Source organism: Dipodomys merriami, unplaced genomic scaffold, assembly GCF_024711535.1.
Source record: "Dipodomys merriami isolate MVZ:Mamm:240054 unplaced genomic scaffold, mDipMer1.0.p SCAF_21, whole genome shotgun sequence".
Taxonomy (NCBI): Eukaryota; Metazoa; Chordata; class Mammalia; order Rodentia; family Heteromyidae; genus Dipodomys; species Dipodomys merriami.
Genome location: NW_027203493.1, coordinates 15,755,980 through 15,809,812, shown reverse-complemented (window position 1 = coordinate 15,809,812; position 53,833 = coordinate 15,755,980). Strand labels below are relative to the sequence as shown.

The following is a 53,833-nucleotide window of genomic DNA, read 5'->3' as shown; positions in this document are numbered from 1 at the left end:
TCTCAAAGTCAATAAGGTCATCACATAAGAAGTAATTTATTTTTCCTGTAACTTTTAATTGTTGAGGCTATGTAAGAATAATGTTCACTTTGGGGCCAAGGGCCATTCTCAGCCTAAAGAATGCCAAAGATCTCCCTTTTTAAATTTCTATCATCCAACTGCATGTTTAGATATAATTCTTGTTACTCCCTCAAGAAAACTCTATGAAGGAAACGTGTGGGGGTAATAAGACTCTATAGACTATCTCAAACCCATTCCACTACCTCAACCTTAATCATTAACTCACATTCATATAGTGTTATCAATGTAAACTGCCTGCAGTATATCTGACAAATGATTACGGGTACGAAATCTATTCTTTGAAAATTACTAAAACAGATTGAAATGAGGAGCAAAACACAGACAAGCTTAAGTTAAAATTATAAATACTGAGCACAAGGTAGGAAGTACTATTCTTAAGAGAAAGAGACAAGCAGCATCCTTAGACCTCTCCTTCTATTTAGGAACATTAAGACTTTAGACCAGGTGCCAGTCAGTGGCTTATGCCTGAGATCTGAGAATTGAGATTTTAAGCCAGCATAGGCAGAAAAGCCCAGAAAACTCCTATCTCTAATTAACCAGCAAAAAGTCAAACATGGGACTGTGGCTAAAGTAGTAGATTGCTAGTCTTGAGTGATAAAGCTATGCAGGAGCTAGAGACTGAGTTCAAGCTCCAGTACCAACACGTAAACACACACACACACACACACACACACACACACACACACACACACACACACACACAAAACGAATTTAGACAAGTTTAAGACTTTAAATTGTTTAGACAACTTTAAGATGTTAGACAAAACTGATCTTGACCTTGGATATTCTTTTTTAAAGGGGATAATTCAATATCGTTCTCAGCATTATCATGAGGATCGTAAACAATAATACAAGAATATTTCTGAGGCCAATCCACAAAGCTGGTTGTGTACAATAGCCCTCAATCCTCACAGTCAGCATCCTGTGGGAGCGAAAGGCTGGGCTGGAAGAAAGTTTTGCAAAATAGTTTCCTTCTTATTGATAAAGACAACATTTCAGTCCATTTACACATAGCACAGATGTTTTAATTTTAAAAAGTACATAGCCAAGTTTGCAATAATGTGAAGTTATTGCCTAGAGTCATCTTTATATGATGGAAAACTAATGTTTTGAGACAATAAAATGGCCCATATATCTTCTCATGTTATCTAAATGAGCCATTTTGCAAGCATACAGCTTTGAAATTTGTCTGGGATCCAAGCAATTTTTGCTAATTGCTTTGAAGTTAAATAAAGTGAAACTTATCTGGAAATTTTAGTACTCAGATAAATTGGTTTCTAAAGCATTTTAAATAGTTTGGATTAAAAAATCCTTAATTTTTAAATAGTATAAAAAGTTACAAAAATATTTTGCCAAAGTAACTCACTTTTCAAAAACAGTTCCTGGCTTGTACTATCTTTAAATCATACCACTTCTAGGTTATGAAAACTACATGAAATAGATCCAGAGCAACTAAGTTTAAAAAAACAATTCCAAAATTAGTACTTGAAAAAACTTTCCAAATTTAACCTTTGATGGTAATGTCCCTCAAAATTCCAAATAAGTTAATGAACATTCTAAGCTTCATGTACTCAAATGTGCAAAATACCTTAGTCTTTTCATGCAAGTCAGAGTTTAGGACCTACACCTGCTTTCCAAAGGTAGTAAGGTCTGAGTTGGCTGCAATAAGAAGGTTCTGTCTTGGGGGGGGGGGTAGGATTGGGACTGTGGGGGGAGGGGGGAGGCTGGGAAGGGATGTGAGGGATAAACAAAGGAGGAGGCTGCAATGCTCAGTAAGAAATGTACGCATTATCCTGCCCATGTAATTGTAACCCCTCTGTACAGTATGTTCACAAATAAAATAAAATAAATTAAAAAAAAAGAAGGTTCTGTCTTCTCTTCAGATGGTGAAAGGAAAGGAGACAGTCCAACTTCAGCCAACCCATATTCCCCCATTCTCCTCTCCCATAAATCTGACATGATGATCCCTGTCTGACATTTCTCATTTGGTTCCTCTGTGACCATTCACATTCAAGAGTAGGGATCTTTGTGGTGTTCACTGATGAATCCATCCCACATGCCTGGATCAGAGATTAGCACAGAGGAGGCATTTAGTTGTTATTGTCTTAACAAATTAGTGAACATGTTGGTGGGAGAGGGAGAACATGACTTATACTTCTGAAAACCCTCAATCACCCCCTCAAGACAGAAATGACTCTCCCTCCTTTATGCTTCCTTAGCTCCGCCTACCACTGCACTACACCATCTCTTAATTACTTAATGTGAAATCTGGCTCTCACATTTGACTTGGAACTTCTCTCCGGCAGGGATTTTTGTCTTCTCATCTTTCTTTCCCAAATGTCCAGCAACACAGGGACTGAGCCCTAGGAAGTGTTCCAAAGGAATAGCTGAATGAGAAAGAAAAGAATGCAATAAGATCACATGTTTACTGTCTTCTTTTATTGCTAATGCTAGAAATTCGTTTGCTTTAAAGTTAGAACATATGATGAGTGAGTCACTCCTAAGTTTTTTTTTCCCCCAGAACTTTGAAGAGAGGGAATGGAAAAACAAGATAAGGCAAAAAGAAAAGCCCAGTGGGAAAATGTTGACAGTAACTCTTGCTCTTCATCATTTGTTCTTGAAAGCCAAGGCGATCTGTGAGTCAGGAGACAAAGGAACATCATCTCTGACTATTTGCTAAAAAATTATCAAAAACAATTGTGGAAAGGAAGAGCCAAAAACATAAATACCAATTCTGTGAAGAGAATTACAGAGATGGCATATGCTTGGGATTTGTGGAAAATAACTTCAGCAGCTTCTTTATTCTGCTGCTTCATAGCACCCTTCTCGTAGACACCACTAATCACTAGAGAACTCATTTCCCTCAAAGTCCTTCCTATCCAGCAGAACAGAAGAACTAAGGTATACTCCAGATTTCCCTAACCCAGATTGAACTTCAGAGTTACCTGGGAACTCCACAAACAACTCCCTGGAAGTCTGCTTCATTAAGTTATAAGGAGTGAGCCATGGGACTTTGAGCATCTGAAAGTCTTCCTTTGAAGGAGTTTATTGGGAAGGGAAAACTTCCCTTTACCTTCCTAGTATTTGTGCTTAGAAGCCTTGGAATTGAACTAACAATAGACAGTTTAAACAGAAAGTTGAACCCAGAAGACTTGAGGGGATGGGAGAGTTGGGATGGATGGAAGGGAGGATGATGAAAGCCATGCCATCCTACAAGATACATTGTCTTCATAAGATGACATGTTAACTTGAAACCTCTTTGTACGAATCTTAAAACAATAAAGAATAAAAATGATAAAAATTTTAAAAAAGAACTTAATTACACAGTGAAGTATGACTCAAGGGAAAGTTAGAATTTAGCACTTATATATGATCTTAACAGGAGAAGGGGGAGATAGAAAAACAAATGACTTTTTGGAAAGATAAAGGAGCCTTCTTGTGAGAACAGATGGGAGATAGAATAGTTTTTGTGGCAATGCCTGTTGGGTATTTGGGTGGGTTCTGATTGCATTTCCAGTGGTAAGAGTCATTTTTCCCCAGGTTCCATCAGGGAGGGGATTTATAACCAGAGTTCATTGAAGGAGCCTCTGTTTCTAGGCAGATAAAGAATTTCAGGAGCCAAATGCCTTCAGCTCAAAATAATTTTATGTTACAATGACGTATTCTGGAACCCTTCAACCATTTTATCACTGACACAACTTAGTGTTGCAGGTGCATGGAGACAATGAAAAGCAAAACAACTTTCAATCAGTTTTATTATTGTTTTTAAATGCTGTACAGATAATATAATCCCTCATTACTGGGAAAAGAAAAAAGAAGAAAGTTAAGAAGTTAAGAAATAACCTTGGTTCCACACCCGACCCTTAATGCACCACTGCAAAGCCCTTGGCCTTTTGTGAACTCATTTGTGATTCTCAGACTTCCATTTGGGTGTCCTACAAGTACCAGAAAGTCACTGGTTTTCCTTCTCACCATTTTTATTGCTCTTAGTTATCAACTAACACACTGTATACTTTTAATAACATCTGTTCATCAAAGATATCAAGGAGTCAGCTCAGGCATGGCAATGACACTCCCAGCCTCCATTACCTATGACACCCACCTTCTCTCTGTCAAACCCTCAAACACCAGACTGTGAGCTGTCATGGTCCTCAAGGACCATGATAAATGGGGAACAATAATGACAAGGTAATTTGTTTTCTATTTATCTATGTTTCTCCATTTAAAATACTGAGATAATGATCGTGTGTGTGTGTGTGTGTGTGTGTGTGTGTGTGTGTGTGTGTGTGTGTGGCACACGCACGCTAGTCCTGAGGCTTGAACTCAGGGCATAGGTGATGTCCCTGAACTTTTTTTACTCAAGGCTAGTGCTTTACTACTTGAGCCACAGTTCCATTTCTGGCTTTTTTGGTGATTGATTAAAGGTAAGAGTCTTACAGACCTTCCTGCCCAGGCTAGTGTTGAACAAGGATCTTCAGATCTCAGCTTCCTGTGGAGCTAGGATTATGGACATGAGCTACCAGCCCCTGGCTCAACAGCCTTTCTAATATTATTGATGGCATAAAAGGGCAGATGTGGCTTTGAGCATCTGAAGTACAGATAGTACAATTGAGATATGCTTTAAGTAAACAGTACAAACCAGATTTCAGGGCTAGGGATGTAGCTCAGTAGTAGAGCACTTGCCTAGCATGAATGAGACCCTGAATTTAACCACACACACACACAGTATTTAAACTAAATTTTAGAAGAAGATTTCAACATTGACAGGAATGTAAATTAGTGCAGCCACTGTGGAAAGTAGTATGGAGGCTCCTCCAGAAATGAAAAGACTATCATATGATCCTGATATACTGTTCTTGGGCATATATTTCTCATAAAAGAGACTTTCATGTTCACGGGAGCACTATGTACAATAAGTAAGCAGTAGTATCAGCCAAGGTGCCAGATAACTGATGAGCACATGAAGAAAATGTTCTGCATACACACTACGAGTATCATTCAGCAGTAAGGAAAAAGGAAATTTTGATTGCAGGAAAAAAATGGATGGATCTGGAGACATCATGTTGAGTGAGATAAGCCCACCTCAGAAAGAGAAACAGTACATATGTTCACTCATTTGAAGAATCTAGACCTAACAATGAGCATCATCAGAGTAACATAAAAATGATATTAATATGAGTATGATCAAAGTATATGATTTATATGCATGAAAATAGCATGATGGAATCACTATAAGAAGATTTCCAAGACTTAGTATTATTTTAAAAGAATGCAAATGATTACATTAAGATTTTTGTCACTAAATATGGAAGTTAGGACATTTTGGATATGTTGGGATTAAAAAAATTTTTTTGATAGGTCATGGGGTTTGAATTCTGGGCTTGAACTCTAGGCTTGGGAGCTGTTTCTGAGTGATTCAGATCAAGGCAAGTTCTCTACCACTTGAGCCACAATACCATTTCTGGTCATCTGTTGGCTAATTGGAGATAAGAGTCTCACAGACTTTCCTGCCCAGGCTGGCTTTGAACCACAATCCTCAGATCTCAGCCTCCTGAGTAGCTAAGATTACAGGCATGCAATTAAAATTTTTTTTAAATCAAGCCTTCCTGTGATGCTAACAATATGCTAAGTCTAGCCACAACTGGAATTGAAAATATGTAGTAATAGAAATAAGAATGGAACCTCAGATATTCTGTGATGGTATGAGTAGAGAAGGCTGAGTAGCCATAAAACTGTTTATAGACACCATTTTTCTCAGCTCTTTTCAGTATAAAGTTTTAGACTGACAGTATGTTTTTGATGCTTTGTTAATAAAACCAATTATAATTAAGTTTGAGAAATGTTTTTCTTTTAATAAAGTATATTCGATGATAACTTGTGTGTTTGTGTATGTGCTGGCACTGGGACTTAAACTCAAGGCCTCACACTTTTGCTTTGCTTTTTTGCTCAAAGCTGGCATTCTAACACTTGAGCTACAGTTCCACTTACAGCTTTTTTGGTGGTTAATTGGAAATAAGAGTCTCACATTTTTGTAATTTGGGGAGGGGAAGGGGTATAGTGGATGCTTAAATGGGGATGTAGATTGACCCATTGTGACAATGGGATATACAGGACTCTATGTTGAATACAAATTTTACAATGGGGGGGGGAGGGGAGGAAGGAGTTAGGGCGGTGGAGAGGGAAGTGATGGTGAAGGAAATGTACCCATTACCCTACTCACGTAACTGTAACCCCTCTGGACAATATTTTTACAATGAAAATATATATTAAAAACTTTTTAAAAAGAATCTTACAGACTTTTCTGTTCAGGCTGGCTTTGAAACTCATTCCTCAGATCTAAACCTCTGAATTGGTAGGATTAGCTAGGAGTAGCCAGTATGAGCTACTGGCACCAGTAATATTTTTTAATTTTATTTTCTTGTAAAGATGCTGTACAGAGGGGTTACAGTTACATGAGTAAGGTAATCAGTACATTTCTTGTCAAGCATTGTTACCCCCTCCTTGTTTTTCTTCCATTATCCCGTCCCCCTTTCCACCTCCCCCAAGTAATATTTTTTAACCAAAGTTGTTTTCTTACTTGTGTCCCAATGTCTATTTCTTTTTCCTTTTTTGAAATAAACTTATTTTTTAAGTTTTAAATTTTAAACAAAATTACAAAGATCATAAAAAGTCATTATATATTCCATACCCAGCTTCCTATTTTTAACAGCTGAGATTCATGTGATACATTTCTCACAGTTAATGATATACTGCTGATATGTTAGCATTGACTGTCCATGCTTAACTATCTGTGCTCTATTCAGCCTTCCTCTGGCTTCCCTGATGTCTTTTTGTTGTTCCAGGGACCCATCAAGGATAACATGTTCTGTTCAGTTATCACATCTTCTTAGGTTTCTCTTGACTGTGATAATGTGTTATACTCTGCTTGTCTTGCATGACTTTGTATGTTGTCAGGAAAACTGACCAGGTATTTTGTAGAATATCCATCAAGTGTTCATTTGATACATTTTTCATGATTCAACTGGACTATGTCTTTTGTCCCTCTCCCCACCCCATCCCACCCCTTCCTGGACAACTGATATTTTACCTTATGTTTCTTTTCTCTTCTTTTTTTTTGGCGGGGGGGGGGGGGGGGGAGGGTAGTCATGAGGCTTTAACTCTGGGCCTGGGCACTGTCTATCATCAATTCAGTTCAAAGTTAGCGCTCTACCATTTGAACCACAGTACCACTTCCAGTTTTCTGGTGGTTAATTGGATATAAGAGTCTCAAGGACTTTTCTGCCCAGGCTAGCTTTGAACTGTGATTCTCAGATCTCAGCCCCCTGAGTAGCTAGGATTACAGGTATGAGCTACCAGCACCTGGCTTATGTTGTGTCTCTTGCCAAATCCTTTCTCTCTGCCTTGAGAACTTAAGGTTCTTCTAAAGTCTACAGCTTTTGAAATAAAAAGCCAGGATTTTTTTTCTCTGTCATCTGCAGATGGCAGGTTCACTATTCAGATGAGAAAAATTAGCCACAGAGAAGAAGGCATAATCATAAGATGCTTCATTATCTTGTAGTACTTAGTAGGTTGTAGATAGGTGGGAATATCTATTACTAGTTCAAAAATATTGTTTGTCTTCCATACAGTACCTACTGCATAGGATTCTTACAAGGATTAAATGAGATTGCCCCTGAAAAAACTCTTAGCAATCTTTATAGTACTTATGTGCTCAATAGATGTTAGTTTTTAATCTATAGAGTGAGAAGATTTAACCTCCTTCTAAGGTTCCTTCCAGTTCCAAAATACTAAATTCTAAATATGCCTGATGAGAAAGTATAGCAGTGTGCAGAGCTCTTCCATGTGACCCTTGCCCATCCTCTGTAACCTGCTGAAGGATAACCTATTTGGATCATGTCACAGAACACTATGCCCTCTAGTTTCCAACTGTTTGGACCATGGGAGCTTCCATAGGATTGGAGGAAGAAAGCTAGTCTGTTCCTCTCAGGTCTGTGTTGAGCAGTCTTCTGTTGCTGATTGGAGTCTTTATCCCCTTGTTGCTCTTCTCTAAAGCAATTATACAAGTTTGCTGGGACTGCTGTAACAAAATGCCACAGACCGGGTGACTTAAACAATCGATGTTTTCTCACTTAAAGTCTAAGCTCAAAGTGTCTCTAAGGCCTGTCTCCTTGGCTTACCACTGTTGGCTGTCTTCTTCCTTCATTCTTACAGAATGTCTCTTTGGTGTCCTTATATTCCTGCATCTCTGTGTCCAAATTTCCTTTTGTTATTGGGACACAGATCAGATTGCATTAGGGCCTAGCCTGACAACCTCATTGTAACTCAATCCTCTCTAAAAAGCTCTGTCTCCAAATACCTTTACATTTGAGGCTTTTGAATAGGAATTTGAAAGAAACACAATATAATTATAATTAATATAATTGGATATATATACATATATAATATAATTACAATTACAAATAAATTTTGATTTTTAAATGAGTTTTTTTGGTAGTACTGAGCTTTAAACTTAGGTCTTTGTGCTTGCTAAGTAGGCTTTACCACCTAAGCCACATCTTACCATAAACTTTACTATTTTACTTATTTGTGGAAAAAATATCTGTTAAATTCTCTTGTCGATTCCATGAAAGAAACTGACAGTATGTGTCACAAATGATAAAAAGCTTTCCACCAAAAATTAAAATTTGGGAAAATTGTATTCACTGCTGTGTGCTTGACAGTTTCCCAATACTTTAGAATTTTTCTGATGACATCAGTGATAATACTGACAACAGCAATTTCTTTCAATATTGTATAATTAAGTGTACCAACATCTAGAAAATGTACATAACCCTGGTGAATCAATTATCTTTCCATGATAGTACAAAGTCATGTATAGGAAACATCCATGCAAACTGCAAAACAAAATCAGTGGATTTTAGGGTATATAAAAAAATTAATTGATAGGTACTTAGGTTCTATCCTGAAAATAACCTTTAAGAAATTTTCAGCAATGCAAAAAAGAAGAAAAGAACAAAAGGATAAGGAAAAGGATGATGAAGAGGAAGAAGGAAAAGGGAAGGAAGAATGGGGAGGAGAGGAGAAGGGAGGAAGAGGAAAAGGGAAGAAGGGAGAGGGAAGAAAAGAGAAAAGGGAAGGAAGAGAGGAGAGGAGATGAAAAGAGAGAAGAGGGGAAGGGCAAGGAATGGGAGAAGAATGAGAGGGAAAGGAGAGGAGGGGACCAGAAGGGAGAGAGGAGATCTACCTTATGACCTCACCATATTGGCTTATGGAATATATCCAAAGGAACATAAATTAGTATAAAAGAAAAACACCTGCATAGCCATACTTATTGCAGCACTGCTCTCTATAGCCAAATCATGGAATTAGCCTAGGTGCCCAGCAACAGATGAATGGATAAAGAAAACATAATGTTATATGTTTGTGGACACATACCAGCCACAAAGAAAAATGAAAGTGCATCCTTTCCTAGAAAATAGATGGAACTGGAGATCATTATATTGAATGAGATAAGCTAAGCCAAAAAATACTTATGTTGTTGCTTACTTATAGAATCTAGATCTAAAATGCTGCTGCTGCTGCTGCTGCTGCTGCTGCTGCTGCTGATGATGATGATGATGATGATGATGATGATGACAATAATGGGACATAAATGTAAAAGGGGTATAATCTTGGGAATCAGTGGGAAGAAAAAGGGGAGAAGAAAGACTACTGGGGGTAAAGATTATAGATAAAGTATGCTACACACACACATACAAACACACAGATGACTATAGCATAATGAAATCCACGTTACTAGTATCAAACAGAAGAGAAGGAGGAGGAGGAGGAAGGAGAAGAGAAGGAAAAGGGAAGAGGGAAGGGGACTGTAGAGAAGAAAGAGGGGAGAGAGAAGAAGAGAGCAGGGAAAGGAAGGGAAGAGAGGAAAAAAGAGAAGACCGAAGAGAGGAGAAGGAGGAGAAGAGAAAAGGGGAGGAGAAGGGAGAGCAGGAGATGATAAAGGAGGGGAAGGGAGAGGAGGGAATATAATGGAGGGTATAAACTTTATTCAAATTACACTGTATTCATCACGGAATTGTAGCAGTGAAACGTACTCACATTAATAATGTGTACGAGTTCAAAAATAAAAAATTTCAAAGCCAAAACTAAGTAAACAATCAAGCAACAAAACTCCAAACTAGTATAGGTAGAGTATTGTGAGAGGAAAGCCTTCTTAGCCTTCTCCAGTTACTTGCAATGGCTGGAGCTTTAGCCACACAGCTGGGTGAAGAGGAAGCATGACGCATGGAAAAAATGACAAGAATGTAAACCTGGAAGCTTGAGGCCCCAGATCTATCATTATCTAAAGATATAATCTCAAATCAGTGCCTTTTCCAGTACCTGTCACCTAAGTCATATATATATGAGTGTATATATATACTAATATATATTAGTATGAATAAAACACTTCTTTTTTAATTTAAATTTTATTGTAAAGGTGATGTACAGAAGGGTTACAGTTACAAGTCAGGTAATGAGTACAATTCTTTTTTTTTGTACATTTCTTTTTGAACAGCATTACCCCTCCTTCATTCATTCCTACTTCCCCCCCACCCCCTCCCCCACAAGTTGTAAAGTTCCATTCCACCATAGTGTCTAGTGAGTATCATCGTTGAATTAGTTCACCCTTTGTCTCACTATTCTCCTTCCTTTGACATTGCCCCATTCATAAGGAAATGGAAAGACTTGGAAAAAATTATATTAAGCATTGTAAGCCAGACCCAAAGAAACACAGGCTGCATGGTTTCCCTCATTTGTAATAACCAGAATATGTCTATAAACCTACAAGTTAATCCAATGGATAGTAAAAGACAAATAATAACATTTGGACATGATTAATGAAACAGCACTCTCAGCATTCACACACACTGAGAACAAAAGAGGAAACTAACTACCACTTTCTATATCGGGTAGATAAGAAGCCATAACAAAGACTCCTAATACAGTGATCTAAATGACAAGAAGAAACTAACTACTATTTTCTTTATCAGGTAGATAAGAAGCCATAACAAAGACTCCTAATACAGTGATCTAAATGACAGAAAGGTTTATGTGTCTCTGACACAGAAGACCAGTGATAAGCAGAGCCAGCTAACAGCTGTATTCTATAAGGTTATTCTGAGACCAAGACTACTCCTATTTTCTTTCTGTAAATTCATTCAGGATTGTGCTTTCTGTCTGATGCTGCATCAGCAATACCACACCCAAGTACTAGTCACAAGGAAGAAGGGAAGAAGATGGAAAGTAGACTCCTTTCCAGGAAGTGATGTGATAGATGTATTTCTGTGTTTCCATGCATTAGTAAACTCGTGGCCATAGCAAATTACCAGGAAGAAGAGAAGGAGCCCTTATTCCCAAATGCACCTATGAAATGGAGAGATTTCTAATAGAAGGGCAAAGGAGAGAGCAGACACACTTGGATATTTACCTATCTCTGCTATGCCTATAATAAGATGCACATTTGCCTATGATTCTATTAAGGAGTAGATTTTATTGTCTCTTTTTAGCTCATTTTGCTCCAAATATTATCTCGAGCTTATTTTGCTTCCTCTCCACAGAACTTTTTGAGGATTCCAGCTTAATCTCACTATTAGCCTAACTGTGGTTATTTGGGACACGTGTTTCAAAATGGTAGATGTGGACTTCTAAGAGTACTTTAAAGGTCTTACAAAAAAAATTAAATTCAGGGTTTTCTTCTTAGCCAGAGTCTTAAGATTGAATTTTCCCATCTTGGCATCATTCTTAGGTCTCCTAATAATCAGATCATAGCATGGGATGCCAAATTGGGTGATCCCAAATTGAAGCCAAAACTGTTAATAGAATACTTCCCATGGTCTCCAAATCAGCTAAGATAGAAAGGGATTCTGGGGAATTGAGTGATCCCAAGGCACCATGGCACCTGACAACAGAGGCGTGCCAAACTTAAAATAACTATCAAGCAGCAGTCAATGTCATGGTCTCATTTGAGAAGTAATTTGGTTTCAGAACAACAACATCATCCTTCCCATTAAATTAATGTTGTTAAATTGAATCACATTGGCTTTGTTGGTTTTGGATGAGTTTACCTTGTATTTAATTTAGTTCAATTTAACTTTTGGCAGGTTTGGGGCATATTATTGGAGCCACAAGGATAAGTCTAAAAATAGCATTATAATCAAGCAATTGAAGTAAACAGAAGAAAATGGAAATTGCTTTTTTCCCCCTTTCAAAGAAGCCCACGTATTGTTAAGGAGCAGGGTTATGGTGAATTGTGATATCTTGTAAGCAAGTGCGCCCTCACAGTGAAATTCTCTGACTATGAAGCTAGCGGATCCTGAATGTGTTTGCTTTGGCAAGGCTTGCTTCAGAACCTGGCCTAGTTTCATGCTTCATCTCCAGGCCTGCTCATGCAAACATGAAATTCTCTGATAATTTTCAGCATTGTTTGAACCAAAAGCAATTTTGCCCGAGAAGGTAAGTGATCATCCTCTTGATCATTGCTGGCCTATATGGTGGTTGATTTCCATTGCCTGAAAGGCCAGGGAAGTGAAAATTCCTTTCTTTGCCTCCTCTCCACCTCATGAGGGTAACTATGTGACAAGGACAATAAACATTCATCCACCCCGGGCAATAATGTAGAAAGAAAATGACATATATAGGGGCTGTGTAACAGCACATACATCAGTCTATCTCGTGTTTGGGGATCCTTTGGGATTAGTGGTACTATATAACTATAAGTTATTGAGACGCTTAATCAACTATTCCCCCACAGACTTGGTTCTGTCTGTGATTTACTGACACCTCTGTTTACCTACAGGATAATGGTCCTGGTGGACGAGAGTATGAGGAAATAAATGACTTGGTAGGTGATTAATTGTCCTAGCACAGCACAGGGTCCGGCACCAAGATCATTATTTCTATTATATGACAAGAAAGGAGGCATGTGCATAAATAACAGGAGAAAGATTTCCTGGCTGTGCAGGAAAGTTCCACTGTCCTGTTCTTTTCAGACTACCCCAAGGAGTCTAGATCATGGTCAGAATTCTTATCCATCTCCTGAGCCTTCAGAACCGACCTTAATTAATCCATATGGCTGGAGACCTGGGGAGAATTTAAATCCCATTAACCACCAAAAACAAGTTCAGCATGGTATAGAAACCTTGTTTGGGGTTTTGGTTTTTTCTTCTAGAGCTTACCTCTACAGCCCCATTCCCCCACCATTAAGAGACAGTTCTGTGTTCCAAAACTAAGACAGCAGGGAAGAATATAAATTGGGTTGAACACAAACTAGGAGACAGGACAGAGAAATCTAGCAGAAAGTTCAGGACACAGGGGCATCAGCCCTTAGTGTTTTATTTTAATTAATTAAATTTGTTCTAGTTGTTCTCAATCCCACTACATATTAGAAGCACTTCATTTGGGAGCCTTAAAAAAATACCACTACTCAGGTCTTGCCCTACTCCAATTAAATCAGAAGCTCTGAGCGAGGTCACTACCTTTCCAAACCAGTAACACATCAGAGACTGAATTCCTGAGCCTTGGAGGTACGCCTTTGGGAGACCTGAGGTATTGATTTCATTAGGGAATCTCCCTTCTCCCCAGCTTAAAAAGAGTCACAAGAAAGAGCAAGGCATGTGCTGTTGCTGGATTGTTCCAGCCCCAACATCATTGCTTCAATAGGAGGAAATAAATCACTGGAGAAGGACTGTGCCTGATTTTAACTGGCCTGGACTTTAATAGCCCATCAGCTTTGGTTTAAATGCTTTTTGATTGCACTGAGCATTTGACCTTAAGCAAAGCACTTGGATTCAACCTTGACATTTACCATAATTAAACAAAGAAGAGTTTGCTCATTAAATATTATTTTTGTTTCTTGGACCATGAACAGAATTGTGAATGAGACTTCATTTCAAGCAATACAATGGCATGACCCTTGGCTCTCAGAGCTATTAAGAGCTACAAGCCCCAGTCTGCTTTTCACTGAAGGGAGGAGAGACTAGCATTTCCCATAGGCTGTCTTTGCTACTGTCACCTACTGAGAAATGCCACAGAGGCAATCAGTCTACAAAGAGAGAAAGTGTGTAGGGTAGTAGAGACAGGCAGCCCCATCTCAACTCTCATGGATATGAACTTTAGCTTCCTAGGATCTTCACCCATTGAGATCAGGGAGTAGATACTATTTTGGCAATATACTCCCAATTGCATTGCAACCCTAAACTCACTCATCACTGACAGCAGTGGGGTGGCCGTCATTCTATAAGTTCAACCTCCATTGTTTGTCATGATAGACTGGCCCAAGTAGAATTGATGAACAAAGTTCTCCCAAACAAAATAAATCAACACTGACAGCATGACTTTTGTTTGCAATGATCAGACCACCTGTCCAATGGATCTATAGATGCATAGATTCAGTATAGTTTTTCTAAACCCCATTTACAAGGGATGCCCTGAGCATCAGGTACCAGCCAGTATAGATAGAAGCTGTCTTCCAAAAGATTTTCATGTGGAAATCTCCCCCTTCAGACAAAGCGAGATTAAACTATTTGATTTGCTTTGTTGTTAAGACTTTGTTTGTCGATTCATTTATTTTGCTTTATATCAGTTGAAGGCAAAGTTGAAGTTACAGCAAAATTGAAAGGAAGGCATAGAGAATTCCCCCCATGGCCCTTGTCACTACCCAGACTATATATACACAGCTCTCCCAGCCCCACCCCCCCATTATTCATGTCCTCCTGAGAGTGGTATATTACAATTGATGACCTCATGGACTTATCAGCAGCACCCAAAGACCTGTCTTGAATTCATTTTTATTTTTTATTTTATTTTATTTTATTTTATTTTGTCGGTCTTGGGGCTTGAACTCTGGGCCTGGGCGCTGTCCCTCAGCTCTTCAGCTCAAGGCAAGCGCTCTACCACTTGAGCTACAGCGCCACTTCCTTGAATTCATTTTTAGAGCTGACTTTCTGAGTTAGGAAAAACTCAGAAGACCATGTATATGAAACCAAGACTACAAAATAGGAGGTTAAAATAAATGAGGAAAAAAACCTTCTAGTTGTAGCTAGCTTCTATTGCTAGTCAGTTTGCTCTTGTTGTTATTCAAGGATTTGAACTGTTGTATCCTTCCCTTTCTATCCTAGGATGCCCAAAGTGAACATTTTATTTAATTCAACCTTTATTCAATCTTCTCCTTACCTCTCTCTCTGGCCACCAGGAGGAAGTAAACCTCTGTCATATAAGACCTACAACTTCAGAGATGTGTTGTCATTAAGCCTTGAGGTAAGAAACCAGGGCCACCATCTGGTCTGGGACCCGAGCTTCATCACATACCCAAAACTGAGCCTCTGGGCTTCCCTTTTTAAAAACGTATCCTCTCAAAGGTGGTACTGTAGCTTTGAGGCAATCATTTATGCAGTCCTGATGTTGCCTAGCAAAATTAATAATCCTTTACTTCTACTTCTCCAAAAACCCTGATGTCATTATCTGTGAACAGCATTGAGCTCAGAGGACTGAATTTTCCCAAACTATATTATCTACATAATATACATACCACCGTAGTGTCTTACCGTGTACTTTCAGTGCCACAAGAATCTCTGCACTCTGCTTACTCACCCCTACTCTTTGCTAACCCCACTGACTCCATGGTGGTTGTTTTTCTCCCAGAATGGCATACAGTATGGATCCTTTTCAGATTGATTTTTGTCATTTAGGAATATGTATTTCAGTTTCTGCATGCTGAACTGGGATTTTTTTCTACTTACAAGTATGATCTAAGCAAAACAGCTCCTTTTGCTGCACCCTTCCTCATCCTTTCTCCCTCCTTTCATGATGAGTATCCAGGAATCAAGCTGACCATTTAAAACCCAAATCTAAACTGGGAGAGAGTGAGGGAAGGGGTGACATTGCCCAAGAAGAAATGCACTCTTTACCTAACTTATGAAGCTGTAACCCCTCTGTACATCACCTTTATAATAACAATTTAAAAAATCAAATGTAATCTCCAATTCTGGAAACTTCACCAGCTAAGATGGGTACTGCAATCTTTCTAGCAACATCTTTTCAACGTGTAATGAACTCCTCTAAATCCCTGTAACAATTTCACAAGTCCGTTGTCTGGGTCATGCTATCTTAGATATTTGGTATACAATTCTGGGCATTTCTGAGAAGGTGAGTTTTCTGTATGAAATAGATTTTGAGTAAAGCAGATTGTCCTCCATAATGTGAGTGAACCTTATTCAATCAGTTGAAGGTCTTCATAGAACAAGGTTACCTTTTGTTCCCAAGTAGGGAGTCATTTTTACAGCAGATGCCTTTGAACTACACCTCATCTCTGAGTCTCCTGTCAAATTTCACAGAGTCTGCAATCACATGAACTAATTCCTTGAAATAAATATTAAGCAAAGAGATAGGCATCTATATGGACATATAATAAATAATATAGGTAATATAATGTGTATGCATACATGCACGCACACCAATCTATTTCTTTGCAAGAAACCTACTGGAGATCACTGACAACTTACCTCCTCAGCAGCTGGCTTATGGTTTCCATTGCAGCAATTTCCTCCCTGTATTTCTTTGTGATGCTATTACTATTAAATGGCAATGCAGAGTGTGGCAAACATGAATGAACCCTGAACCCAAGTCTACTGATTAGTAATAGAATTACAAGACACTTCACTTTTCTTTTTGCTTCCGGTGGAGGAGAGAGATGAGAGAGAATAAATGTGAGACACTGAGTCCTGACTCCCCATTCCACACAGATCAAATCCTCCAAGCTGTGCTGGGTGTGAACTCGCACTGGGACCATAAACAGGAGAGCAATAACCTGTGGGAGAAATCTGCATTTACAAGGATGCCCTGAACACCAAGTGCCAGGCAGTATAGACGGAAGCTGTCTACAGAGACCAGGCCTATGACAGTCTCATGCCACCCAACTCAGTTCTTTCCTGGTTTCTACAGAGCACAAAAATCTACAAAGTTCTAAGGGCCAATGAAAGGAGTGGTGAAGGTAACTGAGAATGAAGAACTGAGAAGCCAATTTGCAAGGCCTCACTAAGACACAAGATGGAAACTCTGTAGTTGAAACCAACAGGGAAGTCTAGACAGATCTGGAAAGCTGATAAAGGATATGATTAAGAATTAAAGAGCCAGTATATCACCAGCAAAATTTCAGGTAGGCTGAAGTCATCAGAGGACAAGCTGAGTTTGTAAGCTATGGACTGAGAGAATGTTCACCAGTTACCCCAGGGTACACCCTGAAATAGGGAAATATGTGAAACTAGAAGCCAAGTCCCAGAGAACAGAGACAAAAGACTCTTTTCCTCTCTTGAGGATGTCCAAGACTTCTGGATTCTCTACCTCTTCCACACCACCTTGAGAAAGGACAGAGGACAACTTCTTGAAGAAGGAAAAAATAGAACTTAAAGAAAACAACTGTATGGGCTGGGAAGGTGGCTCAGTGGTAGAGCGCTTGCCTTGCAGGCCTGAGGCCCTGAGTTCGATTCCTCAGCACCACATAAGCAAAAAGAAAAAAGCCGGAAGTGGCACTGTGGCTCAAGTGGTAGAGCGCTAGCCTTGAGCTGAAGAGCTGAGGGACAGCGCCCAGGCCCAGAGTTCAGGCCCCACGACTGGACCCAAAAAAAAAAAAAAAGAAAACAACTGTAGAGCTGGGAATGTGGCTTAGTAGTAGAGTGATTACCTAGCATGCATGAAGCCCTGGATCTGATTCCTCAGCACCACATAAACAGAAAAGGCTGGAAATGGTGCTGTGGCTCAAGTGGTAGAGTGCTAGCCTTGAGCAAAAGAAACTCAGTGCCAAGGCCCTAAGTTCAAGCCCCAGAACTGGCAAAAAAAAAAAAAAAAATTAAAGGAAACAACAACAACAAACCTTTAGTGTCTATCCACAGGGGACTGTTTTTAACTGGGGAGACTGTTCTCTTTCATGAGTACCTGTTATATGTGTTCCACCCTACTGTCTGTCCATCTGTCTGTCATCTGTCTGTCTGTTTATGGTAGATCTCACTATGTAACTCGGGCTACATGATCCTCCTGCTTTGGCCTCCTGAATGCTGAGATTACAAGGGTAGAACATCATGGCTGACCCCATCTATCCATTCAGCCGCCCCACCCCCACTTCACGTGTCCCCCCTCTCCCCTCCCCCTCCCCGCACTCTCTTTTATTAGGACTTCAGAGCAAAAAGAAATGGTTAGCAAAATAAAAGGAATTCTATTCTGTGTTTGCACACTTGAGCCCTCTGCGACTGTGACAGAAGATCATGAAGGGAGAGCCTCTCTTCCATCAAGGCCTTGGAAGAAGACATGCTCTCCTCCCATCCTGGGAGAAAGAAAACAAGGCTAGCCCCAAGGACACCAGTTACTTTCAGCCTGGGGCGTGCTGCCCCTAAGAAGCCATCATGATAATAACAAGGCAGCCAGACATATGAAGGTTGACCTTCAGACAGGCAGTTTGAACTATCTCCCTCCTTCTAATGCTTTGGGTATAGGACAGTAGAAAGACGCTGAGAGGCACTGGTCATCCAGCTGAGTAACAGTAGCTTCTCCCAGCTGTAGAGCTAAGGGGCTCCATTCAGAGGGAGAAGGAGCCCTTGCTCCTGCTTGTGTCCATTTACTGTGACCAGAGGCCCTTCCAAGAGCTGTTAGATTTCAGAAAAGTGATTTCAGAAAAGGCAGCAGCGTTACCAAGTCCTTGACAGGGAAGGTTGAGGGGATAGGTAGACATTAGGAACCAAAGCTGTACCTCTGTGGTGGTACAGCTCAGCTCAGAATCAGCCTGGAGAGATGCCTGTCCATGCGAGGCTCTGCTCTGCTTAGCTTGTGGTCTCCTTATTCTGCATCAACCTATCATGTCCTTAGTTGTTATCAACCTGGCCTATGGATTTTCAAACCAGATTTGATGTTGTTTTAAGAATTCTCCAAACCTGGTATGTTAATTCTACCCCTGTGTCTTGCTGGGTAGTTGGCAAAATCACATACCTTAAAACATGAGGCTTTTTTCAACCACATCTCTTTCATCCAGGCTATTTTTGTTCTGATTAGCAAGTTCTTACTAGTCTACTTCACAGATCCATGGAAGAGCTTGAATTATGTCTTCTCACCAATTCTGCAATTTTGGTTTCCATCTGGTCATCCCTATTGTGTACCTACAATGTGCTATGCACAGGACTAGATATTTAAAATGTATCTCAATTAATCTTACAAAAGTCATAAACAGGGCTGGGAAGGTGGCTCAGTGGTAGAGCACTTGCCTTGCATGCATGAGGCCCTGGGTTCGATTCCTCAGCACCACATAAGCAGAAAGAAAAAAGCTGGAAGTGGTGCTGTAGCTCAAGTGGTAGAGAGCTAGCCTTGAGCTGAAGAGCTGAGGGACAGCGCTCAGGCCCAGAGTTCAGGCCCCATGACCGGACCCCCCCCCAAAAAAAAGCAAAGCAAAAGTCATAAACAAGTTTACAAGCCCCATTCTACAGAAAAAATTAGAAGTGAAATAAGATAAAAGCAGAAGCTGAACACTGGTGATTCATGCCTATAATCCTAGCTACTCAGGAGGCTGAGATCTGAGGCTCATTGTTCAAAGCTGGTCCAGAAAAAAAAGATCATGAGATCCTTATTTCCAATTAACCAGCAAAAGACCAGTCTTAAGTAAGAGCCAAGTAAGCCCACAAGCCCTGAATTCAAGCCATTATACTATTCCAACACAAAAATGAAACAGGTGGTAGCCTTTTCCCAAGATTTCAAAATGAGTAATTTGCAAATTGAAGAGCCAAACACACACACACACACACACACACACACACACACACACACACACACACACACACACCAATCTCCACCCTACAATAGTGTACTACCGCTTTATGGCCTCTCTAATCCCAATGCTACCTTTCGCCACACCAATGCCTTTTCTCTAGGCTGCTGCAAAAGGGGAGCTTCTACATTCCTCCGATTTTTCTCTATCAGTATTTGTGAGGAGAGAATGATTTCTGGATTAAGAGCTAACTGAAACAGCCTCATTCATTCTCAGAAGCCCTTCACTGCTGTGTCCCATTATCAATAATGCCAACAATACTGAAAACGTGTCTATACATATGTATGTTCAATATATACTCTTTTGGCTGTCCGTGTAAAGAAATGAGCTAGAAAGAATTGAAATGCCTGACTTCTTACATGCCAGTCTATATTATATTCCACTGTTGTCTCAAGAGAAATGTCCCAATACCAGCTATAATGTGAAAAGGACATAACCAGAATGTAAATGCAAAGCCAGCAAACACATTCTAGAATTTTGTCATACTTTTTAAGCATCCTAATCATTGGACATCTTATGGTGAAAGATGGAGGGTGAAAGCATCATTTCCATTGTACATCCCAATTCCTCCTTTTATTAGTAGAATTTGTGCCTTCCCTTTTAGAATATTTCCCTGGTTTTATCCCTACTGACCTTTCCTTTCCTTGTCATTGAATATTTTTTCTATTGCCTTCAAGTAGTTACTGCTAAGTTCTCGAAGCATTCATTAATCATGGCTTTCTCCCCTCCTAGTTCTAAAGCAATTGAGAAATACACAAAGGAATTAGACAGAGTACTTTAAATGGAGTTCTACTTCAGGGACCTGGGCTGTTGAATGGCAATTAACCCCATAGGCCGAGGCTTTCACTTTTCCCATTCTGAATTACACTTAGCCACCTTTCCATGGTCACAGCAGCTAGACAACTTCAACGTTTTCTTTTTCTCTAGATAAGCTTATGACTGTGTCTTCACCACATGGAAGAAGCAGAACAGAAAGGAAGAACATAATCCAGGTCTTGGGTCATCTGGCCTAAGAAAGCAAGCCTAGAAAGTGCAGAACCTAAAAAAACCTTAGCTGAAAATTCCTTCCATCTCTGCGGGGGATGGGGGTGGGGAGAGGGGGGGAGTTGTGTTAGAAGTGTCTCGAGATATTGGGGTATCACATAGGAATAAGGATACCAACTTAAAAGAAACTCAGCAAGGCAAGATTTTACTTCTGCAGAAAAGCATGCTGCTAATAAGAAGCCAAGTTGGCAAGCACACTTGGTGGGCAATCCATCCAGGTTTTATCCCTAATCCCTTTGCTCTGATTGGTCAGCACTTAGGTCTACCATCTTGCAAGACTAGCTAGTTTGAAGGAAGTTAAAAGTTTATCCAAGCAATCAACCAAAACTATGACACATGGCCCAAACTTGTCAGAAAAACAATTCTTAAACAGCTGACTCTCTACCACTTGGGCCATGCCTCTAGTTCCTAGAAAAACAATACTTCTAACAGGATGTGGCTTAACTAAATAATGTCTTGTAGGATGGTGGCTACACGTGAAATGGTGTTGCCATGTCAAGCAACCACTTTGACAGAGAACATTCTAACTCATATAGTTGCAAGTCTCTCATCAAGAAGGCATGTCTAGCTCTATTAAAGCAGGCTTACCCTTGTTTAATTTGTACCAAGAGTCCTCTGCCTTCACCCTCTCAGAACCCATCTACCCATAGTGGCTGCACCAGTGGAAAAGCCATATGGGTAAAAACCACAGTGCCCAGCTGAAATCTCAGCCAACCACTAGACTTAGGAATGATGTCATTTAGAATCAGCCAACACCAAATCAACAAGCCCTTGACCACAAGCACGTGTGTGAACCCACTAACTCCACATGGGACAGAGACAAACAATCTCATCTGAGTCTTGCCCAAATAGCCAGCCCACAACATCTTGAGCAAATTAACTAGTCATGAACAACACATGCTCAGAAATATCATCCAGCCCTGACACTCAGATAAGGATAGATGGGAATACTGGCTCTTCTATGGGTTACGAGGAATGGGGTAATATCTCACCCAAGAGGTGTGAGTATTGTCAATATCGTATATCTTAACGCCTTCTTGTAAATGCAGTGAAGGCACTTACAGTTAGTCAAGGATCTAATGGAAAGTAGTTTCCTAATCCTGCTATTATAAATCGCCACAAATTCTCTGGCTTAAAGATTAATTGATTATCTTGTGTGTCTAGAAGTCACAAGTCCCGAATGAAGATTCATCGAATCAAGATTCATCGGGCTACAACCCAGGTGTGAGTAAGGCTACTTTCATTATGGAGGCTCTGGGGGCCAAATTCATTTCTTTATGTTTCCATTTCCCTGAGGCTCCACACATTCTTTGGCTTCTGACTCCTTCCTGTCTTCAAAGCCAACAACGTCTTCCTCAGTGACTCTGGCTTTTCAGCCTCACTCTTCCACATTTAATGACCTTAATTAAATTAATCCCATTGGAACCACCTGAATCATCCAGGATGCCTCCTTTATTTTACAATCAACAGGTTAGCAACTTTAAATCAATCAGCAACTTGACTTGCTTCTTGTTGTATAACAACATGTTCACAGTTTCTAAGATTTAGGATATAGGCATCTTTGATAGTATGAACACATTATACTGTCTACCACAAATAGCAATGTCAAAAAGAGTAGAACCACAGAGTAGAACCACTAAGTAAAATTAGCATTCAGTCCTTTCACATTTCCTAACCATTTCTTGAAAGTAGGGATAATAAGAAATCTTCCCTTTTTATTGGTACATTTTGGAGTTGATCGTGTAGGACAGAAATAGAACCTTGTTGAAAACAAAATACATTTTATCTTCTGTTTCACTCTAATAGTCCCATGAAGGCCAAGTTGACAGACTGCCTCGCTTCCCTCTCAATCATGTTGCTGATAACAACATTGAAACATCACTTGGGCCTTCAGGCTGGACCCTGTTGATGCAGGCCTCACTGAGCAAGAGGCAATCTGTCTCGGTCTGTCAGATGCTACAAGATTTCTGATGGCAATGATGAGGAAAGCACTCGACTTCCCCTGGCTCCATCCATCTCCTGAGTGGTGGGAGAGAAGCAGCACGGCAGCATCCATTGTCAGAAGCTACAGGAGATGATGCATTGAAGAATACAGCATGTGCCTGCTTGCACGGCCATTTTCTCCTTGCACTTTCATGCCAAAAAGATGGTTTAAAAGAGACTCCTGGATGTGGTGGCTCACACATATAATCTCAGCCACTGAGGCGGCAGGAATTGGGAGGATAGTGGTTTGAAGCTAGCCTAAGAGACAAGTTCACAAGATCCCAGCTCAACGAATAAAAACCTGCCTGTGGTGTCACATACTTGTATTCCAGCTGTGCAGAAAGCATAAGCAAGAGAATAAGTCCAAGGCAGGCCCAGACGTATGTGTAAGACCCCATTTGAAAAACATCTAAGGCAAGATAGACTGGAGGGCATGGCTCAAGTAGCAGAACACCTGCCCAGTAAGCAGAACCCCAGAGAGAACCACTAAGAGAGAGACTGGCAGAGACAAAGGGGAAGAGCAGAAAGGAGACAGAGAAAAAGAGAGAGAGAGAGAAAGAGAGAAAGAGAGAGAGAGGAAGATGGAGAAAGAAATGACAATGTTTACTGTATATGTGCATGGTCTTACCATATCACTGAAGATACGAAGAGGTCATGCCTGGAAATACACTGGGCACCATTTACCCAGGCCCATAAATAAAGGACATACAATGGGAAGTCTTATGTATTAACACAAAAACATGCTAGCTGTGGAATGGCTCACACACACACTCACGTGTGTGTGTGTGTGTGTGTGTGTGTGTGTGTGTGTGTGTGTGTGTGTAATATAAGGACATGAGCAGACACATAAGAGACTTGGGAAGGAATGACTTGTTAGCTCATCAACTGGGATCATTTGACAATTAGCTGTGTAAAAGAAGTCAGTGTGCTGAAGGAGAATGCCACTAGAGTGGAGAGAAAGTGTGAGAGCAGTTCCACCACTCTCTTGCTGGACCTAAGTAAGATCATGGGCAAGCTAGTTAATTTGACTCCCTGTTCTACAAAAGAGGTTGTAATTCCTTGCATCCTGTAATAAATAGTCTTCGACAAATTCTCTTTCCACATGACCTGCCATTTCCCTCCCACACTGATGCTGGGATCACCTGTGTGATTTGTTTTAAACCAATGTAACACCTTCAAATGAGACATCAGCAGAGAAAGCTGCTTTGCACACCTGGGGTTTGCCTTACACTACCCAAGACAACCTGGTGGAACGGCTGTCTTTAAGATTCCCCAAGCAGAGCCCCAGCTAATGCTAAGGGCCCAGGCATGTCATATCACAAATGTTTACTACCTTGGATCACGGTACCTTAATTTAGTCACATGACCACAGTCACATGCATAACCCCAGGAAAGCCAAATAGTAGTGATATAGCGCAAACTATAGAACCGTTTAAAAGAAATCATTGTTTTAAACTATTCTTTGGGGATGAATAAGATGGCTTTCATAAGTAGAACCCAAACAGCCTTTCCTTGTATGGATTTGAACCATGTGGCCGACCACTATAAGCAACTGAAACCATGAGATGAACAGGGCATCTCAGCCTCCTAGATTTCAAGAAAGGGAAAGCCTCCAGCTGTGGGTAGTTAATGCCTTTATTGTCTCCTGTGTCTGACTGCTTGGTCTCAGCTATATACCAAAGGCCTGTAGGGAAGGAGTTGGGATAGACTCAAAAAGAATAGCCAGAAGAAAACTCAGAAAATCCAGAAAGTGGCTCTGATACATTGGAATTTTTCTACTCATTTGGAATTATTTTACTTCTCATTCGAATTTGGTGATCAGCCTGCAGTACCGCACATGAGGATGGGAAAGGGAGTGAATGCTCAAAGATAGGTCAGTATGGCCTCTTGTGATGGTGGAGGCACTGCAGGAATGGAGAAGGGTGGTACCCATGCCCTTGCAGCAGTCAAGCTAGTGTGGGTCTTCACTGGAGAAAGAGAGGGATAAACAGATGGCTGTGACTGACAAGTTTGGAGCCAGGAGGCAAGGACAAAACCTTCCTAAGCAGTACACAAGTGTGTCCAGGCCTTCAAAGTCCCTGCAGCTGGAGAAAGAACAGCTTTAGAACCCATCTGATCTCAATTTTTCTTCCAATGCAACCAATTAGCACGCAGGTGTAGAGTCAAGAATGGTGATCTCAGACTGTTCAAGAGTCAGGCAGAGGCGGGAGGACCTCACAAAACCAGCTGAGGCAAAGTAGCAAAGGCTTGTTTCAAAAACAAAGTAAAAAGTCAGGTGCCAATGGATCGCTCCTGTAATTCTAGCTCTGCTCAGGAGACTAAAATCCTGGAAAGCTGCATTTCAAAGGCAACCAGAAAAGTCCATGAGACTCTACATCTAAAAGAACCAACAAAATTCTGGGCTGGAGAGGGGTGGCTCGAGTAGTAGAACACCAGCTGTGGGAGCAAGTGGAAAAGTGAGTTGAGCAAATACAAGTCTGTGAGTTCAAACCTCAGTACTACAAAAAATAAAAAAATGAAAACAAAATAAAAAGGCTGGAAGTGAGGCTCAATAGTAAAGCATTTGTCTAGAATCTGCAAGAACTAGGGTCAATCCTTAGGCGCGCGTGCGCGCGCGCACACACACACACACACACACACACACACACACACACACACACACACGTGACCCTGGCAGATTATTTGACCTAGAGAGCCTCAGTTTCTAACCTGGATTGTTGTGAGAGTTGGAGATTATGGATATAAAGCATTTTGTCACATATTAGGCTCTAGAAAGTGGTGGCAGTCATTACAAATATGACATTACACATTGATGTCCAAAGGAAAGGTGCTTCAGCTAATCCTAGTAGGTGGTCCTTTCTCTGGGCAGTGAACTTGGAATGTGGCTGTGCTTTGTGGGCCTCACCTCTGTAGCCTTCTCCCAGAGAGCAGAGCAGAAGCAGAGGGCTGGGGATGTTCACCACACTGCCTGACCAAACCCACCCACACCCATCAACACCGATTCCTGACTTCCACTTGCATCTCATAGATTTGGCTTTAACAAGATAGCTCTTGTACTCAATACTGATGGGCCCGAAATGCAATGTTTATTGCAAATTAGGAACCAGAGAGACTGCCTAAGTTAGATCTCTGGTATAGCTCAAGCACAGCTCTTAATAATTAATTTGCCATTTTGATGATACACAGTAACAGGCCTATTAAGCCAAGTGTTCTGCATTTATTAAATGCTAACTTAGTGGCAAACAAACAAAACCTAAGTCAATAGTTGCTTTGCCGGTTATTAAAAGCTCCTTTCCCTGAGGATCCTGTGGGCAGCAGGCCATGTGGTCCAGACAGTGGAATTTAGGAGCAGGGGGAAAAATTCAGGCACACAGGAGGCCATTCATTCCCCAGGCTCTGGGGTGGATGGGTCACTAGGACAATATGTGGTAGATGCCAAGGAAAGTAACTGGGCTCCCCAACCCAAGTTGTCCCAGTAATATCCGCTTTCTTGTTTGAGCTTTTGGGGATCCTTTTATTACCCAAAGGTGAGGCATAGAGCAGAAAAGATGTGTGGAAAATGGTAATCTCAGTGTTAGAATGTTTCACCCAAGAATAATGGAGGTAAAAAGTACAGCCAGCATTGCACTTGCCTACATAGCACAACTACACACACACACGGGGCTGGGAATGTGGCCTAGTAGTAGAATGCTTGCCTAGTATGCATCAGGCCCTGGGTTCAGTTCCTTGGTACCACATGAACAATAAGTAAATAATAAAAATTAAAAGGAAAAATAGCCATTAACACACACACACACACACACACACACACACACACACACACACGGGATTGAGTTTGGAGATCATGTCCTTGATTGCAAAAAAAGAATCCCAATTCCAAATAGTTTACACTTTAGTTAATTCCTTCCCAACAGGAAATTCAGAAATACGTAGGTTTCTCAGTTGAAATTAGACTCAGCTGCATAGAAGCAGAAAAATAAATAACAGTGGTTTCTAGAAAATAAAAATTTCCATTTCTCAGCTGGATACTAGTGGCTCACACCAGTAATTCTACCTACTAAGGAGGCTGAGATCTAGGATAGTGGTAAAAAAAAAAAAAAAAAAAAACAGCCCAGAAAGGAAAGTCTATGAGGCTCTTATCTCCAATTAACTACTAAAATGCTATAAGTGGATGTGTAGCTAAAGTGGTAGAGCACCAGTCTTGAGCAAAAAAGCTAAGGGATAGTTCTCAGGCTTTGAGTTCTTCTCACATAACAGAAGCCCAGAGCCTGGCACTGGTGGCTCATGCCTATAATCCTAGCTAGCCAAGAGGCTGAGATCTAAGGGTCACAGTGCAAAGCCAGCCAAGACAGGAAAATCAGCAAAACTCTTTTTTTTTTGGGGGGGGGGGTCCGGTAGTGGGGCCTGAACTCTGGGCCTGGGCACTGTCCCTCAGCTCTTCAGCTCAAGGTTAGCGCTCTACCACTTGAGCCACAGCGCCACTTCCGGCTTTTTTCTTTTTGCTTATGTGGTGCTGAGGAATCGAACCCAGGGCCTCATGCATGCAAGGCAAGCGCTCTACCACTGAGCCACCTTCCCAGCCCCCAGCAAAACTCTTATCTCCAATTATCCACCAAAACTTTGGAAATAGAGGTATGGCTCAAGTTGTAGAACACTAGCCTTGAGTGAAAAAGTCAAGAGAAAATGTGAGTTCTAATACCGGTGCGCGCGTGCGCTCACACACACACACACACACACACACACACACACACACACACACACACAAAGTTAATAAATAAATATACAAAAGCTGCTATCTCAGCTCCCATATGAAGGACCTGTAATTTCTATACTATTATCTTTATCACGTGGCTTTCAACTTCAAGTTAGCTTCATGATCACATATGGCTGCCACATATCTAGCTAACATGCTCACAATCCAAGAAGGTTAAAAGTTAAAGCCAAAGACTACCTTACATTTTATTGAGTACTCCCATTGGAAGGGAGTCTATAAAATGTGATTTTTACATCTGGGTACATTGATAGACTGGTCGATATAAATTCTTCTGTTGCTAAGAAAGAATGGGATGCACACTAGGTAACTGGCTATTTCTGCTCCTGGAGGCTTCTAGAATGTGTTATTTAGTGATTCTGTCCACCATCAATGACTCTCTCTGTTCTTTCATCCTCTGAGGATGAGGCCATGAACAATTGTCCAGGGAAAGACAATGAAATGATCCAGAGACAGCAGCCAGGTCCTCAGTTCAAACCCCAGAACTGGCCCCAGAACTGGCAGGAAGAAGGAAGAAGAGGAGGAAGAAGAGGAGGAGGAAGAAGAGGAGGAGGAGGAAGAGGAAGAGGGAAGAGGAGGAGGAAGAAGAGGAGAAAGAAGAGGAGAGAGAGAGAGAGAGAGAGCTCTCAGAATCTAACTACCAGAGTTGCAGTGGTTAGAACTGAATCAAGGGAAAAGTCTCCCCTGGGTAGGGTTCAATTTCTTGGGCACATGGCATCATGAGTGATCATGGAAGAACAGGTCAAAGTTAGGTTTTGTTGGGAATCGGTGCTTGATATCAAAGACTGATCTCAATGTGTTTGTGCTGTGGGCCTCAGACAAAGAATTTAATACCTGGAAGCAAGGCTTTCTTCCCCTGTCAAAGGATGGTGATAAGGGCTTCTCTGTTAGGAGGCCGTGAGACTGGACTGCAATCACAGAAGACATCTCTGTGTATATGTACTGTTACAGTGCTATGAATTGCTCCAGGCTCTGGGAAGACATGTAATGTCATCTGTCTTTATTTCTCAAATAAAACACAAGTTATTGTAGCTCCCATTTGCTGTGCCACAGGGAAGTCCACATTTAACACACTCTTGAGATTCCATTTCCTGAGTTCCTCCTGTTCAAAAAGGAGCTTCTCCAGATTGCTATATAGGTTCAGGCAGGGAGAAGTCCCCCAAGCCTTTGCTCTTCTGTTTCCCCTACCATCAATGTATTTCTTATTCTAACAGTGATCCAGAGTGCAATGCTCCAAACCATGCACTCAGGCACTGTACAGAATTGAACTTGTTAGCTGTCCCCAAAGCCACAGCTCGGGTACCACTATGCCACCATGGTAGGGCCATTCACATGTGTTCTGCTTGTGCCAACATGGCCACCAAGTCGACTTAGAATCAGGGTAGGGGTCTCTGCACCCAGGCCCTTAATTTTTCATGCCAGGTTCTCTCAGGTACCCTCTTGATCATTCTCCTCTATGGCTCCACCCATAATCTCAGGTGCTGTTTTCATGTCAACCTGGCTTCTGCCTTGAATGGACACTCAGCCTCCTGCTTCTCTGTGGGATAGCCTCCACTCACCTCTACCTTATCTTCCTATTTCAACTGTACCTACTCCCCACCACCACATAGAACTACCGCTCCTACCCCATAAGTGTGACTAACTCAGGAAACCTAAGCCGTCAGCCAGACAATATTACCTAATCAAAAGGATTGAGCCAAGAGTAGCAACAGAGTCCAGGGGATGTGTCTCAGTGAAAGAGTGTTTGCCTAGCATGCACAAGGCCCTGGGTTCAATCCCTAGTCAGGAGAAAAAGAAAATTATCTGAGATTCAGTTTGAGTCAGTGATATCAAAGGGGAGATTTATCCTCACTCCCCCCTCAAAAAAAACTTCTACAGTAAAATAAGAGTTCTCTATCTCCTTCTAGATGGGATGAAGATAAAGCCTGGAACTGCTGCATCCATTTTGCTGTCATGCAGAAGCCAGATGGGTATTGCATGAAGAACAGGATAGGAAGTTTAGAAGAAACTAGTGTTTGATGTCATTAGCAAGCTCTCACATCAAACCAACTCAGGAGGCTTCTATTTACTTGTGCTTTAAATCTATCTCCTTTAAACTGTAAGCCATGCAGAAGGGGAATTTCTCATAGTCAGTACAAAAAGAGACAAAGAACCCTGCAAGACATCTAGAAATGTCCCAGACTTAGAAAGACCTTCAACTCTCCCTAGCTGGGGGGGGGGGGGGGGGGGGGAGGAGGGGGAAGCTGCCAAAGTCAGAGAAAGAATGTGAGATACAACAACCTTACCCCAAGACTAATTAGGCTTTTAAAGGAGGTCAGCCCACAGATGAAATCAAGGCACCTAGTGAAAGCCCATTTGTATGTTCTCCACTGCCCAGCCTTGCACTGAGATTACAACTGTGGCCTTTTCAATCCTTCCATGGCTTCGTGGAGCAGCATCAGTATCTAGGCTCCATCCTCATGCCAGTAGTGCTACTTCGCAAGTCAGGTGAAACCCTGGCTCCTGGTTTTGAATCATGCTTCATACCCTCTCCCTTTGATTCTATCTGTATGATGTCACCCAAGCATGGAACCTTCCCATATTAATTTCTAGTCCATGGGACAGCCTCTTAAAGACACTTGTCCAATCTTCGTTTGATAATCTGGTGCCATGAAGTGTGAATCATTCAAGCATCCCTTAATCATTCCAGTCTGCTCAAAAGTACATGCCCAGTATAAGTGTAACCACTCCAGGAAATTATTTTGAAGAAAAAGAAGAAAGTCTTTGCTCTTCAAGTTCTCTTTTCCCCCAGGTTCACATTTAGGTATGAATCTTCCTGAATTTTTTTCTAGGAATACATATATTTTGTATGTATATTGCATGGTATTGCTTTATAAAAGTTACTATATTACAAGAGAGGGACTTCCCTGAAATCACATAAAATACCATCTCTCCATGATTCCTCAGGGCCACATTGACTCAAAATAATGAAAATTTAAATTCAACTGCCTGCTGGGGTACAATCAGAAGCCCACAACTTCAGTCTTTGTTCCTGCTGTATTCTTGTCCTTCCATCTTCCCTGGGTTTGGTAGCCTGTGGGAACATCCAAAGCACAGTCACTTATATTCAGATTATGGCCAAAGGCATTTAACACATAATATTTTTGATTCCAATAAAACTATTTGGTCTCATGTTCTATTTCAACAACTTCAGGGGGGCAGAACACCCAATGTCCAAAGCTGTAAACAAACAAAAATCTTTCCCCAAGGGCCTTAGAAAGAGCCCTCTTCTCTAGGTGTATTGGATGTAGACTCCTGAGGATGCATTATACCTTGGTCTCCAAACCACATGTGAAGAATAGGCCCAAATCTTCAACTTAAATTTATGCTAGTGAAGCCAGGAACCAATGGTTCAGGCCTGTAATCCTAGCTACTCAGGAGGTTGAGATCTGAGGATGGCAGTTCAAAGTCAGCCTGGGCAGGAAAGTCTCCAATTAACTATCAAAAGCAGGACATGAAGCTCTGGTTCATGTGGTAGAGTGCTAGCCTTGAGAAAGAAAAAAATAATAAAAATAAAAAAGCTCAGGGTCCAGACCCTGAGTTCAAGCCCCAGGACCATCAGAGGAGGAAGAGGAGGAGGAAAAAGATACAAAGAAATGAGTTCCTTAGGCTTTTTATTACTTAACAGTTTCTCTAATTTTTCTGGTGATGATCATGATAATTTTAAAGGTACAGTACTAGTTGGGTATTATATAGAATGTCACTCAACTAGGATTTATCTGATAGCTCATGGTTAGGTTTGGCGATGTTCTATGGATGGATACAGAGAGAGAGAGAGAGAAATAGAGACAGAGAGAGAGACAGACAGACAGACAGACAGAGATCATGGTTAAAAGCCAGCCTGGGAAGTAAAGGCTCTTACCTCCAATTAACCACCAAAGAGCCAGATGTTGAGATGTAGCTTAAATGGTAGAGCAAAGAGATAGTTCTCAGGCCCTGAGTTCAAGCCCTGGAACTAACACACGCACACACACACACACACACACACACACACACACACACACACACACACACACACCCACACACACACACGTGAGAAAAACTGTATTTTCAGCTCTAGTTTTTGATCCATTATCTTTTGGGCCTTGTGTTTCTAGGGATGTAGTGAGGCAGAGCATCATTGTGGAGCACATGGTGGAGAAGCATTGAAAGTAGAGGAAAGAATGAGAGTGAGCAGGCTAACAGCTATGTGTGTGTGTGAGAGAGACAGAGAGAGAGAGAGAGTACCAGGATTGATAGAGTCCCCAACTGCACTCCCCCAGGGACCTAGCTCTTCCAGTGAAGCCCTACCATCACCTCCTAATAATCCATTGGATTGAGATTCCATCGGTGAATTTATCCATGGATGAGATCACAATCCAATCACTTCTCCAAAGCTGATCAGCTGGAACCAAGCCCTTAGCACATGGCCTTTGGGGGCCTATTTTTGATCCAAGCTATAACTATGCTATTACAATGCTGGCTTTAGGGACAAACATGATACCATGATTCCCAATTTGTTGTAGCTAATACAGACACTACTCCACGGTTGTGTGACAGGTCCCACACAGATGCACACCAGAGCTCACTGCAGGCTGCTTTCTGGTCAAACTAGTGGTGTGAGGATGTCTGGCCCAGGTATAAATCTGGCTTTACCACAGAAGAGCTGTACCAACTTGAGCCATATCCTTAAACTTGGAATCTCAGTTTGTTCCTTCCTTCTGCAGAAACGGTTTGTGTAGCAACATGAGCTGCCTGCCATGCAGTGAGGCTCGGTAAATAAATGGTATTGTTAATAGTCTCTCACTGGTTGCTCCTCATATAAGGAATTTCTAATCCTTTTCCCAGCAACCCATTTTCACCTTTCCTGTAAGAACAAAACAAAACAAATCCCAAAGAAGAGGTGGGTGGCCAATGGAAGGATTTATTGCCCCTGGGAAGGACCCTGTGGGCTGCCAGGAAGGAGGAGAGGTAGCTGGGCAGGTCCTGTGTGGTGTGGAGTTGCCAGGAGGCATTGTTGAGAGCACAAAGCATCCCCCAGCCCCTCCCAGCTGGCTGAGCTCCTGATTTGCACTTTCTCCTCAACCTCTTGAGCCTGGCTGGCTGGGCTCCTCTTTCCTAAGCAACACAAATAGGCAGCACAGAAAATGCACCCTGCATTTCCGCCCAGCTAAGGCAAGTCCTCAATCATCCTGCCCTGGTGCTTTCTCACCCTCACCCTCCTCCTCACTCTCTTTCCTTCTATCTCTGCTTCAGGTCTCTCTCTCTATCTCTTTCTCTGTCTATCTCTCTCTGTCTCTGTCTCTGTCTGTCTCTGTCTGTCTGTCACTCTCTCTCTCTCTCTGTATGTCTCTCTCTGTGTGCTTCAATCCCTGTAAAGGACAACTAAATCATAAAAAAATCAGGAGATACCCTATTGATTTCCTTTACCCAAATCAAGGTCTCCAACACCCTTCTGAATTTCAGAGGCAGCACTGGGCAGATGCTGGATTTCCCAGCTGTTTGAATTGGTGTGTGTGTGTGTGTGTGTGTGTGTGTGTGTGTGTGTGTGTGTGTGTGTGTGTGTGTGTGTGTGTGTGGTACGCACACACACACACCTTCAGGACCAACATCTACCCACAGCCAAGGTATGATACATCATCAGGCACATTAATGATGAATCATATTGTTTGGCTCCAGGTAAAGCTGCATAAAGTATTATTGGTTGAGTCTTACAGCAGACCACTATTTGTATTATTTATTATTAGAGATTTTTCATTAGCATTTAAGAAGTGGTGCAAGATAATCATCTTTTAAAATGTGAATAAGAAAGTGTTAGGAGGGACATCTATAGAAGGATGGTTTCGTTCACAATTGCTCCCTCGTGTACTACTGGCTTTGTCACTTGGCAAAAGCTGAAACCTTTGTTTCCAGATGGACCAATCAGATTCCTCCTTTCTGGAACATAAAGGCTTGATTGGAAGGCAAGTGCAGCTGTGACATCTTGATAGAAAGCCTCCTGGCTTGCTCTGTATGGTGGTACATCCCAGCATTAGGAAGGCTGAAGCAGGAAGTTTATATAGCCTGGGCTATATAGAAAGACTCTTGAAATAGAAGAAAGAGAAGAGGAAGAGAAAGAAGGAGGAGGGAGAGAAGGAGGAAGGAAGGAAGGAAGGAAGGAAGGAAGGAAGGAAGGAAGGAAGGAAGGAAGGAAGGAAGGAAGGAAGGAGGGGAGGGGAGGAGAGGGGAGGGAGGGAAGGCATGCAGATTCTACTTGTGTACCTGGGCTGCTCAGTCCTGGTGCTCACTCATACCAATTAGCATCAGTTTTCCTACAAAACCTGATGCTTGCCACCAAAGGAACCTCTCCTGATTCCATGTGTGGAATATACACTGTGTACTCAGATGCAGACAGTCTCACATTCTCTATTCCTCTGTGTCTGAGTGTAACTTTTAAATTGAGCCATCACCCACATCCATGAATGCAAACATACCATTCCCATAACGTCTATGAAAGATAAAGTCAAAAAAAGAAATATAAAGTCAGCATGCATACAGAAAACAAAAATAAAAAGTGTCTCTCCAAACAGACACCTTTTTTTGTTGTTGTTGTTGTCATGGGGCTTAACGTCTGGGTCTGGGTACTGTCCCTGAGCTCTTCAGCTCATAGCTAATGCTCTACCACTTTGAGCTACAGCACCACTTCCAGTTTTCTGGTGGTTAATTGGAGATAAGAGTCTCACAGTCTTTCCTGCCTGGGCTGGCTTTGAACTGTGATCCTCAGATCTCAGGCTCCTGAGAATCTAGGATTACAGGTGTGAGCCACCAGTGCCCAGGAACAGAAACCTTCTTGAGGGGTACTACTATTAGTAGGCTTCATGTGACTTCTCGACATTTGCCTATAAAGCTGGGTGCAGGATTTTCATACTGAATAAAACAATGATATGTCAGAAGCTGTGTTAAAATTTTTTCCTGCTATATTTTATCGAATCCCACATCTCATTTAATTCTAATATTTCTACACACTAAACATGAATACCCCATTTTGCAAAGGAGAAAACAAGATGCAAAAATCTCTATGAAGTTCAGCTACACTCACAGATGCTAAACAATTATGTGGCTCTGCTGTCAGTCCCAATTAAACATTTCCTCTAACCAGGAAAAATGGAGACAAAGTCAAGTGCTGTGCTTTGGTCTGCTAGCTTGGGCTTACCCAATGTGAGCACGGATATTGAGAATAGCAAGAGAAAAAAAAAAGGAAGCAACTGTGTGTGACTTATCTTCTCTTAGCCATTTCAGAGTTGTTTTGTAATTGTTTTTAAAAAAAACTCACTTAGAAAATAAGTCAGTCATTAGTGATTACCATCTCTTTATTTGATTGCTTTTATTAATTTCCATGTTAATCAACAAAAATAGGCAGGAAAAGAAAGAGATTTCAAGATAATCTTGGGGTTTTTTCCCTAGTCTTTTTTCTTTTCTCATTTTCCTTTCTGCTTTTTTAAGCATGAATTCTGATAATGGAGATGAAAAGAAGCACTCTAAGGGAAAGGAGGTTGGAAATATTGTAGCCCTTGTAGCAATTCTCAGGTCTCTTTTTCTGCATTCATTAGTGGACTTTGTGACATACACAATGTAGCCATGTGGAAAATTTCAGATGAGGGACAGTTTTATAGATATGAATGAATAGAAAGGAGCAAAGCTGGACTGTCAAGTGAAACCTCTAAGGTGGAAATCAGGTAAAGTATGTTCAAGTTCCAGAACTTTAAGTTCAAGACTGTCATAAACTAGCTATCCTTCTCTTTCCTTCCTTCTCTCCTTTCCTCTCCCCTTCCCTCCTTTCCTTCTTCTTTTCTTTCTTCCCTTTTCTTTTTTGTACTTTTTTGGTAACAGGCCTTGCACTCAAGGCTTTGTTCTTCCTAGGCTGTAAAAGATGCCACTGTACCACACCACCAGCCCTCATCATGCAATTCTCTGAAGCTTAGTGTTCCCCTTCCTCATAAAGAAACAGTAACTCACCTCTGCCCTGCTACCCCTCCCCTTCCTAGCAAGATGCTGGGAAAGTTCAGCCAGGACTGGCATGTGAAAATGCTTATATCACTACAAGGAGCTGCATAAATACATCATCATCCATATTCCTCAGCCTTCCCCTATTATTCCTCAGGCCCAGACTGTCCATAAAATATGTCCATTCCTTCTTCTCAGGTAGCAAGAAATGACCTCTGAGATTTCTTTCTTCATTTCTCCACCCCCTTTGGCCACAGTGAAAGGGTTTTTGGAGGTATGCAGAATTAAATCTCAGTGCCAGGGCACATAATAAACATGCCAGGACTCCCAGGTGCACCTTCCTACCAGCAAGTTCAGAGTTGGCTCCTGGGAGGAGCAAAACTAAAAGAGAAATGACAGTACGTCATTTTACCTGCTGTCATCTGCACTCTGTCTTTACCAAGCTACAGTCTGGTCCAGAGACATGGGATGGTGCTATGCCAAGAACTGTCAGGACAACTCCCTTCTCTCCCAACCACTCTGATCCAACCTCAAGAATCCTGTGTGATACAGTTTTTCCCTGTATGTGGGCTGCACTCTGTCCCTCAGCAATGGGGCAGATGACAGCAGATATACAGGCAGGACCTACTTCAAAACTGCTTGGAGAAGGCCGTGTGCTAAGAACAAAGGAGAAAAAGGACTCTCTGGTGCTAACTCACCATGAAACTTCTCCCCTCCAGCATCAGGTAAGAGTACAGGTCCCTTCTCTCAAATGCTTGGCTCCAGAAATGTTTTAGATTTTGAACTTTTTGCATTTTTGAATAGTTGTATACACACGATGAGCGTAGGGACGGACCAGCAGTCTAAACACAAAATTCATTTACGTTCCCTATGAACCTTACACCCTTAACCAGAAAGTAATTTTATTTTTAGTGCACCTGTGATCTGATAGCTACCCATAATATGAGGTCAGAGTTTCAGTGAAGTCATTACCCTTGTGGTTTCTTTGGTCTCAGTGAAAGGAAAGGGGCTGGTTTATGGTGTGAAAGTTCGCACCCATGTTAATGTGTGTTAGAAACAGGAAGTAAACATCGAGACACACTAGAAGAACAGAACTTCAGGAAGGAACTCCTAGGTACAGGGAGAAAGTCCTTGGATCCTTAATGACCTCACAAAAGGATTTTGGATCAAGTAGAACTGGATTTCAAAGGAGCAGGGAGACTTCATAACTGACAATAGCATAAGCGTTATCATAATAGTTATTATTAGCCAGTATTGTTGAAGACAATGGTTTGGGGGCCATGGAACTGGGGGGTAAGGAAGCCAGAACACTGCACTAAGGCTGGTGGATGGAAGATTTCTACCTGGCTTTTCACCATCCTTGCTGTGCCAATATAATGCCTCCTCTGTTTATCATTAGTAAGTGTCCATGGATCTTCTTTTTTACCTACTGCCCACCAGTCTGTAGTCCCATAGCATTCACTGTCTTCCTAAGCCTGCAAGTCCCTCAGTCTCTCACATAGGCTGCTCACAATTCAGAGACTCCTTTGTCTGTGCTGCGGTGAGCCCCCAGTTATAAATTACTTACCTGCTGGCCATTCTTTTAATGTAAATGGATTTTAAAAGGCAGCAAAGGAATATATTTTCATTTAGAGTTAAAGCATCCATTTTTTATTTGAGTTGAGCCTGATCATTCTAGCTGCAGAAGAATGGCTCCAAGGCTAATATACTTAATGATTATGATGGAGATCCAGAAGCAGCGATATTTCACCATAGCTGCTTCTGTCCCAGCTCCACTGCCTGCAGTCCTGTGATTTCCACATCCACTTCCATTAACACCCACTGCAGATGATGGAACCATTATGATAATATCTCTGCTCTCAGCAGCCTCGATTGGTCTTGACACATTATCACCCGAAGAACTCAGCCACATCGCACTAAGTCCTATTTATAATAACTCTTGGCAGGAGCCACAAAAATAAAACCTCGTACTTGTGGGGCCACCTTTCATCGATGGAAATCAGAACGCTTTACAAGCTTAATTAAGCTTCAGTATCTATCTGACTGATGAGATGCATGGGCCTCAGGAAGCTGGGAAGGTCTAGAATCACTAATTGTGCACCGGATAAAACTGTAGGCAAAGATGAAGATCAAAATCAGCAAAGCTGATGAGAGTCACTTACTTGAATGGAAAATGTTTGTGGAGCAAATTTCTAAAGGATAGGTTCAGACAAACAAGCGTAGATTGGTAATGAAGGAGCCGTGGCCTGTCTCTGATCTGGCACAGGGAGCCTAAGATTTGTTTCCTTTCATCAAAAGAGAATTAAGCTAATCTAACACACTCAAGTACTTTCAAGAATGAAGAAATTGAACCTGGTGCTAGTAACTCATGCTTGTAACTCTAGCCACTCAGGTGGCTAAAATCCAAGGATCAAGTTCAAACCCCATGACCAAAAAAAAAAAAATCTGAAATCTGAGGATCAAGCTTAGAAGCCAACCTAGGCAGGAAAGTCCATGAGACTCTTATCTCCAATTAACCACCAAAAAGCCAGAAGTGGACCTGTAGCTCAAATGGTAGAGCTGTAGTAGTAGTTTTTTCTCTGAAGGCTTGAGAGTAAAAGCTAATGGGACAGCAATCAGCCTGAGTTTGAGCACTAGTATAAATGTGTGCATGGGTGCAAATGCACACACACACACACACACACACACACACAGAGATAAAGTTACCAGCCAGATCTAAACCATGTCATCTTTTTCTGTTGTTTCTGTCACAGAAGGAAATCTTTCCCAGGAACCTCCCATTGAACTTCCCTTCAGGTCTTTCTGGCCAGAATAGCATCACATGCTTATACCTTAACCAATCATTGGCAAGGAATTAAAAGAACCATAATTGATTTAGCCCAATCAGGATATAGTCTGCCTGCTGGGACAAAACTTGAAGGAAGAAGCTGGAGAACTGTCCAGAAAGAAGAAGGGTAGTGGAGGATGAAAAGGAAACAACCAACATTCCTGATGCAGGTGCCAGAAAGAGGATCTCTGATGCCCCATCACTTCCTACCCTATTCTTTGGCTTTCACTGTGTGGACAAGAAATAATGCCCACTGAAATAAATTAAGGCAGAGAAAGAAAGTCATGCCCACCAATGTGCACTCCAGAATTCTTCTGTAACGAAGACTCAAATCTGCTTTGGCAACTGCTCTACATCTTGCTATATGAATCCACCCATGATGCAACCATTGGGTTCTGGTCTCTTAACACCAATAACTGCAACAACCTGCTTCAAAAGCAAGCCCAAATGAGAGTTACTTGGGCCAAGTACCAATGGCTCATGCCTGAAATCCTAGCTATTCCAGAGGCTGAGATCTGAGGACTTCCATTAAAGCTGGCCCAGGGAGAAAAGTCCCCGTGAGTCTCTTATCTCCAATAAACTATTCAAAAAAGCTGTAATTGGCACTGTGGCTCAAGTGGTAGAGTGTTAGCTAGAGTGCTAGTCCTAGAGGCTCAGGGACAGTAGCCAAGCCCTGAATTCAAGCAGCACAACTGACAAAAAAATAAAAAATAAAAAAGAGTTACCTGGAACAAAGAGAATCAAAAATGCTAGTCTCACTATAAATTGAAAGGGTTTGTGTCAACTTTTATTTCTTGTTCAGAAACACAGTGAGTTCTTAAAAGTAGGACTCATTCAAGTTGACAGATTAATTGCATTAAAAGACTATTACATTTCCTGGCCTCCTAGCTATCCAAGGATTAGCTGGAGCCAAGTAAGCACAGTAGTCTCCTGTATTCATGGTTTTACTTTCCATGGTTTCAGTTACATTGTCAACAGCAATCTAAAATTATTAAATGGAAAACTGCAAAACCCAACGATTCCTAAATTGTGAGCCATATACTTTTCTGAGCAGTGTGATGAGATCTCTTGCCATCCCACCTAGATTGTGAATCATCCCAGCATATCCATGCTGTAGAAGCTGCCTACCTGACAGTAGCATTCTCGGTTATCAGTTTGGCCGCAGTAGTATTACAGTGATTGTGTTCAAATAACTCTTACTTTCATAAAGAACCCAAAAGTCATGTGCAGTGATACAAAGCAGGCACTAGAGCATAAAACATGGAAGAGCAAATTAGCCCTGGAACTATGTGTCAGTACTGCAAAACACACAGGAAAGCATTGTGTGTGTGTGTGTATGCATGTGTGTATGTGTGTATGAAAACACAGTATACACAAGGTTCAATTCTATGCATGGTTTCATGGATACAGTAGAGATCTTGTGACATATCCTCTGTGGAAGAGGGAACTATTAAATGTAGCTATCATAAAAAACCACATATATGAGGATGAGATCAGTTAAACAGTTCTTGGTAGATCCAGATCACATGGCCAAATAGCAATATCAAAAAAGGAAAACGGCATTCCACCAGAAAAAAATCACAACAACAAAAATTACAAGGTACCTTAGAGAAAATGGGTAATAGGGAGTATCTGTTGCACCAGAATACCATAGCCTGGGTGGCTTAAAGAACAAATAACAATTCCTCATAGTTCTAGAGGCTGGAGAGTCCAAGATCAAGGTGCATGAAAATTGACTGCCTTTTGAGGGCATTCTACTTGCTTCTGTCTTCCCATGACAGAAGGGGTGTGAAAAATATTGGGGTTTCTTATTCAGAAAGCATCCACCTGACCCTTCCTTTTTGTAGAAGCATCAAGAAAAGGTACTTGGAAGTCTCCATCTCTGGGAAAGGATTATAATTTCAGAGGCTCTGGAAAAATCAGGATTGGAGAAGATTGTATAGTGGCAGGTAAGAAGCTGGTGGCCTGAGGTTGACTGAAGGCTCTGGGCTTTTAACAAGGAATGCACTGAAGAACATGTAGAAGACAGCAGGTCCAGCTCCATGGCAAAAGAAAATTCCATAATTTCCAGGGAAGATTCCAACTGAGGCATAAAGAAAATGTATGAGGCTGGAATACCACTTATATTATATCTCAAGCCCAAGTGATGCTTGGTAGAGAACAGCAAGAGAAAAAACTTCTATTTTGTCAATGAAATAGTGAACTCAAAAGGAAAAACCTTTAACAGTGAACATACAGGTGACCTTTGAATCACTTCAAATGTAGAGATTTAATCATCATGATAAGCTATAAGATTCATGACTATAATTCTTTACTGGGCAGTACTGGGATTTGAATAATGGTCATGTGCTTACTGGACTCACTTGCTCTGCTTGCTCAGTGGGTACTCTAACACTTGAACCATGCCTGGAAAAAGCCTGGCTTTTTACTGGTCATTTTAGAGATCGAGTTTATCAGGACTTATCTGTCCAAGCTGGCTTCAAACCTCAATCTTTCAGATCTCAGCCTCCTGAGTATCTAGGAATATAAGCATGAGGGGCCACTGTTATTCTTGGCCATTAGATATTCCATGTAATTATCACTGGCAGTCCTAATAATAGTATTATGGCTGCATTTCACAGGCAAGTACACCAAGGCACAGAGAAATTAAGACACTCAAGGTCATCCTGGCATAGGTAAAAGGCAGGGCTAGGTCTTAAACCAATATAATCTGATATAAGAGCTCATGTTCTTCACCATTTCATTTAGTAGCAGCCACAGAGAACATTTCAGAGCAAAATTCAATCAGTGTTGCATCTACTTTGATCAAATGCAATGATTTTCAAACTTGACATTACCTCAGCAGTTGATAACTTACAAAGGGTAATGGGAGCTCAGCCAGGTTATCTAGTGACTTCAAAACAATTATTTTGGTTTTCCCATCTGTAACGTGGGAACAAAACTACTACTTATTGAGTGGGTTAAATGGGGTAAAAGCACATGAGAAGTTTAGCCTTACCCAAAGCCCACAATGAGTGTTTGCTGATGCTGTTGTTATAGCTACTATTAATATTTCACTCGAGCTATGTAACAACCCTGTGAGCAGGAGAGGATTTATATTCTCATTGCTCAAGTTCAGAAACTGAAACTCATAGAAAGTTAAAAAAAAAAAAAAACTAGCCCATGGAAGAAACCAGAAAATGGAAATGCCAGACGTGGGAAACCTTCCAACGTCAAGCCTCCTTCCCTGCTCCCAAGGCTCACTCCATCTCCTCTCTTTTCCCCCCAGGAGGCTCTGTTCTTGAGCCAGATCATTCTTCATACAGGACTGTGGGCAAGTTTGATGGAAATGAAGGTCTAGGCCCAGGGAAAAACTCTGAGGAGTATGAAGAAAGTCCTAAAGGTGCAAATAGGAGCAGCTAAGCAGTGCCTGTTCCCCAAGCAACTTCCAGAGGGCTGGAAATCACACCAGTGATTTATGCTATGCCAGGCAAAGAGGCTTGGCATTGTAGACAAGGGAGTGGATGTCTTCAGGCAGGGCAGTAAAGGAAAGGGAAAGCTAATAGGCTAACCAGGCTGTTACTAAACATTAAAATAATCACACACCATTTTAAAACTGCATTCCACTCGGCAGGGTGTATGTTTGCTCTGTGGGCCTACATGCTGGTACATGTGCATCATGCATCTTCATCTGTCATTCTGCATGCTGTTTCTGTTAGAACATCCCATTCTCATACATGATGTACCCATTCCTGTGGCTAAGACCAAAGATCAAGACAATGATCAAATCAATCTATCTTCTGAGATGTAAGATCCTAGCCAGTTTCTTCATCACTTACCTGGGATCTGGAGTGTCTGGGTTTAAAGCTGGACCTCCCAGGCTGAAAATCATGGGCTTTCCCCACATGTATCATGCAAAGCCCTCACCCTTTTTTCCCTTTTAAGAGAATTATTTTAAGAGCATTCCCTTTTAAGTTCTTATTTTGTGTACACTAGTAGAAATAGGGTACTCAAAACACAAAACTTGATAATGGTATTTGTAGAGCTTCATCTTAGACTCCCAATAAGTGCCAAGCATTGTGCCTAAGCAACTACCAAACAATGGAGAAGCTACTCTAATACAGTTCTCAGCCAGTGATCCCTAGGAGTTATTTATGTGTACCTTATGCTAACAGTTAAAAACACAGAGCTACCAACTCTGAATTTCCTCTATAACCTCTACAACATAGTTTGGCCTATGTCCAGTTTTTGTATTGGGGGGTAAGGGGTTGTGTGTACCTGAATGTGTGTGTGTGTGTGTGTGTGTGTGTGTGTGTGTGTGTGTGTGTAATACTAAGGCATAAACTCAGGGCCTGGGTGCTATCCCTTAGCTTTTTTGCTCAAGGTGCTCTACCAGCTGAGCTAACTTTCAGTTCTGGCTTTTTGCTGATTAACTGGTCATGAGAGTCTCATGAAGGGCTGGGAAGGTGGCTCAGTGGTAGAGCGCTTGCCTTGCATGCATGAGGCCCTGGGTTCGATTCCTCAGCACCACATAAGCAAAAAGAAAAAAGCCGGAAGTGGCATTGTGGCTCAAGTGGTAGAGTGCTAGCCTTGAGCTGAAGAGCTGAGGGACAGTGCCCAGACCCAGAGTTCAGGCACCATGACTGGACCCCCCCCCCAAAAAAAAAAGAGTCTCATGAACTTGTCTGCTCAGGCTGGCTTTGAGGCTTTGAACCATGATCCTTAGATCTTAGCCTCCTAATTATCCAGGATTTTAAGAGTGAGCCACCAGCACCAGGCTATGTTATTATTATTCTCAGAGTTTATCTTCATTGTCCAGTTAAAAATGTACATGAAAAAGTAGCTCACACTTTAATCCTAGCTACTCAGGAAGCTGAGATCTAAGGATCACCATTCCAGGCCAGTCTGGGCAGGAAAGTGCATGAGACTCTTGGCTCCAATTAACCACTGGATGGGGGTGGGGAGTGGGAAACTGAAGTTTAGCTGTGGCTCAAGTGGCTAAGTGGCCTTGAGCAAAAAAAGCTAAGAGACAGTACTCAGGCCATGAGTTCAAGCCCCAGGATGCACACACACACACACACACACACACACACACACACACACACACACACACACACACACACACACACACACACACACACACACACACACACACACACACACACACACACACACACACACACACACTACACTTCTCTAATTAAATGATATTCCACTGATGCCCACAAGGTGGAGATCTTGTTCATAGTTTGCCCAAGCTGAAAGCACAGCTTAAAAAAAAAGTTGTCAAACCAAAGACAAAAAAATTAAATTCAATTTATAGAGTTCTTATTTCATGTAATATATTATGTTAGAGAGCAAAAGAAATGAAAATTTGATAAGACATAGTCTCCACACTGTAGGAAAAATGGGGGAGGAAGCTTACAAGGAGCAGGAATATAATTCCTTTTAATGAATTAATATATTTTGATGTATCCATATGGGAGCCATTGTAATCCCTTCATCAGATAAGAGCTACAAAGAGACATGATATAGCTACCATGTGGTTCTGGAAAGACTGAACAAAGACCCTACACCTCAGCCAATAAGTATTTACCATAGCAATGAGTGGATACATATGGAGGTATGTGTACAAAGGCAGGGCCACAAGGCCCAGATGTGGTTCTGGTGTTGTGTTTTAAATGTCTGTGCTCAGTCACAAACGTTACAGTGTCTTCCTTAGAACTCCACAATATTCATTCTGTGCAGAATAAAATATGCACAGTGCTAGCTCTTCTAACAGTTGAAAAATTGAAGGTATGCCTAAAGGGGAGAGAAAAAATCATGTAAGGAAATAGATTTCTAACCGTGGCTTTCTGGAGAATTCCATCTCCACACCCCCATTCTTGTACGGAACCTGAGGATGTCCAGGTTAGGTCTGGGCTGCAGCGGGGGACAAAGATGGAAGGCAGAGGGCCATTTGCTTCCAAGAGACGTCCTGCTGGACTGAACCCGAGGATGGCTGGAAGTGGTATTGGGGGAGTTTTCTTTGTCCCCCTCTCTTTTTCCTTTCAGCCATTAAACCAGTAAGTCAAATGCAATGTGGAGTTGTTTGTTTCCCTGTTTCCTTTTGTTTAAGTGAAAATTACTGATGGGGAATCAAATGACAGTGATTTTTTAAGGCTGGTAATACTACTACTACTAGTAGTAGTAGTAATACTAATAATGATGATAATAATAATAAATGAACTTTCTTGAAGGAGGGAAGATTCACGAGGAATGCACCCAGGTGACTTGGGTTTACCTTTCCTCTTCTCTACTTGCTAACTGTAGGCAGCTGAGCAAACCCTATCCCTTCTCAGTGCCTTTAGCTCTGCAAAGCATAAACAGCATCGCTTCTTTAGAGAGCTGTCCCTGACACCTCTCTTCCCCAGCACCAGGTCTGACCGAAGATACACTGCACAACGTGAACGTCACTTGAATGTAAGAGATCTGGAGACTTCAACTCTCCAGACCAGAACCGTGGACACCGTCGCCTGGCAAACGGGTGAACGAGCGAATGAAAGGGGACTGGCCTAGGCGTTCTTACCTGCACCCCTCCAACCTGGAGAACTTGGAGCTGAGAAGCCTTGATCCGGGGGTAGTAAGTGGAGAGGTAGGGGACTGGGGCTGGGAGAGACAGGACATGTCGGTACAAAGTTGCTGGCTGCAGACGGTTCCTCCCGGGGCTGGAGTCTCAAGCTCGGGAGCTCGCAGACATTCCTGGGAATTGACATAAGGCCTGGAGAATCTCTCGGGAGGGAACCTCGGGACCCGCGGGGCCGGGGCTCGGGCCTCTTTATGTCGGGAGGGGCGGTGTGTATGGGGGTGGGGGTGGGGGTATGTGTTTGAAGTTTACGGTAGACCAGATACTGCCCAAAGGAGGGGTGAGGAGGCTTGGCGATCGCCCCAGCCCTCCCCGCTCGGGGGCCCCGGGTGCGCCGGTGCTGCCCCGCCCCACCCTCTCCGTCACCCTCGCACAGGAGTCGCTGCCCCGCCCGGGCTTCTCCCCGGCCCCTAAGTCACCAACCCAGTGTGGGGCCGCCTCTCCCTCCAGGAAGGATCATCGCCGCTTTAAGGGGAAGAGGAGGAGGAGGAGGAGGAGGAGGAGGAGGAGAGGTGGGGGGAGCGGGGGGCGGGGAGCCGCGGCGGAGGAGGGGGAGGGGGTTCCCCCCTCGCTCCCACGTGGTCCGGGTGCCTGTGAATCGCGCCCGCCCGAGGGTCTCACAGCGAAATACAAAAGCAGCTGAGAAGAGGCGGCCAGACGAGTTCCCAGCGCCGGGCAGAGCGCCGGGCAGAACCCCGCGGCACCCCACGACCGCGATGGGGCTCAGGCGCCCGCAGCTCCGGAGCCCACCCGCTGCCGGGCCCGCCTCGCCGCCTGGATCCGGGAGCCGGGGCACGGCTTGAAGCGGCGGCGGCGGCGGCGGCGGCACCGGCAGGAGCAGCATGGGGAGGAGGATGCGGGGCGCCGCCGCCACCGCGGGGCTCTGGCTGCTGGCGCTGGGCTCGCTGCTGGCGCTGTGGGGCGGGCTGCTACCGCCGCCGCCGCCGCCGCGAACCGAGCTGCCAGCCTCCCCGCCGCCCGAACACCGGCTCCTCCGGCGTCCGGCCGGGAGTGGCAGCCCCGCACCCGCGCCTCGTTTCCCTCTACCCCCGCCCCTGGCTTGGGACTCCCGCAGCGGCTCCCTGAAAACTTTCCGGGCGCTGCTCACCCTGGCGGTGGGCGCAGACGGCCCGCCCCGGAGCCGCCCGGGAGAGCGCCGGCGGCGGCACGTGCCAGCCGGGCAGCGGGGGCCGGCGGAGCGCGCCACGGTGCACGGTGGCGTCTTCTGGAGCCGCGGCCTGGAGGAGCAGGTGCCCCGGGGCTTTTCCGAAGCCCAAGCGGCGGCGTGGCTGGAGGTGGTGCGCGGGGCCCGGGTGGTGGCTCTGGATCGCGGGGGCTGCGGGCGCAGTTCGAACCGACTGGCCCGCTTTGCCGACGGCACCCGTGCCTGTGTCCGCTACGGCATCAACCCGGAGCAGATCCAGGGCGAGGCCCTGTCCTACTACCTGGCGCGCTTGCTGGGCCTCCAGCGCCACGTGCCGCCGCTGGCGCTGGCCCGGGTGGAGGCTCGAGGCGCGCAGTGGGCGCAGGTGCAGGAGGAGCTGCGCGCCGCGCACTGGACCGAGGGCAGCGTGGTGAGCCTGACGCGCTGGCTGCCCAACCTCACCGACGTGGTGGTGCCGGAGCCCTGGCGCTCCGAGGACGGCCGCCTGCGACCCCTGCGCGACACCGGCGGCGAACTCGCCAACCTCAGCCAGGCAGAGCTGGTGGATTTGGTCCAATGGACCGACCTGATCCTCTTCGACTACCTGACGGCCAACTTCGATCGACTCGTCAGCAACCTCTTCAGCTTGCAATGGGACCCGCGCGTGATGCAGCGCGCCACGAGCAATCTGCACCGCGGACCGGGCGGGGCGCTGGTGTTTCTAGACAACGAGGCGGGTTTGGTGCACGGTTACCGGGTAGCCGGCATGTGGGACAAGTATAACGAGCCGCTGTTACAGTCGGTGTGCGTGTTCCGCGAACGGACCGCGCGGCGCGTGCTGGAACTGCACCGCGGTCAGGACGCCGCGGCCAGGCTGCTGCGCCTCTACCGGCGCCACGAGCCTCGCTTCCCCGAGCTGGCCGCGCTCGCGGACCCCCACGCTCAGCTCCTGCAGCGCCGCCTCGACTTCCTCGCCAAGCACATTTTGCACTGCAAAGCCAAGTACGGCCGCCGGCCGGGGACTTAACTCTTCATGGAAGACCGGGAGACCCGAGGTTTGAATTCAATCGCCACTCACTACCCATGGATGGGGACGGTAGCGACCCACGCCCGGCCGGTGGCCTGAGCGCCAAGGTGTCTGAAAACTTCTTGTGCTTCACCCACCTGTCCCTTCCTTTTCATTCCACGCCGTTTCCAAGTTCGGAGATGGGCGAGATGCTTCACATTCCCTTTCACTCTTGTTTAGAAAAGGATTCTTTTCCGGTGTCCGTTGAAGATTGGATCCGATCAAAAAAAAAAAAAAAAAAAGCAACTGGCTGCCGGGGGTTGCCCCGCCCCACAACTCTCCCTTTCCCAAAAAGGAAAACTTCCGTGGGAGCCCTTGAGCTAATTCTGCAGTTTCCTACCAAATGCAGCGCTGGTGACACCCCCTCCCCACCGCTGTCGCCTCCTCTCCCCTCCCCGAGCAAGGCGGTGACACTGAATGGTGGAGCCCCCTTCCTGTGTTCTCCCTTTGTTCCAGCACAGCAATGGTGAGATCACTGTTCAGTGCCGGGATAGGACAAAGACAGCAAGACCTCCACGCCCTGGGGAGCCCTACAGACCCTGACAATTTGTCTGACTCATTCCTGAACTTCTGTCGGTTTTGCCCCCAGAGGGTGTGAATTCAGGACTGGATCTATCTATGCACTGAGTCACATAATGAATTTCTCCCTGCCCTTCCTAACTGACCAAAATGTTGACAAGGATGATGGTTCACCAGAAGAAGAAGATGGGGGGAAAAAATTAGTTCCATGCACTTTACTTTGTTTTTATTTTAATTTTTTATTAAGAAAAACTTTTTTATTTGACAATTTCCTTCTGTGTATATATGTGCATACAATGTGGTGTAAATATACTAAACAAACTTATATTTCAATAAAAGGGAGTTTAAAATTTAGGATTTACTTCTGAGTTTTCATCTGTTTGGAGGGGGGGAGGAGGGCCTGATGCCCCCCCATCTGCTTTCAAAATAAGCTTGAGGTGCTTTGTCTTGTGGATGTGCTTTTTACAACAAAGGACGCTCATCCATGAGGTTTGTAGTTCTGGAACTTAAGAGAATTGAACAAAGACAAGAACTACTTGCCCGTCCATACATATACCCAGCTGAATCCTAGTGTTGGAAATTTGAGGTCAGCCTAGAATGAAGGGAGGAGATAGGAGAGATGGGAGAAAAATGTTCTATTCCCTGAGAGTTAAAACTAGTATGAAATAATTGCCTTGTAACACAGTCCTATGGTAATGATTGAGCAAATATGATAGAACCAGATTGCAGAGTAAAAAATGGCAAATGCCCCTCTATTAAACTTAACGATGGTGGTCACATGCTGTGCATAATTCCCCGGCATTGTAATCACTGTGCATCATAATGTGGACAGACAATAAGCTGAGCACATATTGCAAACAGGTAGAGCAAGTCATAAATTGATTCTTCTCTTTAGTCTCCTGACATAAATTCCATTGCATTCAGGAGATCATAATCTCCAACATCTGGGCTCATCCAGTTCTCTGAAGAGGTAGTATTGTTTTCCAGGTACTAATTGCACAGTGTTCTCAGAGCAGCCACTCAACCAAGAAAATACAGTAAGTACTTTAGTACATACATTCGTTTCTTACTTTTGGGGAATTAAAACAAGAGACTATTTTGGGGTCTTTTTGTCCCATGGCAGAGAAGGCAATTGGGTTTTATTTGTTTCACAGCCAGTGCATTCTCTATTTGGCCATTTTATTTGGTATCTGGGTCTAAGTAGTGACCCTCTTTTCATTTAACTTTAACTCCTTTAAACTCTAGAAAACTTTTGGTTACACTTCGTTTAATATTTGATTTACATGTACAGTGAGAAAAAAATTAAACTTATACAGATACTTAAGTCTCTGTGCACTATAACAAGGTGTGTAATTTAATGTCATTCTTGCTATCCTTAGCACTGTGTGTGTGTGTGTGCACCCATACTGCAGCTTGACTCAGGGCTAGGGTGCTGTCTGTCCTTTAGCTTTTTTACTCAAGGCTAGAGCTGTTCCACTTTAGCTATACCTTTCCTTTCAGCTTCTTTGCTGGTTAATTGGAGATAAGACTTTCATACACTTTTTTGACTGGCTGGCTTTGAACCTTGAGCTTCAGCTCTCTGCTTGATTCATATTATAGGTATGTGCCACCAGTGCATGGTTAGTCTTTTTTTTTTTTTTAATGGTTAGTCTTTAGTGCTTTATGCTAAGCCAAATTGCAGTTGGGAGGGGGGAAAATGCTCCATAAACTATTTGTGGTGTATGCCAAATTTTTTCAGAGGATAGTCACAGAATGTACTGATGGTAGCAAATCGATCTTTTTTTTTTTTTTAAAGACATAGTGAGGCTTCTGATAATTACTTCTTTCAAAAAGAGACATTTTCTATTTTTGATGATTAATAACTATGAGATTTGCTGCCTAAGTTAATGGAGGATCCCACAAGAAAAGGATAAATATCAGAAAACCTGCCTTTCTACCCATCCCATTCATCTAGGGAAATAATGAGCAGAAATAAATTAGAAGTTGCACCAGTTACACAGGAAACACACCCTCCCTCTGATACAGCTTTAGCGTTGGTAAGTTCTGGGCCAGGAGCATTCTCTACATTCCTCCTATTCATCATTTCCAAGCCCAGACTTGACCATGGTTAACTATGAGCAAGAAACAGTCTAATATAAATAGCTTTTCTTAAAATCTTTAGTGAATCATATCTGCCTGTTGGAGAAATAAGTTTAATTACATGGTGGAATTGTTAAGGGAACCAAGACTTAATTACAGGCGAGTAGTTTTTAACTGTTGCTATTCCTCATGGATAGCTTGTAGGCTATGGCATGGAAAGAGCAATTAAAGTTTTGCCATGGTCAGTGAATGCTTCTAGGGACAAATCATTTTCAAATAGAAAAAAAAATAACTTTCTGGCTGCAGTATTATTTGAAAAGAGTAATGGCTTCTGTAGTCAGACTATATTCTGAATTCTGTCCCTCACCTATTTATCTTCAGCAAGTCATTCAACTTAGTTCCCTCATCTGTGGAATGGAGATTCAATCAGAGTATTATGGGATTTAACATACAAAACATATAAGCATGTAATAAGGCTTTTGTTGTTGTTGTTTTTTTTTAAAAAGCCCTCACTTTATATCTTCTAGGGGGTGGGGGGAAACATCAACCAACTTTTGCCCTTCTAACAGTAAACTTCTAATGATCTTCATCAAAGCCAAATCTAGCAGTTACCAAAGCCAGCATCCATTTTTGACATGTGCTAAAAAAAAAAAAAATTTAACAAAAATTTAGTGAGGATCATCTTTGAGCACAAAGCAAAAGGCATAGCTTCGACAAGTCCAGAGCATAGGTTTGATCTCCACGTGGGCTTATATGGGTGGTTTCAGGATCCAAGCAGCCTTTCTGCACCAAGGCAGCTACCCTACAAATATGTGAGAGAGATTTAAAAGAAGAGGAAAAAAAGTAGATGGTTTATTGCAAATCCATCACCACTTCTGGAAAGCATCAAAAAGTAATGAATCTTTGTGAGAACAATCGTCTTCCCAATGCTTTCTGCCAAGAGAAAGTAGGTAGTTGACCTTTTCTCTTTGGATTTGACTGTTGATTAATTCACTCTGTCGGTGACATCGCTCTAAATTCCATGAAGCACCCTCACCCTCCTGTCTTCACATCAGAAAGAAAACCAAATTATTTTAACACATCTCAACATTTCTCAACCTTCTCATTACAACCCACTGCTAGCAAGACTCTTCTAAAGCTTAGACGTTGATTATGTACACTCAATGAGTAAATATTTATAATATCCAAAGAGTGGCTGGCCCATGGCAAATGCAATATGTGTTTGTTTATTATTAAGGTAGATCATTTTTCCCCTTAAGTCAAAGCCAGAGGCACCTTGAGTCCCGGGCAGGATTCTCTTTCATAATCCACCTCTACCATTACAGTTATAGAACACTTTGTACGTGCTTCTGTTTTAGACTCAGTTCCTGAATCTGACAGGAACTGCCTAAAGCCCACAGTCATCAGATGGTTGTCTTGGTTCTGAAGATGCCCTCTATATACCTCCCCATTTTTTACAGGGAGGCTGCTTTCTTCTCATTTGGCTCATCAACTTCAGGGAGCAGTGAGCTGTGGAATTTTACAATCTCCTGAGCTACCATGAGTTAGCCATGAATCATAGATCATCCAAGCCTGGGTACTGATTATTTGCCCCTTCACACAGCTGTCTGCTCCCACAGACCCACTGATCCTCAATGGTAAAAGGGTGATAGGAATGTTTGGGAAGGAGAAAAAGGAAACCAATTAATCTAGAAGCACAGGAAACGTCCCCAGAAAGGAATGGGATGTTAGCTGCCAAGATGGTAAAAGAATCTATGGAGCAAGAGTTGGCATCTACCTCCAAACATTTTGATAGATAGAATGTAACAGGAAGGATATAGGGAGTCAGGAGACCCAGGCTACTTCTGACTCACTGTATGACTTGAGAAAGTCATTTTTCTCCCATCTTGGGCTCTAGTTTTTTTACCTGAAAAAGGAAGGAATTTGATTAGACCAACAATCTCCGTTCTTTGGCCATAATCACAATATAGCACATACTTGATGTTGGTAACCCAACAGACAGAAAGATAGACATACATACACAGAAACAAAAGCTTCATAACTGTATGTGTAACACTCTTTTTCTTTTATTCAATTTTACTCTACCCTATCCCCTCCTCTACTTTCTAACTGTGGCCCTCTGAAGTTTAGAGTCTGAACTAATTTCCTAACTCATCAGTAGGACATAGTCTAAACTGGTTTAGCTGATCAGTCTGCTTCCTCCTAGCTCTCAGATTCTCAGGGAATTTTCACTTATAATCAGTTTACCACTCACTACAATTTTTCCCCAAAGGAAATATGGACTCACTTTTGTACACACTTTAAAAACAAGACTGAAATGCTTTATTCCAAATATAATTGGGAAATCCACTCAAAATTGTTCATAGGACCTTTTCATAAGTACTTTTAAAATCCCCTGACTATGGAGCAAATAATGCTTTGAGTAAAAAAAATAATAATAATTCTTTACATCTCTACATCAACATGGGCCAGGGATGACCCACAAGGACAGTTTCTTTTCTATGTATTCATAAAGATCAGATGTAAGAGTCATAATTTTTTAGTGTGACTGTTTTACCAGTTTCTCTTTCTGTGTCCTGCTGTGGGGAAAACTGCATTAATAAACTATGTCTCAATGCTGCCTCCCTGGAATTTTTTTCTCTGCAGGACTCCACCAAATATAGCAAAGGAATGCCTATTTTATTTATCTTTTCCACTTCATTTCCATTTTGGATATGTCTCTTTCACACTTTTGAAATTTTTCTCTTAATGGCCCTTTATTTTTTTTGGAGGAAAATAAAGCACTAATTGTTCACTGAGAAATAACAATCACACACATATATATACTCCTTTATTCCCCTTTTGGGTGCAATATGGTACATTTTACAGTTTTAACAGTTATCTTTCTCCATATCCCAATAAGTTAAGTAGCTTATAGAACTGCCTTTTTTCTAGTACCATCTCATACATTTGTCTTTGCTGAGAAACTGTGGGTTCTTAATAGAGAAATATCACCTTTAATTTAACAGCTCTATATTATTCATTTGTCTCTGCCCGTTGTTTTTACCTTCCTTGCAATGACTTTCTCTTCTTCTTAATACCATTAAAGGATTTGTTCTCTAAGGAGGTAAGGCTGAAGGGATGGCTACAGCCATGATCTTTGTTTTTAGTCATAGTAATTTATAAATACATAAAATACAACATTTCTATTTTAATCATTGTGGTGTATAATTCACTGACACTAGGTATACCCACAAGGCTGTGTGACCATTCCATTGTCTGTTCCCAAAAGCTTTTCCTCACTCTCCCAAAGACTGTAACCATTAATCACTCCCCATCCTCTTCTTCCCTAGCTTCCAGTAGCCACTAATCTTTCTGTATACATAAAACTGTTCACCCTAGACGTCGCATTTTAGTGGAATCATATGACATTTGTGTAATGTCTCTTTCATTTCTATGGACATGGTCATAGTCCTGGAAGCTATGATAGAGGTGAAGCAATATTGTTTGGTATCCGGCAGTCTTGAGTTTGAGTCTGGTTCTCACCCATCAGTAACCCTAGAACTTACGAAAAATTGAGAAACTCCTCAGTTCCCTCATCTGGAAAAGCAATGGGAAGACTGCCTCATTTCTAGGGTCCCTTTCAACTCCAGAAAAATGCTGAGTTATTATGTGTAGCAACTGCACAGATGAATTATATCCCTAACTTCCAGTTTTATTTCCCTACCTATAGATTTCATAGCTTTTCAGATACTGCTTAGTACATAAGCTTGGGACATAAGCTAAGAACTGTGGGTTAAATGGTGAGCTGCTCAGATAAGGAAGCTGCCTTCATGGAGCTCAGAGTCTAGTGGGGAAAAGGGAAATTGTCTAGTAGAAATCAGATGAGGTTTGT

General features: G+C 42.5%; 1 protein-coding gene and 1 long non-coding RNA gene across 2 annotated transcripts; one reads left to right on the top strand and one right to left on the bottom strand.

The window, feature by feature from the left end:
* Nucleotides 1-43,881: 43,881 nt before the first annotated feature.
* Nucleotides 43,882-47,716, bottom strand: LOC138833984 (uncharacterized). Its single transcript, XR_011373983.1, has 3 exons — nucleotides 47,460-47,716; nucleotides 45,095-45,267; nucleotides 43,882-44,328 (listed from the first exon to the last, which is right to left on the bottom strand). It is a non-coding gene; the product is annotated as an uncharacterized lncRNA (long non-coding RNA).
* On the top strand, nucleotides 45,708-48,234 carry Fjx1 (four-jointed box kinase 1). Its single transcript, XM_070032589.1, has one exon. The coding sequence runs from the start codon at nucleotides 45,994-45,996 to the stop codon at nucleotides 47,320-47,322; it is 1,329 nt and encodes a 442-aa protein (XP_069888690.1). The 5' UTR covers nucleotides 45,708-45,993; the 3' UTR covers nucleotides 47,323-48,234.
* Nucleotides 48,235-53,833: the final 5,599 nt, after the last annotated feature.

Coding starts and splice junctions, on each gene's coding strand:
- Fjx1 (XM_070032589.1), top strand. CDS start 45,994: ATGGGGAGGAGGATGCGGGGCGCCGCCGCCACCGCGGGGCTCTGGCTG.